The sequence below is a fragment of the Apium graveolens genome, chromosome 8 (genome assembly GCF_009905375.1).
Source record: "Apium graveolens cultivar Ventura chromosome 8, ASM990537v1, whole genome shotgun sequence".
Lineage (NCBI taxonomy): Eukaryota > Viridiplantae > Streptophyta > Magnoliopsida > Apiales > Apiaceae > Apium > Apium graveolens.
Window position 1 is genome coordinate 35,572,224 of NC_133654.1, and position 72,089 is coordinate 35,644,312.

Sequence of the window (72,089 nt, forward strand, 5' to 3'; positions counted from 1 at the left end):
CCTCAGATAAACCTTTTCTGTTATCTCCAAAGGTAACCAGGGGGCCAGCTTTCTCAATCCTCATTTGATAGCAGGGCTCTATCTCCGGTCATATGTCTTGATGATCCACTGTCAATAATCCACACTACCGGTTACACCTGTTTAATGCCCTGCACTTCAAATGGATTAGACCTTCTTCGGAACCCAAACTTGGTTGGGCCCGGCATACTTGTAGAACTGTCCTTTGTCAGGCAAAACAACATTTTTAATTTTAATGGTCTCAACTTTCTCAATGACTGAACATTTGACCTTGTAAACAGCGTTAACAAATTTCTGTTTAAGCTTAGGCACAAATGTCTCCTTTCTAGCCTTAGAAGGACTAGCAGTCTTAGACCTATCATGCTTCTTGTTATTCACATGCTGACGAGGAGTAGTCTTATCATTAGACACATGCTTACCATTAAAATAAGCATACATCATATTAAAAGCACAAGACATACAATTAGAAACACCACATGCTTTATGAGAGTGATTAATAGCAGGCAATTTATGCATGGTAGACATGGCATTATTGTTATCAAACTCATGTGTATCTGAGTTAGTCTCAGTTGCTTTCACAACTTTGACTGGAACTTTCGACTCACTTGACTTGGAAACAATCTTCTCATTAGCATGATCCTCAGCACGTATTTCTTCTTGAATAACAGAAGAGGTCGCATCAAATGGTTCAGCAATTGATGCTTTATAGAGGGGTTCATCAACACCCTTAAGCACATGTGGTACTTTCCTCCCTTTAGCACAGACATGAGGAGGGGAGTTTATGCCTAATTCTCCAATAGCAGCATTGTAATCATAACCTATTCCAGATGTTTGATTAACAGCTTGCTTACTGTAGAACTCTTTAGCCTTCGAACAAGAATTGAAGTAGGCTCTAACCTTAGTCTCAAGACCGGTGATCTTGTCTTTGAGAATAGTTTCGAGTTTTCTATAACAGTCAACTCTATTCTCTAGAAAAGATACCTGTTCTTTTAATTTGTCTTGATTAATGTGCACAAGTCTTAATTCATTGACCTCTTTCTCAAGGTCTGTGATCTGTAAACTTAACAGTTCATTATCACGACGTGCACAATCTAAGTTACCTCTTAGATGATAAACCATTTCAGCATCAGAAAGTTTTACCTCTATTCTTGACGATGAAGCTTTTCCATCAATAGCCATAAGAGCAAGATTTCCTTCATCTTCATCTTCACTGTCAGTATCATCCTAGCTTCTTCCCTTTGCCAGATAAGCCCTTTCAGAGTTCTTTCTTACTTGCTTTGGCTTCCTACATTCTGTGGCAAAGTGTCCCAACTCATTGCAGTTATAGCATCTAATGGTGCTTCGATCAACCATCCCTGTTTTGTACCCACCACTGCTGGTGTTAGAGGATGAAGATCCACCTTTCTGGAATTTGTTGTAGTTGGACTTGTACTTAAGCTTGGGATTCCTCCTGAATCTGACATGGGAGAATCTCTTGACAATTTGGGCCATTGATTCATCTTCCAATTGCTCCAGCTCTTCCAAGGAATAAAAATCATCACTTGATTGATTTGTAGTAGGAGGATCATATTCTGCTACTAACTCATTTTCCTCACCCTTGGAAAACTGTACCATTCTTTCTAACTGTTGAGATTGTTGTTGTTGTTGACCTTCAGCTACAAGTGCAGTAGATGTGCTGACCATTCTATCCTTCCCGTAGACTTCCTTCTGTTGAATCTGCTCCAACTCATAGGTTTTTAACACTCCATAGAGCCTGTCCAAAGAAATCTCACTCAGATCTCTAGCTTCTCTAATGGCAGTGATTCTATGTTCAAGATGAGCTGGCAGTGTTAAAAGGAACTTTTTGTTGACCTCCCTGATTGAATAATACTTTCCATTGATGTTCAGGTTGTTGATCAACGCATTGTACCTCTCAAACACTTCAGTAATTCCTTCTCCTGGATTTGATTTGAAATGTTCATATTCAGAGGTTAGGATTTCCAACTTGTTCTCCCTAACTTCCTCTGTGCCTTCATTAATCACCTCAATAGTTTCCCACATGTGTTTGGAATTTTTACAGTTCATTACATGTCTGTTCATCAAGGGATCAAGGGAATCAATTAATATTAATTGAAGGCTGGCATCCAAGGAGGCTTCTTCCTTCTCAGCAGGAGTAAAATCTTCAGGCTCTTTTGGATAGGTTCTAGCTTCAGTAGTCACCACACCATCTATTATTACCTCCGGTTCAATAACCATCGGAGTTTTTATACCCTTCTTTAACAAGTTTGAATATTTGGGATTTGCAACTTGTAAGAATAATAGCATCTTCTTCTTCCACATGATATAATTCTCTTTATCAAATTGTGGAATTTTAACGGTTCCAACTTTATGTGAAGTCATTATGAATTTTTGAATAAATAAAAATTCAAGGAGTTGAAAAATCACAAAAGTCTAGGATCTTGATTTGTTCGTTAATCAGAAGGCTCTGATACCAATTGTTGGGTCCCAATGTGTTTGTAGAAGGGGGTTGAATACAAACAGTACCAAATAATCGAATTAAATGCGGAATAAAAAATGTGAAACAAAATTCAAGTTAAATAAAAATATTATTAAACTTGAAAGGTGTTACAACAACTGTATCGATTACAAGGAATTAATCTCAAATTAATTATCACAAATTTAGAATAAATTCGACATGAACTTTTTCTATTTTTGCAATAATTAGAATCAAATGCTAAACGCAATTTGAGATTAAGTTCTAGGGATTTTAATCCGCTAGATTGTTACACAAGAGCAAGATAAAGATTTCTAGTGGATTGGATTTAACTTTACAATCTAGAAATTTAATCTTGAAGTATGTAGATGAAAAGATGAAATATTTCTTCTTGTTTTTCTTTTCTGCTTTGTTCTTGACTTCTGTGTACTGGATTATTGAGAGGCTGCTTCTCTGCTTCTTTTTAATCAACAGCCGAATAGAATTGAATTGGCATGACAATCCTATAGCTGGCAAGACTTTCGGTAGGATAATGGATTGAACTAGCAAGACAATCTGAATGAACTAGCATGACAATCTGAATGAACTAGCATGACAATCAGAATGAACTAGCAAGACAATCCTTCTCCTAGTGTAACTTTCGGTGAGACTATTGAAAATGGCCTAGCATGACAATCGGTATGACAATCCTGATTGTCATGCTAGTTCATTTTCAATTGTCTTGTTGATTTAATGCAGATTTTAATCCAATATAAATTCTGAAAATTCCTAAAATTAATTCAGAATTAATTAATCAATTAATTCAATTAATAAATAAATTATTCTTCGCAGATATAATTTATTTTCTTAATTAAATTAGATGACTTAATTAATTAATAGAGAATTAATTCTAGTCTTGAGCAGCAACCATTCTTCTGCAAATCTTCTGAAAATCACTGAAAATTATGAATCAATTCCACCACTTCAACGTTGACACTCGATGTACTGTCTGGTTCATGAGTGACTAACTTCCGTGACGTTTCTTCATGTGTTGACTTTGATACTCTGATTTTCTTCAGATTAAATCCTTGTAATTAATGATACTCTGACGAGATCTCTGTCACTTGATTAAATCCACGATCTTGATTTATATCACTGAGGCATGATCAAATTCTTAAACTTCTTCCAGTGAATTAACTCCTCAAGTCTGTAGATGAACCTTGTTTCTGAATCCTTTGACAGATATTACTTTGCGAGATCTCTCTGATGGTCGATCCACTATTTACTTATTACATTCTTATTTGAGTTGAGTTGAATCCTCGAATATACAAATAGGCCTATGACATATGACTTACAGGGAGCAACAGGCCCAAGCTCTGTTCCTAATCTCCCTGACTGGGCATGGGCAAAGGAATCTACACAGGACAGTTTGGTGTAGCTTTGGTCAAGCAAGTAATGACTATACAGAAGGCCCTTCAGGAGACTATAGATGCTGGCACAAAGACAATTCTTCAAGCTCATCTAGACTCTCTGCATCTCTTGCAGTTGCAGCATATCAGACAGAATCTAAGTGTGGATGAACTCAAGCAGGATATTGCTGATCTGAAATCCTACAATGCTGAGAAGTTGGATTCAGTCATGCTTTATGGTACTATGCAAGATTTGTTAGTGAGATTGAGGAGAGAATCTGATACTGACAAGAGGCTGGCCAGGTTGGAAAACAGAGTTCAGATCATTGAAGACTCTATGGTCACCATTCTTCAGAATCAACAAACTCAAACAAATCTACTAATGCAGCTAGCAAAAACACAAGGCTTGACCCCTACCCTTGATGATAACAAAACGGGGGAGAATAAAAGGGAAGGGGAAGGAGAGCCATCAACAACAGTTCAAATATCTAAAGTGCTAGTTCCTGCCATCACCACTTCTCCCCTTATTCAAATCAAAGGAAAGCTTGATGGAATTGATCTAATCCAGATAGTAGCAGTTGAAGTGCAAGTCAAAGAGCAAAGGAGGAAAATTGATGAAAAGGTGCAACAAATTTTTGGTTCTACAGCTTCTAAATCACAATCTGTGAAGCATAGCACAAAGGTGGAATCAATCATTTTGGAGCTCAAGCCAGTTAGGAGAAATAAGGTTGGAGAAAATTCTTCCAAGAATATGAAACCTATGGTTCTCAAGCCCAACAACAGATCCAATAAGGACTCTACAAAGAATCCTCTAAGCCTTGCTCAGATGAAAGAAGTGGATTTTCCTCTTCCAAAGCCTGATGAAGACAAGGTTTTGGGTGGAAGTATCATAAAGCACAAAGAGACCATGGATGTGGTTGAAAGGATGAACATGGCTATTATCTTTAGAGAGGGAAAGAGCATTTGTGTGATGCAAGGACATCCCAAATTCTCAATAGCCAAGAGGGAAGAAGCCAGAAGGTTGAAGGAAGAAGCCAAAAAGCTAAAGGCTGACAAAAGAGCATAAGCAAAGCTTGAAAAATAACTAAAGTCAAGTCAAGCTGAAGAAAAGAAAGAAATTGAAGACAAGAGTGAAGATGTAGGTATGGGGGACATGTTTAATGATGATATGGGAGAAAGAAGTAAGGAAAGAGAGGAATGGCAGAAAGGGAACAGAAAGAAGGCCAATGCAAAAAGAAAGATGGTAGATGAGACTGAAGAAACCCAATCAAAATCCAAACCACTACCTTCTATTCCTGAACCCATTGTGCCTGACCCCTTCATAAACATCCATGGTGAAACAATCACTCCTAAGGAGGAACCAATTGATTGGGACACCATCAAATTGCCCACCTTCTTAACCACTTCTCCGCCCTCAAAGAAACAGAAAAGGAAAATCAAATCAACACCTCCTCTAACCTCAATCAAATTCACTCAGAAGCCTAAGCCTAAGCCACAAGCCTCTAAGGATGATTATGTTCACATTTGTGACATAAAGGAATTCTCAGACATTGAACTCTATCTGGATGAGCTGGAGGAAGTAAGGGGAATAGATGCCTACAGACAGCTACCAGAAAGACTAGTGTTCAAATACAAAGGAAGTGGGGAAAGAAATTGGCCTCTCTACAGGATTCTGAATGAAGGCTACTCTACCTTGGTTAGAGTCTACTCAGCCATAAAAAGGGATTCTGGCTTTACCAGGACTGCCAAGACTGAGATTCTCAACAAGATTGCCAACATAAGGAAGATTTGGTGGGAGCCCAATGCCTTGCCTAGAACATTACTCATTCAAGAAAGAGGAATTACAGTTCACAAATCACCACATTGGTTGATGGAGTTCAGAGACAACAAAGGAGTCAGAAGATTTTTCAGACTTGAAGATCAGCTCAAGATTTCCAGTAATGAAACTCTCAAGGATATGCAATCTAAGTTGGACATCAAAGAAGAAGATGAAGCTGAGTTCTACAGACAACTTCAACTTCAAATAGAGGAGAATGAAAGGAGGCTAGGAAAGAAAACAAGGGATCAAAGGAAAAGAAATTAATTTGCTCAGGCTAAAGGAGCACCCTTGGAAATAATGTAATTCTTCAATTCCATCTCAGTATACACATTTTTGCAGCACTTTTGAATTTCTGCTTTATTACAGTTAATATGTTTGTCAAGTGTTTTGTTATCATCAAGCTAAACCCAAATTTATGCCTACAGTTCTAGTAGACATAAATAGGGGGAGATTGTTAGGAATATGTGTATTAGTTTGATGATAAGTTAAACAAAACACTTAAGTAGAAATCTAGTGTTTGTAGCCTCAACTGATAAGACCATCTTGGCTATCCGTTGAAGGAGTAGCTTTACTTAGCAATAAGTTTGGTATTGTAGCACATTTCATTCTCTGGATTCAAGTTGTAATTTTTAGATGTTGTAGGAAATTATCAGTCATGTTGACTACTAGTGGATATGCAAATAGGAGGGCTAATTATAAATATTTCATGCCTTGTAATTTTGTATAAGTGAAGAAGTATCAACTGATATTGAAGACCTTCAACGGATAAGAAACAAAGCTTCAACGGATGTCTCTAAAGCTTCAACGGATAATATCCATCAACGGATAAGTGCTTCAACGGATAAGACTTCAACTGCTAATGCATCAACGGATAAAGCTTCAGCGGATAAAGCCTCAACGGATAAGGCATCAACGGATGAAAGCTTCAACGGATGCTTAGTTCAATAGCGTTTGATAGTGACAATTCATAAGCTGACAGAGGCACATAGGTTGACAGATACAAACTGGAATGTGGCAGCCTCTAGGAGGAATCAAGAAAATGCAGCATTTCCATTCTGGTGCAAATAAGGGAGTATTCAAAGATCAACAGCTAAACCCAAATTGCATTGGATAGAGAAATGAAGAAGAAACATGTGAAGAGCCTTTTTAATTGTATTTTACAGTTTTGTCTTCACTTGTAAACTTGGTGATATATAAACCAAGTAGCAGCTAGTAATTAGATGTGAATTTTCAAGAGCTGTATAGAAAAATCCAGAGAAAAAATTATCTAGTTTGTACTAGGAAGCAGCTGTAATTTAATTCTTTGAATCACAGATTTTCTGAAATAACACATCTCTGGTGGAACAACAAATCCACCAGAAAAGTTTTTAAGTTCTTTGTGTTCTTTACATTTGTGTTTGAATATATATCTGTCTGTATCAGCTTCAAGCGATTCACACACATTTGCTCACTAAAACACTTAGCCTTAGAAACTGCTCAAAACTTGAAAAAGTTTTGAGATTTACATTCAACCCCCCTTCTGTAAATCTCATTGTTAGTCCACTGGGAATAACATTTCTTATCAATGGCATTCTTTGGAATCAACTCTAAATTCATCATATTCTTTAGAGCACCAAAATTTAAATGACCAAGTCGTAAGTGCCACAAATCAAATGATTCAATACAATTAACAGAAGATGCAACACTCCCATTAATAAAATCACCCAAAATAGGTTCAATATTTATTAAAAACAATCCATCAGAATAGTAACCCTTGCCAAAAAAAATGTAAGTATGAGTAATAACTACTTTATTACACTTCAAAGAAAGTTCAAAGCCATTCTTAACTAAACAACTTCCACTTATTATATTTCTACAAATGGAGGGAACACGATGCACTCGAATGAGAGATAGAATCCGCCCATAAGCAAACTTCAGGTCCACGTTTCCTATTCCAAGCACTTGTGCAACACTAACATTCCCCCATCGTCACCGTCACTCCACGACTCTGTTGATAAGATACAAATAAACTAATATCATCACAAATATGCACATTAGCTCCAGTATCAATCAACCACTCATGTGACAGATAAATGGAAAGTAGTATAGGGTTGTAAGTAACATACCCGTCATCGATTCCATAGGAAACAACCTCACCAACGATCATGTTAGCTACAGGCCCACTCGTGGTTCCAAGTCCAAGCACAGTATTTGCTTGAGCTACCACTCCGGCTTTCTTAGCTTTCTTATTAGGACAGTCCTTGCTCCAATGACCAACGTGTCCACAAGACCAATATGGTTTATTTGCCTTTGGTTTTTTAGCATTGTTCTTGTCAGGTTTAGTGTTAGCCATCTTAGTGACTACCTTTCTTTCCCGTCCTACAGTCACTACATTCACTTTTGAGCTCCCATGTTCAGCAGTCCTCACATGTCCTTGTTTGGACTTGTGCTGCTCCTGCACAGAGATGTCCCATATCAAGTTAGTCCAAGTGATCTCTCCTTTCTGTCTTTTCAGGGAGAGAGAAAACTCTTCCCAAGACTTAGGGAGCTTTTCAATCACAGACATAACTCTAAACTTTTCAGGCAAGACCATTCCGGACTTACCCAAAACATGAACCAACATTTCAAACTCATGAACCTGTTCAGTCATGGATTTTCCATCCACCAATTTGAAGTCAAGAAACCTAGCCATAAAATACTTTTCAAGTCCTTGAGGATCAGTATTATGGGTTTGGTCCAGATTATCCCATAAGACCTTAGCAGTATAGGCATGTGATGAATAAACATCGAACAAGGTGTTCGCCAAGGATGCCAAAATGGCTAACCTAGCCACCCCATCCTTTTCAGTCCATAAAGCATAAGCCTTAACAGATTCAGCCTTCTCTTGATCCAACACAGGAGGATCATATTGCACCACTGGCCATAGACCCTTAACCGTTAACCAGAGCTTCATCTTTTTCTGCCAACGAGAAAAAGAAGCTCCACCATTGAATTTACCAAGCATACCCGATAAATCAATTGGCCGTGGAAAACGATAAGCGGTCCAATCAATGGTAGCAGTACCACCCGAATCATAACCAGTCTCAACAATTTTAGTAACATCAATAGTTTCATTAACCATCTTGCTAATTATAATATAACACAGATAATCTCTTCAACATTGTTGGGTATAATTAATACTACGCGGAATAATGAGGCAATTATATATATATCACAAATTAACAAGAACAGACAATTAAACCAAATAACGAAATAAAAACACGAAGGCAAACAAGAAGATAAATCAGTAACTAAATTAGCAAAAAGAGGATAGAACACTTAGCTCTAACAGAAGCTTTAACAAATCTGAAAGAACAAATAACAGCTGAGTTGCCTAGCCTTTGAGAAGTCTAGACTGTTCATGAAGAGATTATTGCCCCACTTACGCTTTGTTGAGTTGCATCAATATCGCTTCCAGGATAAAACAGCATAGAGTACTTCGTCCATAGATATGTAGCACTCAATATTGACCCGTACCTCAGTTCGCCCAGAAAACCTATGCTATAATCTGTATATTTTGGAGGAGAGAAAGAGATAAAGATAACAGCTAGGGTTTCACAATTATGTGATTGTAGTAAATCTCTTTCCAAACGTTTAGTTCTGTATATAATACAAAACCAAAATGTAACTGAAGATATTACATTAATTAACATAAATATCCTGACTTAAATAATATTTAATTGAATATTATCAAAATCAGAAACATAACAGTCAGGACAGCCCATCAGTATTTACACTCAGCAAATCCTGATATAGGCGCGTCAGGATTTACCAGCCTTAGCAAATCCTGATCTAATCAGGCATCAAGATCTAACAACCTCAACAAATCCTGATGCATCCAGGCGTCAGGATCTGACAGCCTCAGCAAATTCTGATGCAGCCAGGCATCATGATCTATCAGCTTAAGCAAATCCTGATCATTAATTACAACAAATCAGAGTTTATAATTTTGATAAGCAGTTACTGATATTCCCTGTTAATACAGATTCAATATTCATACTAAAACAATATAATAAGTCTGTAAATATTTTAATTAAACAAACAGTAAAATTCCTTGCCCAGGTCACCTCGCGTACGCGAGATGCCGAGATGTCGACATTTGCCCAAATCGCCCTTCGACCCGGCCCGGCCCGACCCGAGTCATGTCGTGGTGAGGCGAGACGGCAGCGACGCGTGTGTGTGTCCGTGCGCGAGGCACACAATAACATTATGCACACCCACATGCCTTAGTAGTTGGTATACTACTCTTGCACATGGTACTATATAAAGCACTACACCCCACTTTATTTAATCAATGTGGGACAAAACCCACAACCCATTTCAAGCTACTAACTTCACCTTAATTTCTATATGGATTACACTAAGAAAATGACTTAGATCCAAACATGAGAGTTTAAGTCCTCATTACAAGGAACAACCTCCAACAATTATTTTTAGGAAATTACATCAAAAACGTGTGTAAGACATGGCTCAAAGTTTCCATTTTCTAACACAGAAAATTACACACTTAAACAAAAAAATAGGCCCAGGGTTAGGTCATCATTAAACTTAAGGTAGCCAAATTGTTGGTAATAGGGGTGTTCACTGTTCACCAAACTGACCAAACCGAACCAACTCGACTCACTTTTTGTCCGACTAAACTGGGAAGTAAACACTCGATATTTTATTTTTTTAAAAATATTTTAAACCGACTTAAATGGGTTGAATATGGGTTTTACGTTTTTTCGACCAACCCAACCCAACCCGATCTAAACTATGAATTTTGTTAAATAATTTAAATATATATAATTATATTATATATAATTATACATTATACAATATATCATATTTTCATTAATAAATTTATGCTTATACTTTGTATTTATGCCTTTGAATTACAACACAATTTACAGTATTAAATTTATAATGTTAGTCAAAATAAAATATTAGCATTAAATTGTAGGTATAATAGTTTTACTTGAATTTTCAATGAGGGATGTTGTATGATGTTAAACTCTTTTAATAAAATTATTTAACTCGTTCAAACCGACACAAATCAACATAAACCGATGTATAATGGATAGAGTTGGGTTACAAATTTATTTTTCAAGAATTGGGATAAAAATTTCAAAATGATTTAATTGGATCGGGTTGCAAAAATGCATGTAACCCAGCCAACCCGACACATGAATACCCCTAGTCGGTAATAGACACTTTTACAATCTCACCTGCAATTCGACAGTCTCTATCAGGTGGTGAGTGACCAACTGCCTCATAGTTTAAATAAATTCTAATAGTCTACTTTACATTGTCTTTGCATAGTGTGATCGCTGATTGTTTATGTTGCGTTATAATTTTTATCAATAAAACTCACCTTGACACATAGCACGATGAAAGCCTAATAGCAAACAGAAATGTTAAAGTATTTGGAATTGTCCCAATAATTGTTCTCAAATAAAGAAGTATAAAGTCCATAATTATTATAAAGAGATGTTCTTATATGGATACGTCAACATATTAAAACTTAATAAATTTCATGCCAAGTCATTAAAAAAATGGCAGGTATGGTAGATCTAATACAACTCATTCACAAAATATCAATGTTTAAATGGAGAAACGAACCGAACCAAACCAAACCAAACTATATATATATATTATATATTATATAATATTTCCCGTATATATTGTATTAATATTATAGTGGATTGTATTACGTTATATTATATCATATTATATTACATTTTATCATTTCGATTATAATAGTTTTAAAAATTATTGTAACATATTATGTTATTTTAATATTTTTTACACAGTAGTCGAACTGGAGATGAGCTACACCAGGAGAATATTTTCTTACTACAAAAAAATATTTTTCAAAATAAATAACTTAGAATAAAATAAATTGAAGAAAACAAATAAAATTTGAACACGATAAAAGTTTGGTTTTTGATTAAAACTATCAATCAATAATACTATCAATGGCTAATCACGGAAACTCATAAAAAATATTATAAATAACTTATTCGTTGATAACCTACCAGATCAATAGCTATCATTTAGGTTAACTAGCTATTGATATTACAGAAATAACTTATACGAATTATATTATGTGTTTTGGTTATCATAAAAAATAAACTTGATTCCCAACACCTCGTTTAAGCCATCAAAATAAGAAGAATTTAACAGAAATGAATATTTATAGGACTTAGCATCTCCCAAACATAATTTGTCATCGTACTTCTTCCTTGTCATTTCCCCCCAATTGAAGTAAGATAAAGCAAGTAACTTATAAAGGGAAAGAAATTATAGAAAATGTTAACATCATTATATAGGAAATTGAAAACAAACATGTCGCTTTTTACGATCTTTTCCGGATCAAAAGTTTAGCATATGGCCTACTCTAGTTGTTGATTTTGAACCGAACTGATCCGTGATCCTTGATCCTAAAGGATTCAGTTATGGATCGTCCTGTTGAAAATCTGGTCCCGATCGATCCGAATCTAAATCTAAATAAAATTAGAGAATATGAATATATGTCGATCCAATCTGAACTCGATCTATTGAAAGGCCTAGGTGCATATAAACTTTTAAGTTACAATAACGGTGATTGACAAATGAGCCAACAACATTGACTCTAACTTCCAACATCCATACTATTCGCTCATATATAGATTCCATTGAGTCTAACCCCTTTATCAACACTGTAAAGTACGGGATCACGTATGGCTAGACCGAGTAAAAATTGAAATGTAATAATAACCATCGAATTCAAATGTAAAATAATGTTAGGTCTCAAACCAGGGACAACCCTTAACGCATCAGAATAACACACATGAAAAAAACTTATTATGTAGAACTCAAAACCGAGTTCCACCACCACAAGTTATAAACTATAACACAAGCAATCGTAAAAGTAAAATGAAGAACATCAAAAAGAAGATATCTTGTAAATAAAATTAAAGGGCCTTTTTTTCTTTTGTATATTGATACGTATATATTTTATGTATATAATATAATACACGACATGAAAAAACATAACTAATTCACTACTGTTTACATATCATAATAACCATGGGCCTAGTTTAATACTTGATTAACCCAAAAACACCTTTTGGACCTAAAATACCTGGTCCAAGTCGCCGCATCACGGGGAGCCAAATCCACACTTTGGTACAAAACCCCCCGCCCGTACCACCTTATTGACCTCCAAACCTGATCTCCACATTTCAGAACTTTAGATACTTGAGTTAGGAAGATGTTGTCCAAAATTTAGGACGATCAGAGCGTTGGAGCTCCGAGAAACGCAAAAATAAAACAGCTAATTCAACCAGAAAAATGTCTACGAATTTTTCACATTAGCACCATAAACTAGCCCAACCTTTACCTTCACAATTCTCCGCCTCGTACATCATTTGATAGACCTCAAATTATGGACGAACACTAAGAAAATTATGAACACCTTGATATGTAAACCCCAATCGGCTGCACCATTGTTACCAGAGTTGCCTACGTACTCTTGGTGTCGATTGAGAAATTTGTCGATCCCTTGCGGTGGTGCAAGATGTAAACAGATTAATCGCGGGGAAGACCTTGGAATTTGTGGTTTTTGGTTTGAGGGGAGGATTGTTGGGTGGTGTAAACCCAAGTACCACATCGATGAGAATAAAGATAATTATCTTGTATATAGAGCAACCAATTAACTCCATTAATATGAGGCCATTTGAGATATGCATAATAAAAACCCATACGGGTTTATCCAAAGCAGACAACACCATACTATTGCGGAGTTATGAATTGATCACGACCCAACAAGTGTTATCAAAGTTTTAGGTTATAACGGTCCATAACAATCTCAAGTGGGCTCTCAAAATGAACTTAGGAAGAGGCTGGTGGGTTATCCCAGTATTTTCTGAAGGGGGAGGCAAGTGGACCTTCCAGTATGGGCCTAAAGGGAGCCATAAAGCCAGAAGAAATCAAACATGGGTTATGGGGGAGCCATATCACACAATCAGGTGGCATATTCGGCAAGTGTCGAGCCCGATGTGTGAAGGGGGAAATTGTTGGAAGTTATCTTACATCATTTGTGGGAGAAACAGATGATAGTATATAAGCAGCCATATAACTCCATTATTATGAGGCCTTTTGGGATGTACCCAAAAATAAATCCGTGCGGTCCTGGTCCAAAGCAGACAATATCATACTGATGCGGATTTAAGGCTTGCTCGTGGTCCAACAAGTGGTATCAGATCCAAAGATTCGGAGTTGGACCTTGTGGGGGTAACGGGCTGCGGTATTTCTATGTTGGAGGTTCCCCTTGGTGGCAATTGGGAAATCTGTTGGTTCCCTGCGGTGGTGCAAGTGTAGTCAGATTAATTGCGGCGATTGGGAAAGCTTCTGGTCCCTTGTGGTGATGCAAGATGTAGACAAATTAATCGCGGGCAAGACCGTATAATTTGTGGTTCTTGGTTTGAGAGGGAGGATTGTTGGTTGGTGTCAGCCCAAGTACCACATCGGTGATAATACATATAATACTCTTGTATATAGAGCAACCAATTAACTCTATTAGTATGAGGCCTTTTGGGATATGTTCAATACAAATCCGTGTGGGCTCGGTCCAAAGCGGACAATATCATAATATTGTGAAGTTATGGCTTGCTCGCGACCCAACAAATAATAATTATTAGCGTTTATAAAATATGATTACTAATAATCAACAAAATGAAACCAAAGCAAAGGTAAAATCGAAAAACTAAACTACTTTTTTTTGGTATAGTTTCGAATTACAAGTGACCCCGACATTAACAAAATTTAGGTATTTGGAGTATATTAGACATTATATATAAATAAATGAATAAAATTTAGAAATGATAAGCTTCTGTATTTACTTCTTAATTTTTTTTTAAAAAAATTAAAACAAAAATCAATAACTTGAAGGGAACTCAGTCATAACAATTCACCGACTAACTATGCAAATTAATAAGCTAGCCCGCAAGGGTTGGCCCGGTTGGTTAAAGAGGGGATAACTATCCTCTTAGTTACATGTTTGAATCCCCACGGGACGAGAATTTATAATTATGCCTCCTGAGTCGGAGCCCGTCGCTTAATTGCGGTTTACCTTGGTTCACGTGATTTGCAGGCTATTGCGTGAGCCCATAGGGTTTACCCAGTGCGCACCCGAAGGATAGCGGCTGCGGGTTAACTACGATAAAAAAATAAATAAAAATTAACAAGCTAAATAATTAGCCGTTTTGTTCTCAGATCGCTTAACATATTGATCGCTTAACATATTGGGCATAAATATTCTTGAAACTGAAAATAAATTTGATGGTCACTCGAGTAATTTAGCCTACACCCACTTTCGACTTTCGATGTAATCCTGAACACGGTAGCATCACAATTAACCTTCTCATAATTAAACGTATTCGTAATCTAATGTTCAAATATTTTAGTTTGAGAGCTCAATACTTTTACCTTTAAATTTTGGTGATTTTGTCAAAATAAAAGTGAGAATTAAATTGAATTCAAAAGTAACTTGAAATCCTTCCTTAAGATTTTATGTGTAACACTTTCCGGAAACAAGTCGAACCGAGACATTTTAGATAAATCGGCTAAAAATAATTTCCCGACATTCTTTATTAACATGACTTCAGATCGAAATATCAAACCATGATATATTATACATTAGGTTGGTTTTTTCAGATATACTTAGGCTAACGGCTAAAGGCACAAAATCCGAGGATTTTCACTTTAACAAGTCAAAACTGATCAATTCATTTAAAAGCATGTCATAACTAAATGTTTATCTCTCAAATAATTTCAATATATTTATTGAATATTTTTATTTAATTTAAAGTGCCAAAAGGCATGCCCAAAGATAAAAAAATTGGGTAAATTATCTAACTCGTTACTAAAGTCGGATTAATGTATCAAGTTGGTAACTGAACTGAAAACGATTTCAATATATTATGTCAACTTTCCTCAACGTTTTAATATTAATTAATCGATAAATTAATAATTTATTAATTTATCGATATATAACTTATACAAATATATAATGACAAATATATAATTTTGATGTAAGATAGATATAGTGATCATCACATGCCTCTTGTTTGACAACTAACTAGCCGAGGGCAATAGATGTCGAAAATGTTATTGGTTATCTCGACAAAAATGAAGTAATAATATAATTGTTTGATAATGAACAACTAATTAATAGTATCATGGGAAATGAGAAAGAACATTAAGAAGAAGATTATATGATTGAGTTCAAACCGGTCTCGGATGTACTTAGAGTATATCATTAAAGTGTCAAGATAATAACAAATCAATTTCAAAAATAAGTAAGAAATCTTATCTAAAGAGTACCTCTTAGAATAAATATATAATTTTGATGTAAGATAGAATTATTAATTAATATATTATCTGGTACTTATATATTTTAATAAAAACTATTATCAATATATAATTTTAATGTAAGATAAAATTATTAATTAATATATTATCCGATACTTATATATTTTAATTTAACTTATTATCTTATAAATTTAGGAAATTATTAATTTATATTAAAGGGTTCGAGTCGGTATTAAAAAAATTACTCCCTCCGTCCCTTTCGATTGCTTACATTTTTAATAGAGTGTCCGACACGCATTTAAGGTGCATATAAAATATAGTTCTATAATTTTTTTTTATAATTTTGATTTTCTGAATAAAAATTAAAACATTCAACTTTTATTCAGAAAAAGAAAATTGTAAAAATAATCTATATAACTATACTTTTTATACACCTTGTGCCGTCTTAAATAATTAGAAGGGACCGAGAGAGTATTAATTAATCAATCTAATTATTTATAAAGTATTAATTTATCCAGGTTTAACCGTAAATGCTTGTTTATTAACGACGTCGTACAGGACGATCTAAAATTCACTCGATTGTTGAAATTCAGTAGATACAGTAGCTTAGGTGGTGAAGATAATAAGCTAGCAAGCAATTGACATCAATTGAATATACAATCTGAAATGGCAGGTAGATTAAGCCACGTCGCTTCTCGTATCATGGCAGCAAACGGCGTCGTTTCACGTTCAACCCCCTCATCTCTTCGTCTCCGATCCGGCATGGGTCTCCCCGTCGGCAAACACATCGTCCCCGATAAACCCGTAATCTCCTCTCTCTCTCTCTCTCTCTCTCTCTCTCTCTCTCTCTCTCTCTCTCTCTCTCTCTTTCTCTCTCTCTCTCCTCTCTAATAATGTATATTTTGTTTAATTAATATGATCTAATTAAAAAAATGAAATTGGGCATTTTTGAAACCCTAATTAGAAATATTTTGTTTATAGCTTTCGATGAATGATGAGCTGACTTGGGACAATGGAACTGCATTTCCTGAGCCTTGTATTGATCGAATTGCCGATACTGTTGGCAAGGTGAACTTTTGTTTATTTTCATTTTTATGTGGTTCGATATCGGGATTAAAGATTTGATTTTATTTTGGTTTTTGTGATGTTGATTTCGAGTGGTGTTGTGTTTTTAGTATGAAGCGTTGGCTTGGTTATGTGGAGGTTTGAGTTTTTTTGCATCACTTGGACTTATGGCTGTTTTGAATGATAAGGCATCGAAGATACCTTATGTAAGTCGTCGTACGGTTCTTTTAACAAGTGTGTTGTGTTTATGTCTTTACTTTTATGAATGCCAAGTACATTTGTGAATTTCGTTGATATACCGTTTTTTTTAGAGTTAAAGTTGTCTTATTTCGTAGTCTGTTTAAGTGCATTTAGGAGAGAATTTGTTTAATGTCTAAATATCATGGATGCTTAATGTAATTATAGGAACAGAAGTGATGGCGTTGTGTTCAGAAATGAATTCAGAGATTCCTGTATTTTTAAAATGAATTCAGAACTGTATGGGTTTAATTATAACATTTAAATTTGAAAATGTTAAATATCTGTAGTTCTTTCTCAGGTCACTTTTGGATAGCAACCTCACGTATTACGACAAAAAACAGGAGAAACAAGTACAAATGCAATCAGTATTTTATGGCCATTATTAGAGCCAAATATTTTTGCTTCTCTATAGTTAACAAATACTCTAGATGCACCAATAATGCAGAGCAATGTAATGCTTTTTCTGCTAGATGGTAGAATTATTTTTTCCGACGGGGGTCTGCTAGTCTTAAGGGGAACAGTTGGTCGAGACTTGGAAATTACCAAATCTACCTTTAAGAGGGCATCTTGTTAGCTATGTCTATGAATATTCTCTAGAGAGCAAGTTTTGTGTTAAATCAGATTGTAGGAAGCAAGTTTTGTTTTAAATAAGATTTCAGGGAGCATATTTGGCAGGATGCATGAGATATGATACTACTGTAATCTATACCAACATGGTTCTTGCAATGCAAAATTTGAGTCATTTGATTCCTTTAATTTTGTAGCATCCATATGATGTTGAGCCCGTTTGGGCAAGTTTAAAATTTTTGCTTATGACTTATAGTTGCTTAAAGTGAAAAGTTAAAAGTCAAAATTTTCTGTTTGGGTAATTTTATAATTTTGTAAAACTTATAAGTTATTAAAAAAAAATGAAAATAAATTATATAAGTTGTGCACACAGATGATAATATTAACTTTTGTCCAATAAAATTACCAAAAAAAGTAAGTTAGTTGAAAAAAGTACCTATTATCTACCTCTGGCTTAAAGCTATTTTTTTTAACTTTGAGTCACTGACTTATTACACAAATAAACATTTTGTTAACTTTTTATAATGTCCAAGCCCATGGACCCAACAACTTACCACAGGTCAGTCCAAAAGAGCTAGCGACTTTGGTATACATTAGTTGTAAACTTGTCCATATAAAGGACTCGGATACTCTCATTCTTATCGATGGGGGATGCTACCGAAGTCAAATCACTTTAAGCTAGGCCTAGGGCTTAAATCCCCATCCAAATAGGCTCGTTGATTGATACCAAAAAATTGGTCTAGAAGGTTGCTTGACTCAAGTGGCTGACTCTTCTCAAATTGGCTGCTTGAAAGGGTTGAAGAAATTTTAGAGAATTTGAACAGAATCCCATTCTTGTTCCCAAATTACGTCTGATGTGTTCTTATTATCCAAATCAGATGCTTGTGCCACAATTGTGCCTTCGTTGAACCTTTTTCTCTTAATGTTATAGTGTTATTCTTTTAAGGATTATTCTCCTACCGATTTTGTCAGGCTTTCAGGATAAGCAACTAATATATGTTCCGTATTAAAGTCATGTCTATCTTGATAAAAATGTTCATCACATCTCCGCTCTTGACTTTTAAACTGATAAAATGTTCATCACATCTCTACTCTTGACTTTTAAACTAATAAGTGACAAATCAGTTTTTTGGACTTGCTTGCCAAAGGTCTCACTTGTTTGGTTTGAAGCTTAGAAGTGATGTTACACTTATAAGCTTCTACAAACATTTCCCTAGTTACTAGTACTTTTTGGATGACGTACTTTGCTACGTTAATGAGCAGAATAGATTCTAGGTATGTAAACTGGTTGTTCACTAAATTTGCTCCGTATAAAATCTGTCCGGGATGACGAAGCCCCTGTTTTTTAGGAACTTGTCCCTATAATTACAATTAGTGATTGTTCATAAGAAGCCAAGCAAGTAACTTAACAGGATGAGCTTTAGGTGTAAGAGTAATAGAATATTTTACATATGCATTTATAAAATTGTGTTATTAGTCACTGCCTGTGGGATTTTCTTTGCAAAAAAGGCGTTATTGGCTTTGCCAAGACCGCGGTGAACTTAGATCTTGGGCCCTTGGCACTTGTTTCCGGGTTAGAAGCTGAGTCCCAATTTGATTAGTATCTTTCATATTTACTTGGCTGATGCAGGGCAGGTTTGGGAAAATGAAATAAGTACCTATCCATGCACAAAATCAGTCAAATTACAAATGAATTTCTAAGATTTTACACTAATCAATAATTGCATAAGATTTAAAATGATTTATATAAGATTCTAAAACTTAAAGTTTAAGTTAAATCTGAAATTAAACTAAAACCATTTCTACTTTCTAATAGTATAACTAACGTAATTCGATAATTAAACGATTATTTAATCTTTATATAATTGTAATAAATGTTAACAAGTGATGCGCCCTCTTCATTTTGTGTGGTACGGGTACCACAGATCTGCTAGTAATTGTATAGTTTGTGGAATGGTAACAGAGTGTTATGCTGATCATAGATTGGAGAAACATGCGTATATTTCTTTTTGTTTGTATATATTTATTTACTTTAATCTTTTCTTGTGTAACTAAAGACTTGCAATCATCGCTAAATTTACTTAAAGTTTCATATGTCTATATTCTATAGAGATCAAAGTCAGATTTGGATAAACTGGTTTGTACGCTTGTGTTGTTACATTCCTTTATTTTTTTTTAAATTGTTTTTATTGACCTTTTTAAGTTTTTGGAGCCAGAGGTTACGTGGCACTGTACGAAACATATGACCTTATTCTAAGTTTTTGAAACATATTCTCACTGTATATATATTTAAATCACTCAAGTATCTGTATTTGCTTTGAAGAGAAGGTAAGAAGGTTCTGGCTGCTAGAAAATGAGAAGGGTAGTAGGGTGTATGGGAAGAGGAAATGGATATTATTCACGCCTGCACAAGAAACTGGCTGTGCTTGTTTTATTTTCTGAATTGATACTTTACTGCCCTGATACTACATCATGTTTATTGATTTTAATTTCTTATGTTTTATTCAACTTTCTTGAGCTTGAATTGATGAAACTTTTTCCTTCTGTTTTAAGCAGACACCCAAGGTTTACCCATATGATAATCTTAGAGTGGAGCTTGGTGGAGAACCATAGGGCATCTTTCTACAACTGAAAGCGGCAAAAGTTCTTAAATGTGTGCGCTCTTGTTTGCATCCTAGTGTTATATTTGTTATAAAATAATGTCTCTCTCTCAAATTAACATCCAACAAATTAGCTTGATCAGAAGTGCTTTAAGCTTTGTCATGTCCTTTCACTGAATTAGCTTTGATTATAAATGCTTCCTGCAATGTTTTGTATTTTGCGAAGGTGTAAAATTTCATCTTTCTTATTATGACAATTGAGGACTGTACGATTGGATTCTCTTAATAATATGCATGCCTCACTCATGAATCAAACACTTGGTATTGATAAAAGCATTCAGATGTTACATAAGTTGAGATGAATTTATGAGTGTCTTCGAGTTGTTTATAAATTGTGAGGTCATAGGTGAGATATGGCTATAGGAAAGACTACTACTGGAGGAGTTTGTAAGAAACATAACAATGGTTCTAAAGTGGCCAAGTCATTGGTGTGATATGGCTAGAAAGACTACCTCTTTTAAAGAGTTTGTAATAAAACTTGACCATAGTTCTGCATTTTATGTTTATAAATGATGAAGCACGGATGTGATCTCCATGTTTAGGGGAAATGAACACTGAGTTTAAATGGAAAGTTACAAGTGTCTTGGTTAAATAATATAGTTAACTGTATTACCTGTTTTGTCTATTGCAATATATGTTGTCTAGTCTTTACTGTCCCCCAGCACCTTCCCTAAACAGTTGATTTGTATTGAACAATTTGTCTAATTCTGGATTTCATGAATAACAGGCAATGTTTAGCGACAAAGTGAAATTGGGTTATAGGTGTTGGTATTGAATTGTTTGGTTTTGGTGATTGTAGGCATCAATCTAAGTACTTCATGTTTTCTATTCGTTTATAAATTTATATCCAAAGATAGTTACAAGAGAATCCAGTTATGTAGACAGAGAGTGCATCTGCGGATGTAGAAAGGAAAAGTGGGGGTTTGTCAAAGATTGAATAGGCGGGGGATTTAGATAATTGACAAGTTACAATACTTAAAGAATAATGTGACTTGATAAAAGATTCTAAACCAACCTCCAAATAATGGGATGACAACAGACTCTAACACAAGTTGACACCGACTAATACATTTCTATTAACAAATGTTTAACACTCACGGGCTAGCTAGTCCAAGAATTAGTTGTTCTAATGGGCATGAATTAGTAAAATTTTGTATATATTACTTTTGTTGAATGTTCCTAATGAAGTTGGCATATGAGTGAGTAGTTATTGTCATAAAAGTTGTATGCCAGGTTAAGAGTCGGAGAGAAGCTGAGGGATGTGAGGCTAATAAGGTTAAAACCGAAGCATTAGTAAGTGGATGAACTAATATTAGATTAAAGAACACGGGTCATGGATCTCCAGTTGGTCATAAAATATTTGTATATGATTGAATCCCGGCTAGTTGGTCTCAAAATGAGTAGAAATTTTCGTTTGTGAAGTTTGTTTGAAGCAAGACGTAGAGGGAGCTGCACGAAGGGGAAACACCTCGTGTAAGAAATTACGATGTAGGTACTTCCACCGCTTCTGTAGATATTTGGTGAGGCGCCCTTCAAAGTGCAATGGAGGTGGTGACTAACTTAGGTTATGTTTGCCGTACTCTGTTGTTACCATCGTTGGGTTATTGAGAGAAATAACAGTTTCTCCTCCTGTCACAATCCCTGTTGAAAGCCCCATTAGTCACCATATAAAAGTGATACTGTGTTATTCATTATGTCTTTTCCGTTGACTGCCCAAGTTGGTTCATGTTATTTTAACAGTGCAAACTGTATATTTATCCTCCAAGCTACTATACACTTTTAAAGTGAGATTTATATTTCATCCTAGTTACAATAAACTTTTAAAGTTTGAAACATCTATCCATTACATCCTCAAAATCAGAAGTTTGAAACAACGATAAAACACTAGCAACCATTAAATCTCAAAATCCATCTGAGAGTATTCATAGACCTTATATAGTGATTTTTTTTTTATAGTTTACAAAATATCTCCTAAACTAGTTAATAAAAATTTGATGAATAATGAAAGAAAATGCTATGGATATATGTAAAGTACAATTAATTTTAAAGTAAAACATTCAAATTGCACTGGAAACATAATGAATAAACCGATGTCACTCTTGGATCTTAAGAACAAACATGCAGTTTACTCGTATTAGTATTTAAATTTTAGTGACGAGTGTCGTAAAAGCGCAGGGAGCTAATATCAGTTTTATAATACCAAAGTATACAACAAAAAACGAATAAGCCCTAAAGCTGCATCATGATTTATTCTGTAGACGTGTCCTTGAATTTTCTTTTGAACCTGCAGCCCTCAAGTTCACATGATCGATCTCTTCGTAAAACGTGCATGCTTAAACATATAAAAACATGCAAGTGCTATGTGTGAACGCACACCTGTACAGGAAAGAAAAACGAAGCTATATACACCATATCTCTCTCCCGGTTTCAGCCAACAGAAAACACACAAAGACAAACTACACTCAGCCCATGCTTTGCTGTTTTTCAGAGATACCTCAAATCTATGCAAAACATAATCAAACAGACAGATTGTACATTACCAAATTTTATGCCCTAAATTTGGTTTGTTTAAACAAACAACTCCAAACTATAGAGATTAGAAGATTCAAGAAGCCGAGATTAGTGATGATTTCATTGAAGGCACTAGCTAGTCTTGCTATTGCACGTAAAAAAATGTTTAAAACAAATAAGGGTAAACTTAGGTTCACGGATGATTTGAAACACTCACGGACTAAGCATTGAAGTTCGTAAAGTAGCAACAAATTACATCCAAAATTTTCCATTTTAATTCGCAAATTTCTTGAAGTCCTCCATGTAATAATTCAAACCTTATCATCAACTTGCTATATTAATATTCCCACAATCACCAATACTTCATCATCAAAGTGAAAGAAAACCCTTTCGGAACCCTAAAAACTAATCATGGGTTCCAAAGTTTCAGCCATGTTTTTCATATGTTTAATTTGCATGCTAATGGCGTTGCCACCAATCTATGCTTGTGGCTACTGTGCGCCACCTTACCCACCATATCACCAACCTAATCCACCACACCATGGAAAAGGAGGGAGCCCTAAAGGCTCACCGCCTACTCATAAGCCACCTTCACACAAGCCGCCCACACATAAGCCACCTGTACATAAGCCGCCTACATATAAGCCCCCTACAAATAATCCACCATCATATAAGCCACCTACGCATAAGCCGCCTTCGCATAAACCACCGTTACATAAACCACCGGTGGTCCTGCCACCAATTGTTATGCCTCCACCGATTATAGTTAATCCACCTATCGTCAATCCTCCTGTTGTTAATCCGCCTATCGTTGTGCCTCCAATCATAACGCCTCCAATAACTAATCCTCCTGTAATAATTTCACCGCCTTCCACCCAAACCTATCCACCTTACACTAGCCCTCCTCCATCTGGTGGAGGCGGTGGAGGTGGAGGCGGAGGCGGTGGTCGTGTCCCGGGTGTTAAACCACCACCAATCTCAATGCCAACTTGCCCAATAAATGCACTAAAATTAGGGCTTTGTGTGGACTTGCTTGGAGGTTTGGTGCATATAGGGTTAGGAAATCCAGTTGAGAATGTTTGTTGTCCAGTGCTTCAAGGGTTGCTTGAGCTAGAAGCAGCGGTGTGTCTATGTACTACTATAAGGCTTAAGCTACTTAACCTAAATATATTTATTCCACTTGCTCTTTCTGTACTAGTAACATGTGGGATAACTCCTCCACCTGGTTTTATATGCCCTCCTCTCCCGTGAGTTACCTTTAGTGCATGTAATTTGTGCTGCTTTCAGTTTATCTATCTTGTAAGTTTTCTTAAGCTCATCGCTAGCTAGCTCCGGGTGTTTGCACTGTCTTAATGCAAGAACTATTTTGTATCTACTCATGTTTTCATATGTTCTCTTAATTACTTGTGTTTTCATGCTTCGTTATGTTGAATAGACCAAAATAACATATCATGGAGAAAATTAAGACCTTTGTCAATGATACATTCATTTGAGAGTTTTGATGTATATTATAAAGGTTACAACAGGAAGATTAATTTCAATGTCATAACTGGAACTTATAAGGAACTAATCTGAAAATTATTGTCAGACCATATGGAATACTAGTATTTATGCCCGCTTTGCAGGGCATTTTAAATTACAGAATTTTAATAAAAAAAATTTTGCTGGCCTTGTACTTTATAAAAATAAGTTTTATAAACCTACGGCACCAATTTTATATAAATAATACAGAATTAGTCTGGCTAGTAGACGAAATCCAAAGCTAGAATTCGAAAGTAGAAAGTTCCCAAACGTTATTACAAAACTATACATTACATAAGATAAATAACATGACTTGTGTTTAGAGTCATAGAGATGGATGCATAGTTTGGCACAATTCAGATACTTATAACCTGAATTATATAGTCAAATCATTACAACTTGAAAACAAATGATCTGGCTATGAACAAAATTAGAAAATTTAATATCCTTCGAATCATTGCACTGCTAGTTTGATGCGAGGTCAAGATCCGACATAGGCTGTCCAGAGTTTGTGGAGGTTGTAGCTTGAGTGAATGTGGAGTTCGTAGCATGAGTAATAAAAAAGTCAGTTTAGAAATATTACAATTGCCACCAATGAAAATGAGTGTACATTTTTTTGGGATGATTTTACCTGGGTTGATGTTGCATTCTCTTCAACTGCAGGATGACTATTCTTTTCTTCCCAGTTGATGAATCTAGTGCATATTTGGCATGCCCAATACACATGAAAGGACCTTGAAATATTTATTTCTTTAAAGTTGAGTAAGATTGTATACTCCTTTCCAGCTATAGCCTTCAAGCATTGTGGCATCTCCATTCTTCCCTCATGCTTTATTTTATAAATATTTTTATATGAAAGTTAGTATTTAACTTAATTATGGTAAAACAACTTATGTATGCTATTCGAATTTTTTGTTAACCTCCTTGAAAAGGTTTCTAGCTCTCTTCATGATCAGTGTCCTGACTTCTCTATCTCCCAGGATTATGTGTACTTCATCAGTGTTATCCTCTGCTAGAACTGAAATGCGATATCTGCAACCAAAAATTAAGTTGACCGTTTAAACTGTTTTGTAAATTATCACTATGGCTTTCGAAGTTCGGAGTTTAATATTTGACATATGCAACTCACTTTATCTCTGGGTATGGCACCAACGTGTTGCATGCTTCACAAACGTGGACGGAGTTCTCCTATTTGATTTCTTTCCTGCATCCAGTGCAAGCAGAGTAACACCAATTTGTTGTGTCATCGACAGCTTTAATTCTCACATGTGTTAACACCTTGTTCTGTTTAGATAAAAGATGTTCGTTAATAATAGATGAAAACAGTTATCATAAAATGCATAGTTTGTTCAAGAAGCTGACCCCGATGTATTCTTTTCCAATTTTTTCCAGCTCAGCAAATTTCAGCAGTGCAATATCCTTTTTTTAGTTTTCAGTGAAAACTTTCTCAACAAACTCAGGATTTTGTAGCCTGTTTTGTAAAACATTAGAGGGAAATAGATCATAGCGTAATGTAAATTACATTGGATGAAATACTAACATTTTTCTGAGTTGAGCTACAGCATGCTGTTTGTAGTTGATGTATACTCTTGTAGCTGGAACATTACCAAGATCAACGGCCCCTAAATATGAATTTGAGGTGTTATGCATTAAAGAAAAGCCATAATATGAGAAAAAAGAAAATTTTATACCATTAAACTTTCCGACTCGGCAGCATGATATGATCAGAATGACAGGAGTCTCAACAGCTTCTTTCATAGCATTCTCAAACTTAATTCCAAATGCATCCCAGAATGTGATATTGACGTTAGATCTACCGAGAAACATTTGGTTACAATTATTCACATAAACCTACACATTTGCATTAAGAAAATTTTTTAGAGATAACCTTCTGTAATAACCCCAATTTTTGGGAAATTTTTGAAACCCTTATGAATAGTATTTTTGCTGAATGAGAAAACTTTTCATGCCACACTATGTAGGGGTTCTGATATGGATATTCTGAGATTTTATTAGTACTTTATATGGGATATAAGTGTATGTAAAGATCGTCAGAATCCAAATCCGAACACTTTGGTTTTTCCCATAAATACACTAGATACGGAGAGGATTGAGTATAAGGTAACAGGATAAAAGGATTTAAATTAAAGGATTATAATAGAGGATCATAAAAAGGAATATAATGTATTGAGAAAGGTTAAGGGAACCTAAGTAATAAGATCCCGGGTATGATCCTTCAAACGATAAACGAAAACGAAAGTTAAGCGAACCGTATAACAGATCAGCGGTCATTAGGCAAACAATTAGGAAGTTAATCAAAGGGATTAGAGAGGATGATGTCACCCAACCAATGAGAAGAGGACAAGGAGGGAAGGATGACATCACCACATGACATAGGCATGACATGGGAAGGAAGGAGGTGTGGTTGAATGAGAACCACACAAATTCAAGGGCAACAAGGTAATTGACTAAATCAAACACAAAAACAAATCAACCAAGCCAAGCAAAATCATTTTTCATCAAAATCAAAAAGAAACCAAGGCTTGTTCTTGAGAGCTCTCGACTTTTTACTATTCAAAAGGCAAGGAAATTCAAAAATCAAAGATCCAAGCTTCCTAAATTGGTGAGTTAATTTCCTAATCATCTTCATGCTTAGTTAGAGCTATATCATGAGTTTAAGCCATCAATTCCTTCTCCATCTTCTTCATTTAATCAAAGAAGAAGACTATGAATAGTGTTTTCAAGTTTTTAACTTGAAATTTTTCTTGTTTTCCTTGAAGATCCAAGCATTCCTAAGACTTCTCAAAGCTTCTTAAGGCTTCCTAGCTCCTCCCACCACTTCAAGGAAGGTATATCATCTCCAAACCCTAGATTCCTATGTATTATAAGATAATTTTGATTAGTAGGATGATATTGTAGCTTGATGTTGGTGATTTAGAGTTTGGGATTGAATTGGTATTGAAATGGAATGGTAAATGTTGTTGTTTTGATTAAAAGAACTTAAGTATGGTTAAAGTTAAGCTTAGGCATAAGTATAAATGATTAAATTGAATTGGTTGGGATTGTTATGATGTGATAAGGATGGATGTTGGTTGTATGTTGGATTTGAGGTTGAATTGGGTTGGTTTTGAATGGTTTAAAATTGGGAAATCGCGTAAACATAGCCGTCGTAACGTCCGATTTTCTTTAGACTGTTTTTGTGCATAACATTAGGACCCGATAACCCCCTGCTAGATTATGACCACTGCCATGGTTAGATAGCTCATGTTACGAGCTTCGTTTTGATATGTAGTTCGTTCGATTCCGATGCACGGTTTAGGAGAAACGACCGTTTCAAGTAACGGCGTTTCGCGAACGAAACTTTTCCCCTCGCCTTACTTTGAAACATAGGTTAAAGACCAAAAAGGGTTAATTAATGTATGAAACATTTATGGTAAGTGTGTTAGGCAGTTGGTAAGACACTTGCGAAGGAATCGCTTTAAAACTCGTAAAGGTTAAATTATTAAAAATGGCGGAGCCGAGGGTACTCGAGTGACTTAAGAGAACCAGCGAGCGCAAAACAAACGTTAGAGTCTAAGTTAGTTAAAGTATAGATTTACAAGTGACTTTGGTTTAATCCCAACTTACTTGTTGTTTATAGGTTACCAGACTCGTCCTGAGCCTTTTATCACCCCAAGTCACTCAGGCAAGTTTTCTACCCGTTATAACTGTTGTTGTGATGTATATATGTATATGCATTATCTTGCGATAGATGCATGTTGGTTAATTAGCAAATGTTGCAATATATTGAAGCATGCTGCTATGGTATATATATATGCATGCCTGTTTCGTATTCTTGCTATATATATCTGTTGATTCAGTTGATAATACCTATGCTAGAGGATAGAGGTAACTTGCATATACCCTTAGTATAGGGACCCAAAAGGTAGAAATATTTTCTAAAACCGGGAGTCGAGGATCCCGAGTAGATTTTGTATATATATGTATATGAATATATATATATATATATACACTTATATATATATATATGGTTATAGTTTTCCAAACTATTAATCGAATAAGGGTTATTCGATAACTTTATATTAATTATTGAATCCTATTTCGAATATTCATTCGAGGGCTTATGACTCAGTTTGTTTTATCATTTGAATATTACTTGAATATTCTTTTGAGGACTTATGACTCCTTTATTTTATTATTGAATATTATTTCGAATATTCATTTGGGGAGCTATGACTCCTTTATTTTATTATTGAATATTATTTCGAATATTCATTTGGGGAGGTATGACTCCTTTATTTTATTATTGAATATTATTTCGAATATTCATTTGGGGAGGTATGACTCTTTTATTTTATTATTGAATATGATTTTGAATATTCATTCGAGGGCTTATGACTCAGTTTATATTAATTAATGATTAATGATTGGATAGTCATCTGAGGATGTATTGACTCCTTTATTTCATTTAATGAATATTATTTATAATATTCATTCGAGGTATTATGACTCCGCTTGGTATTTAATAATATTCTTTATTTTATTAAAGAATAATGCTTCGATAACCAACTTACTTTTGATTATTCAAATAAAGATATTACTTTCGTATAAGTATATCTTTGATTATTTGCTATTCATTTTAAGTATAAGTTTCTCTACTTCTACCTCAATCATTCTTTATGGGAATATTATTTAAATAATAATATTCAGATATTTCTTTCATATCGGGACTGATTTATTTTAATAAATCAGTATTACTTCAAACATTCTTAAAAATATTTTCGAGTCATCAAAATGATTTTTTTAAAAAGTTAGAGCGGATCCCAAAACTCATTTTTATATTTAAGATCTTCCTTTCAAAGGGGATTTAAATACTCGCTCAAAACCTGACGGATCCGGCTCTGTGGTGTATTTTATATTCGCAACAAGGTTGCAGTTTTGGTAAATGAATTGATTACTTACCCAACGTTCGAGAAGTAAGTCCATCTATTGAGTCGGCATAAGCAACATGGGCTCAGTGGGCGTCCATGATAGTGTAAGTGGCTCAGTGGGAGTCCATCAAATGCATAAGTGGCTGAGTGGCAGTCCAACATAAGGTCCTATTACGACCAGGGTGATGACCAGTGGGGAATTCGTCCATCTAGTAGTAGAAAAGGTTACTTATTGGTATCTTTGCCTGATCAGCGAGATATCTGGTTTATGCCAAAATTCTTTTCCTTTCCAAAATTCATTGGATGTTTCAAACTCTGTTCATACTTTACATGACAGAGGTTTTCAGGAAAATGTATAAAGAAGATGTATATGGGGATATATATATATATATATATCAGAACTTAATGAAGTATATCATAACTTCATTTCCTTTAATAATATTTCAAAGATTTAATCTATTCAAATCTTGTCTTGTAGTCTCATCTATCTGATGAACTGTTGAAAGCTCATTATACTTTGAACAGTGGTAGTTCAAGTAGCTTTTTAAATGATATAAGTATAGTGAAGTATTTGGTAACTTCATCCCTTGTTTCTACTTATATCTAGTAAGTAATTATCTTACACATGATAAAAGATTGTAGTAAGTATCCATTTAGATACTTATATTATTGTTATCTCTATATATTATCTTGCGAGCTGTAAGGCTCACTCTTGCTTTATTTCTTCATCACACAACAACAGTTAGGAAAGATGGTCAGACTCCAGCAGACCCAGCGCAAGCGCGTGGGAAGCGTCCCGCGTCTTTCCGATGATGTTGTAGTTGCTATAGCTGCAGAGGTAGATCTATTGTAGATCAGACCATCTACTTTTGAGAATCAATTATGTATAATTATAACTTGTGGCAGATAATGGCAATTAACTGTAAATTTATCAAGTAATCGTTTTGGGTTGTAATAACTTTTAAATTGTGGATTCAAAGACTTGTACTTATTTTCATCTCTGAGACTATAACGGGTTGTGGTGTGTGTGTTAGTGTGGGGTCACAACATAAGGTTATTTATTATTAATTAAGTGAAGTGATATTGTGGAAAGAAAGACCGTGACGACCCGGATCCCCGACCCCGGATCTGGGGGTGTTACAGAAATGGTATCAGAGCTAAGCGTTATAAACCTCAGAGATGATGGGACGTTAAGATAATAAGTTCACTAAAATAATAAGAACTCTTGCCAAGTTCATAGTCGGGCTACCTAACGTAGTACTGACAGTTAAAACCCTTATGGGAACCCTTATAAATATCGTGATAGAAGCGTAGTTCGTTATCGTAAGATGGTAGCGGGACTCCGAACCCTGAGGTTGAGTAGCAACAACGCGATGATGTATTATTACTTATTGGAGATCAGATTATGGATCCGATAGAGCGTCCTAGTGCAGGACCAGATGATGTTCATATTGAGGATGTAGCGGTTGAGGATGTTGTCCTAAAAGGGATTATCGCTGTGAAGGATCCTGACAAGAATGAATAAAGGACCACTGAGGAATTGATGACCATGGGTAGGGCAACTCCCAGAAGTAGGATTGGTCGATCACTACCGGAGGTTCGTTCAAGTTTGTAAAGATAGTAGCCCCTTTAACGCGGCTTACTCGTAAGACTGAGAAGTTCGAATGGACAGAGAAATGCGAGAACAACTTTTAAGAACTGAAGCAAAGGTTGGTGACGACCCCTATGTTGGCGTTGCCGGATGGAAAAAGGAGATTTTGTGATTTGTAAGTGACGCTTCTCATAAGGAATTAGGGTGCTTCTTATATAGCACACCAAGATAATCGCGTCTGCATCAAGACAATTAAGGGAATATAAAATTCGATATCCCCACCCATGAGCTTGGGCTCGTGGAAATAGTTTTGCCCTAAAGATTGGAGGCACTACTTGTATTGAGAGAAGTGCGAGATTTACCCAAGCCATAAGTACTCTAGTACATTTTCCCGTAGAAAGAGCTCAACATACGCCAGAGGTGGCGGTTAGAGCTAATCAAGAATTATGATTGGGAGATTCTTTATCATTCGGGGAATGCCAATGTGGTGGCTGATGCCCTTAGTAAAAAGGAGAGACTCAAGAGGTTAATGTCTTTGGGAAAGTTGATAAGAGATTTTGAAAAAAAAAATGGAAATAGATATGAAGGTAACCGGAGCCGGTACCGAAATGCTGTTCGAGATTGCAATACAGTCCGAATTATCGGAAAAGAACATATTGTGACAGAAAAAGTGATGAATGAAGGCAGAGAGCCAACAAATAGATATGAGATTAATACCAAGAAAGATGATAAGGGAATAATGAGGTATTCCTATAGAATTTGGATTCCAAATGTTCAAGAGCTTAAAGATGAGATCTTAGATGAAAGTCATAGTTCAAGGAATAAGATTAAGGGCAAACCCTGAAAGTGATAGTCAGGGAGGACGCCATCAAGATAGAAGGAACCCATAACATAATGAAGTGGAAAATGAGGATTTTAACGTATAAGATATCCCCAAGTATGGGAGAAGGATGAAACATTTCATACTAAGGAAACAGAAAGTCGAGTAAGGAAAGGAGACCCGAGATGGTACTCTTATACGAAAATTTATGGACCTTTCTAGACAGAACTTAGACTATTATCCCCAACCACCAACTTGAGGAAACAATGCGGTAGGAAATTCTTTCATGACCTTTAAGTCGCTAAGCTCTCAGAGTTCCAAGGAACAGGTTGACCCAGCCGAGGCAAGAGCCTGGCTAAAGGAAATATAGGAATCATTTGAGATTCAAAATGATTGATGAACCACAAAAGACTGTTTTTGTCACTTACCCTCCTAAGAGAGAGATCACCCGCTGGTGAAAGACCAAGAAAGGCACGGAGCCAGAGGTTAGAATAAACTGATTAAAGTTCAATCAATTGTTTTCGAGAAAGTAATTCCCAAGGTTATGGAGATAGCGTAAAAGCATTAGAGCCAGAACAAAGGCAGACGAGTATGATGAATTAGGAATCTAAGTTGTAAAAGTTATCAAGATTCGTTCTGAGGACACGAATCCGGAATGACGGGATGTTTGAAATCAATGCTTATGTTGTGATTGGTTCGTGAAATAATGATAAGAGAAAGGAAATAAAAAGAAACTGAAGTGGAAAGGAATATAAAGGCAATAGAGTTTGAGGAATGATAAGGGAGTTGGGTATGAGGAAACCCTAAAGACTCGTAGCAATAGAAATAGAAAATTATGTAATCGTCAGGATGAGGGTGATTCACCATGAGTTAAAGTTGATGATTGAAGGAATAAGAGATACATATATTTTATCCCTTGTAAGTTGGGAGGATTTGAGGAAAACTTGAGATAGTTCGAAGGATAAATATGAGACGCGGATAGACTGAGGAGACAAGGAAGTAAGAAATTAGGAAAATTGGATGAAGGAAGTGACCTTCAAGAATGTGAAGTGTAAGACCGGTGGCTTGATACCCAGAAAGGGAGACGCCAGGTATGAAAGATATCCCAACATTGAGATGACTGTTGAGATAAATAACAAAAGTAAATAAGGAATTATTAAGAAGAAGTTCGCGTTGAACACGACCAATATCTTCCAGAACATCCTTGTTATCGTTACCATATTAGGCAAGAAAAGCGGATAACCGTTGTTATCTTTTGGAGGCCATATTGATTGACCTCATTTTGAATACAGATGTTATTGTGAAATTAGGCATATACTATCGAGGTGGAAATGATTGAATAAGACACCCTTATCAGGGTTATATGACTTGATTTATCCATGAAAGGATGCAAGTACCTTTTAAAGGTGGAATTAAGGATAAAACATCGGTAACTTAAAACGAATCCTAGGGGAATGCATAAAGGCTGGCATTTCACCCTCAATAGGGATAATATGAGTTTTGACAGTATGATTTGGAAAGGGGTTAAGGTAACAATAACCTTTTAGAATTAGTGGAGAAATTTTTCAGACGTATATAGACAATGGTTCTAGTAATAGTGAATGGTATTTTGATATGCCCTGTATCTAGGGAATACAGGAGGAACGATTCAAGGATAACCTTAGAGGTTTTACAAGGAGAAAGGTAATATTCAAATTTCTCAAAAATAGAAATGTTGATAAAGGAAATATGACGTAATTATAATGATACCAAGTGGGGCACGTGTTAAACCTCGAGAAAGTATGGATCGAACCAGTAAAGGTCGAAATTGTTCAGGGCAATTAGGACCTAAGATAAAAGATGTTCTAAGTATGATTGAGAGTCAGTCGTGACAGTGATTAACCTCTAAAGACCGAGGCAATAACTTATGGAAAAATGGTGATATTTTTTTTTACTTATCAGATTTTAAGGAAAACATCTTCACATAAGCTGTGATTGAAATGAGGTAGAAAATTTAGTTGAAGGTGGTTAAAAGACATTGATTATAAGGAACTATTACTATCAGGAAAGGCCAAAGAGGTGGCCGACACTTTAACGGTAAAAGGATAATTGTAGGCGCTTGTGCCAAAGGATACAGTGATGATGGTTAAAAGCTGAAGGTTGTATTATGGTTTGGAAGATTGAAATTCCTTCTGATGACTGTGCAATACCCAACCGTAATAGTAGTTGGTAAAGGTTTAATTCGTGTAATCGCCATGAATGGGCTATCTATCTTAGAAGGTCCTATCTTGAGAATGAGCCTGGACCATGTTTCAAAAGGACTAAACGAACCTTTGAGTTAAGTCTTCTATCGAAGGCATATGATTAAGAATGGTATTAACCTGCTATCGTTACTTTGATTGAAACTCTTCTGCAATTTTATCTACTTCATGTCATGAAAGTACGTCAGAGTTTGGAGTGTTCTTCATGAATTATGATTGGTGATTATGTTAACTCCTTAGAAGTATTCTATACGATATGTATGGACTCCGTAGGGTTAGATATTAAGATTTCATGGAACGTGAATGACGACAGTAGGTCAGTAGTGGACCATAGTAATGCAGCAATGATTCTGCGAGTAATGAGCTGGTTACAACCGTGAGAGTTGTATTGGAATGGATGTTGAGATTGAGTACCACTAAACGGGTCGTGGTAATGTATAAGTTATCATTGATGGACTAATTAAGTAGAGTATCTACCTATTGAATATTTATTCTTTCTTATCAATAGAGAGTCGTATTATTATACGAGGAAGGTTACGGTGCAAGCATAGAATTCAAGTAACGATGATGTCTAGAATGAGATCCCAGATTCGATTTTCGATATCGAGGGAGTTTCAAAGGTGATTGTGTATAAGCTCGAGGAAGAGCATGGGTCCATAGAATGATGGACGGAATAGCAAAAATATTTAGGCATGTGAAATACGATGCTATAATACTTGATGTTGATATAAATACATATATGTTTTGTTCTCCTATGATAAACCTCTATAGTTCAGAGGTAGATTCCAAGCCAGATATTTTGTGGCAGTATATTTTTTTTATATTTACAATTCTCTTCAATTAGTTCTTTTCTCTTCTTTTCATTTCATATAAACTGAGAAGAACAACCCTTCCAGAAGGGGAGGTATTGCCGAATGACTATCTATCTTTGTGATAGAAGCCTAGTAGGATACCATCTATTGTTTAATTGCTTGTCAAGTACTAAAGGCTGGCCACCTTCTGTACTAACTATGCGATATAACAAGTGTTCATGATCATAGTAATCTCTCAACAAATTCCTTTACTTCTATATGATTGATCAAACTTTGGGAAATAGAAACAGCTGAAAAAGGAGTAATAAAGTTGTGGTAGTATTCGGAATGGAAACACAGTCGTGATACTAAGGTTGACGTGGTTATTAAAAGATTATAGAACGCTAGCGAGCAAAAGTATAACCAGTATAATATTAGGAACGGAAGGTGATAGCGATTACGAACTGGAAGAGAATGGGTATTAAGAAGCTATGATGAGAGTCGGTGCAATAGACTTGAAAGAATTTGGAATGATCACTTAACGCGGATTAAGTTATCTTACGACAATAGATCATATGTCAATATTGAGATATCGCCTTATGAGATCCTTGAGGGAAGACAATGTCGATCTCCCTTATGCTAGGATGAAGTTGTAGAGCGCAAGATGCTCGGACCAGCAGTGGTCCAAAGGACCAAGGATATGATAGATCTAATCAGAGGACGGCTGGTAGTAGCCCAAGATGGACATGATAAGTATGTTGATTTGACACGAAAGGACAAAGAGTATGAAATAGGGGACCTAGTAATGTTATAGGTATCCCTTGGAAAGGATTGAGGAGGTTCGGAAAGAAAGGAAAGCTAAGTCTACAAATTGTTGGACCCTTGGATATATTAAGACGTTTGGGAAGTTAGCATATGAGCTAGCCCTACCCCCGAACCTGTAGCAAGTTCATAACGTGTTCCACGTATCAATGTTAAGGAAGTGTAATTCGGATGCCAGACAAATAGGGGCATATGAGCGCATAGACATGCAACCAGACGTAACCTATATGGAGCAACCAGGAAGGGTATAGATTAAGAAGGAACGAGTGCTTAGGAGAAGGGTTATCAAACTAGTAAGAGTTTGATGGTAGAACCACAATGTGGGAAAATTAACTTGAGAGTTAGAAAGTGCAATACTAAGAAAGTATCCCTATTCATTTCTATCTGATTCCGGGACGGAATCCTTTTAAGGAGGGGAGACTGTAATAACCCCAATTTTTGGGAAATTTTTGAAACCCTTATGAATAGTGTTTTTGCTGAATGAGAAAACTTTTCATGCCACACTATGTAGGGGTTCTGATATGGATATTCTGAGATTTTATTAGTACTTTATATGGGATATAAGTGTATGTAAAGATCGTCAGAATCCAAATCCGAACACTTTGGTTTTTCCCAGAAATACACTAGATACGGAGAGGATTGAGTATAAGGTAACAGGATAAAAGGATTTAAATTAAAGGATTATAATAGAGGATTATAAAAAGGAATATAATGTATTGAGAAAGGTTAAGGGAACCTAAGTAATAAGATCCCGGGTATGATCCTTCAAACAATAAACGAAAACGAAAGTTAAGCGAACCGTATAACAGATTAGCGGTCATTAGGCAAACAATTAGGAAGTTAATCAAAGGGATTAGAGAGGATGATGTCACCAAACCAATGAGAAGAGGACAAGGAGGGAAGGATGACATCACCACATGACATAGGCATGACATGGGAAGGAAGGAGGTGTGGTTGAATGAGAACCACACAAATTCAAGGGCAACAAGGTAATTGACTAAATCAAACACAAAAACAAATCAACCAAGCCAAGCAAAATCATTTTTCATCAAAATCAAAAAGAAACCAAGGCTTGTTCTTGAGAGCTCTCGGCTTTTTACTATTCAAAAGGCAAGGAAATTCAAAAATCAAAGATCCAAGCTTCCTAAATTGGTGAGTTAATTCCCTAATCATCTTCATGCTTAGTTAGGGCTATATCATGAGTTTAAGCCATCAATTCCTTCTCCATCTTCTTCATTTAATCAAAGAAGAAGACTATGAATAGTGTTTTCAAGTTTTTAACTTGAAATTTTTCTTGTTTTCCTTGAAGATCCAAGCATTCCTAAGACTTCTCAAAGCTTCTTAAGGCTTCCTAGCTCCTCCCACCACTTCAAGGAAGGTATATCATCTCCAAACCCTAGATTCCTATGTATTATAAGATGATTTTGATTAGTAGGATGATATTGTAGTTTGATGTTGGTGATTTAGAGTTTGGGATTGAATTGGTATTGAAATGGAATGGTAAATGTTGTTGTTTTGATTAAAAGAACTTAAGTATGGTTAAAGTTAAGCTTAGGCATAAGTATAAATGATTAAATTGAATTGGTTGGGGTTGTTATGATGTGATAAGGATGGATGTTGGTTGTATGTTGGATTTGAGGTTGAATTGGGTTGGTTTTGAATGGTTTAAAATTGGGAAATCGCGTAAACATAGCCGTCGTAACTTCCGATTTTCTTTAGACTGTTTTTGTGCATAACATTAGGACCCGAGAACCCCCTGCTAGATTATGAACACTGCCATGGTTAGATAGCTCATGTTACGAGCTTCGTTTTGATATGTAGTTCGTTCGATTCCGATGCACGGTTTAGGAGAAACGACCGTTTCAAGTAACGGCGTTTCGCGAACGAAACTTTTCCCCTCGCCTTACTTTGAAACATAGGTTAAAGACCAAAAAGGGTTAATTAATGTATGAAACATTTATGGTAAGTGTGTTAGGCAGTTGGTAAGACACTCGCGAAGGAATCGCTTTAAAACTCGTAAAGGTTAAATTATTAAAAATGGCGGAGCCGAGGGTACTCGAGTGACTTAAGAGAACCAGCGAGCGCAAAACAAACGTTAGAGTCTAAGTTAGTTAAAGTATAGATTTACAAGTGACTTTGGTTTAATCCCAACTTACTTGTTGTTTATAGGTTACCAGACTCGTCCTGAGCCTTTTATCACCCCAACTCGCTCAGGCAAGTTTTCTACCCGTTATAACTGTTGTTGTGATGTATATATGTATATGCATTATCTTGCGATAGATGCATGTTGGTTAATTAGCAAATGTTGCAATATATTGAAGCATGCTGCTATGGTATATATATATGCATGCCTGTTTCGTATTCTTGCTATATATATCTGTTGATTCAGTTGATAATACCTATGCTAGAGGATAGAGGTAACTTGCATATACCCTTAGTATAGGGACCCAAAAGGTAGAAATATTTTCTAAAACCGGGAGTCGAGGATCCCGAGTAGATTTTGTATATATATGTATATGAATATATATATATATATGGTTATAGTTTTCCAAACTATTAATCGAATAAGGGTTATTCGATAACTTTATATTAATTATTGAATCCTATTTCGAATATTCATTCGAGGGCTTATGACTCAGTTTGTTTTATCATTTGAATATTACTTGAATATTCTTTTGAGGACTTATGACTCCTTTATTTTATTATTGAATATTATTTCGAATATTCATTTGGGGAGGTATGACTCCTTTATTTTATTATTGAATATTATTTCGAATATTCATTTGGGGAGGTATGACTCCTTTATTTTATTATTGAATATTATTTCGAATATTCATTTGGGGAGGTATGACTCCTTTATTTTATTATTGAATATTATTTCGAATATTCATTTGGGGAGGTATGACTCCTTTATTTTATTATTGAATATGATTTCGAATATTCATTCGAGGGCTTATGACTCAGTTTATATTAATTAATGATTAATGATTGGATAGTCATTTGAGGATGTATTGACTCCTTTATTTCATTTAATGAATATTATTTATAATATTCATTCGAGGTATTATGACTCCACTTGGTATTTAATAATATTCTTTATTTTATTAAAGAATAATGCTTCGATAACCAACTTACTTTTGATTATTCAAATAAAGATATTACTTTCGTATAAGTATATCTTTGATTATTTGCTATTCATTTCAAGTATAAGTTTCCCAACTTCTACCTCAATCATTCTTTATGGGAATATTATTTAAATAATAATATTCAGATATTTCTTTCATATCGGAACTGATTTATTTTAATAAATCAGTATTACTCCAAACATTCTTAAAAATGTTTTCGAGTCATCAAAATGATTTTTTTTAAAAGTTAGAGCGGATCCCAAAACTCATTTTTATATTTAAGATCTTCCTTTCAAAGGGGATTTAAATACTCGCTCAAAACCTGACGGATCCGGCTCTGTGGTGTATTTTATATTCGCAACAAGGTTGCAGTTTTGGTAAATGAATTGATTACTTATCCAACGTTCGGGAAGTAAGTCCATCTATTGAGTCGGCATAAGCAACATGGGCTCAGTGGGCGTCCATGATAGTGTAAGTGACTCAGTGGGAGTCCATCAAATGCATAAGTGGCTGAGTGGCAGTCCAACATAAGGTCCTATTGCGACCAGGGTGATGACCAGTGGGGAATTCGTCCATCTACTAATAGAAAAGGTTACTTATTGGTATCTTTGTCTGATCAGCGAGATATCTGGTTTATGCCAAAATTCTTTTCCTTTCCAAAATTCATTGGATGTTTCAAACTCTGTTCATACTTTACATGACAGAGGTTTTCAGGAAAATGTATAAAGAAGATGTATATGGGGATATATATATATATATATCAGAACTTAATGAAGTATATCATAACTTCATTTCCTTTAATAATATTTCAAAGATTTAATCTATTCAAATCTTGTCTTGTAGTCTCATCTATCTGATGAACTGTTGAAAGCTCATTATACTTTGAACAGTGGTAGTTCAAGTAGCTTTTTAAATGATATAAGTATAGTGAAGTATTTGGTAACTTCATCCCTTATTTCTACTTATATCTAGTAAGTAATTATCTTACACATGTTAAAAGATTGTAGTAAGTATCCATTTAGATACTTATATTATTGTTATCTCTATATATTATCTTGCGAGCTGTAAGGCTCACTCTTGCTTTATTTCTTCATCACACAACAACAGTTAGGAAAGATGGCCAGACTCCAGCAGACCCAGCGCAAGCGCGTGGGAAGCGTCCCGCGTCTTCCCGATGATGTTGTAGCTGCTATAGCTGCAGAGGTAGATCTATTGTAGATCAGACCATCTACTTTTGAGAATCAATTATGTATAATTATAACTTGTGACAGATAATGGCAATTAACTGTAAATTTATCAAGTAATCGTTTTGGGTTGTAATAACTTTTAAATTGTGGATTCAAAGACTTGTACTTATTTTCATCTCTGAGACTATAACGGGTTGTGGTGTGTGTGTTAGTGTGGGGTCACAGCATAAGGTTATTTATTATTAATTAAGTGAAGTGATATTATGGAAAGAAAGACCGTGACGACCCGGATCCCCGACCCCGGATCTGGGGGTGTTACACCTTCTATCTGTAATGACCAATTTTGATTGTTTCTGCTTTTGGCCATTTCTGTTTTCTAGATCTCTAAACTTGTCATGTTTCTTCACAATACCAATTTCATCTGGAATAACCAAAGATCAACCATATTATTAGCAAATAAGGTATAACACATAAAAAATTATTGTTGTACCAGTTAAGTATGTTGTCTGATTTGATAGTTCTTCGAGCTGGCTGTGGTCATAGAAATCAAAGTAGTCGAGCAGAATGTTAACTTCATCTTCTGCTATTTCTTACACAGATGTGTCTTTTGTGAAAACTATTTGCCAGTCGTTACGTAGGCACCTGAATTTGTCAGTTGGCTTGTAGAATTGGACAGTGAAGTTTCTGATCTTATAGTTTTACCCAGTTTTAGTACTTGTGCTAGTTCCTCTGCGCGTGAAGTGAGAATGAAAGCATGAATTCTGTAACTCTGCATGAAAGAAGCACACACATTACACGATACGGTCATAACTAAAGAAATGCTAAAGCTAAGAACTAAAATATTACCTTGTTATCCAACAGAATGACATTGAAATTTTTGAATTCTTCTCCAGTCCTAGTTGCTCCACGCCATAACCTGATGACTCTAACTCTTATTTTGTAGTCATAACTACCAGTACCAAGAGCTTGAACACTGTCGTAATTAGTTGCAGACATTGTGCATCTGTTATGTTTGTTTGGGTATTGAGGTGGTAATTTTTATGGTGTGAACTCTTTGTAGTATAAATTTATACAGCAACCCCAACTCATGTACTCTCCATTTAATAGAGAGGCTTGCATCTAATAACAAATAATCATTACAACAATGTCTTTAACTGAAGTGACCAATAGCTGAACGCATCCATAGTAATAAATTCAGGATTTCACAAATGGTGCAACACAAGAGAAATTATTACAACATGTGCTACTGTTTCACAAATAAAAGTACATTAAACATTAGTCTTAGAAAACAACAAGTTATATCTCCAACTCTCATTTCCCAACTACAGTTCGAGATATTGCAAAAGTTGGCCAAACTACTTTCTTAGTTTCATGGCTGCATGAAAAAAAAGGTCAAGTCAAGCCATGCAGTAATAATTTTTTTTGTCATGTAAATTATTTGGTGCTTTCGTACATAATTTCTCCCATTTAATGTTCTTGAATTTTTTTCCCCAGAAGAGTTCTCTGCATTGAAACGAAGTGGCTCCATTTTTTTTTCGTGCTCTAGTCTTCATGTTTGTAGATTTGCCTGTGTCGGGTGTCTGTGTGGCTCTTGCCTCATATTCCGTATCCTGAACAAACATACAAATGAATTTGTGAGCCGAAAAAAACAAATGAAAAGATAATAAGTCCGAAGATTACACTTAAAACCGAGATTTCTTCCATTTCAGCAACATTCATCTCCACTGTACGCACTGTGTTGGGATCATGGATTCCGACAGTTTCCACTTTCTGAACGATATCTTTAGCCTCATATATGGTTGATCCTTTTGTGAGGTTGTCTTTGGTAATCACAAGAATGATTGTGTAATTTTGTCTCAGCAATGTATTTAGGATTTCAGGAAATTTGTCTCCATCTTTTTCCTAAAAATAGAATACAAAATAGCAGAAGTAGAATGAGTACAACATAAAATACAAATATAGTTGATAGTGAAACTGAACTATACATCAACACAATCTGTTTGCAAATCAATGACAGTTTTGTCGATTATGCGGCTGATTCCATCATCTGGAAACACAATTGCCAGTGAGCCAGTATCGTCGGAACAAAAGATGCATAGCCTGAACCTGTCATTTAAATGTATAATATTTAACATTAGAATAGTGAATAAAAACTTTGGGTGAACAATACTATGAAATGACCTTTTATCAGGGTATGGAATAGTTCTGCCACATCCGTTTTTCTGTGAGCAAACAAATTTTCCACCTACATTCTCTAGTTCAAGATCACAACCTGTACACTTCTAGAAATACCAATTATTTTGGTCGCTGAACTGTTTTGCAATTACTTGACAGTAAGTTGAAGGCTGTACAAAGAAACATGTATCACAACCTGTAAGTTTACACAAATGAAACTACTGGTTATATTTTCGTTCAATAAAAAAAACCGCCAACCTTTTTAAAATCTGCGTTCAGGGCCTTGATCTCCTTGACAGTAAGAAACTTTATAGTTTCTGCTTCAGTTGTTGGTTTTGTAACAGTAATGACAGTACTTGGCAATTCAGCTGTCTTTTTCTTTCCCCAACTATAACATACATCATTCAATAGGTGAATGAAACTTTTGCAATAATGGATACGGTGTACATAAATTACCTTAGTTTAAGCTCTGTGACGCTGTAGTGATCCGGGTTTATAAAGATTCTTGTAGCGGAGTAATTTGATAGGTGTGGCACTCCTGCATTGTTGTAAACGTGTAATGAAATAGTTGCAGGATATAAGTTATTATTTAGAAAATAAACTTAAATTCAATCACCTTCGTAGCGACCAACCCTAGCGCATGAGATTATAATGAAAGTATTATCTTTATCAGCCTTGCTAAGTTCCTTCTCAATATGTTGCCCAAACAAATCGAACAATGTCACCTTCACTTTGTTACTGTTTACGAAGAAGTATCTATATTACATCAAAACAAATGGTATATAATTCTACCCATTTATGTGGCTTTTTAATAACTAACCTTCCGTCGGAGATTTCAAACTTGAATCTGCTTTTCCCGACTTCATCTTTGTTGGTTATGATTAATTCCTGAACATTCTCCAGTTTTCCCACCATATCTAAAATTATAAATTTGGTTAGACCGATTGTATGTACCATCCAATATATTAAATGTTTTAGATGTTACCAATGAGAAATCGATTGTTATTACCAATTTTCTCCATTTCAGCCATGTCAAAAAGATCAAATGCATACTTTTCAATTTGCAATCCTTCCGTTCTATCTTTCACAAATTCAGTGTGAGGGGTGAAAAAAATATGGTTCTTGGTCCTCACGGGCCGAGATGTTTCATCTCCTACATAGTTTTTAACCTTGAAATTCTTCACAATGTAAATGTCTCCCTCCTTTAGTGTTTTGAAACGATCATCACAATGTTTGGAAGATGCAAAAACATGGATTCTGTTATTCTATGAGCAAAAAAGTAATAGTAATTAGATGTTGCTCCAAATGTAGTACGCAAACTATTACTAAAGCTTTAAAACAATTTTGATGTGGTTACAATACCGAATCATCAATCAGTATCATATTTATTCCCCAGAACTCCTGTGTTTCTCTGTTTTGACCTTTCCAAAAGGACTGAACTCGGACTCTACACTTCCACTCATAAGTTGTTGTGTCAATAGTGTCCAACGGGTCGTAAACAATAAGTTCCATTTACGCACAACTGCCATTATTACAAAGCTAACAGTTTTAGGAAGTAATAGGCTACAGATAGGTTATTCAATTCATCGAATAGGCTACAGATAGGTAATGTAAAAGCAGAATTCGGTATAACTTACAGTTGTTCGCTTTAAGTAGAATTAGGTTGAAATTAAGGAGAACAGAGCAACCAACTTAATTGCAGTTCAGATCTGTAATAATATCAAGCTTGTAGTGGAAGAGTTTAATTCAGACAGCCTTTATATTTGAACGGCGTGGATGAGTATATAGGTTTATGTGCACGAATGAAAGGTTGGGCTGAAGACAACGCATATGAACAACTGTTGTTCTGAAGGGCACATTATTTTTTTTTATTTTTGTTTATTTGACTTTTATTGTATTATTGAAAAAGTTTTGTTTATTTTTTGAAAGTGTAGTACTTCTAAGATTTTGTCCATATTCATATTTTGTCGTAATAGCTAAAATTATTTCATTAATTTTAGTACGAAATATATTAAAATATATTTTATACTAATTTGATATAAAAAATGATAATTAATTTTGTAAAGTGAACTAAATATTATATGTTGAAATTTTATTTGGATTTAGTTCTGAGTACGCATTGTATGGAAAAACAAAACAATCTTATTCAACTATTCAGCAAAATAATTAATTTTGTATTTCAAATGGAACGGTTAATATGTTATTAGTACAACTTTAGGAAAACAACCTTATTCAATGCAATGATCCTCTGCCCTTGTTAATGGAATAATCTACATTTCCCCCAACAGATGTAAATGCAAACATTGCATTGTCTAATCTAATACTTCTTTTAAAATCACGACCTCTTGCTTCATCATTGTAGAGTGATAACAGGTAATCTGGAGTTTGAGGAGTCTTCGGTAAACTGACTTCACCCTTCTTACAACATATAGAGAAAATTGGAGTCCCTTTGGTAACACCTTTGTTTACACGCTCCTCGTGCCAAAGCTGAGCATGGCAGTGAATACACTTGTACGAATGAGCACCAAGTGTTGCATACTCTTCAGGTATGATGTACTGATTACCACGTGTTTTTGTCTTCCGGTTTGTAGTAGGCCTTGCAAAATGTTCTTCATCTATAAGGGAGACAAAGATATAATTAAGTAGTTGAATCCAAATCTATATTGATCAGTGGCTAAACTGTATTCTGAAGTCACAGTGATATTACCGCTTTCTGATTCAGAAGAGTAGTCTTGCTGATAGATGGTTGACCACAACATATCATCTGCAGCATATAGGCAACATTAGTTCTGAAATCCGATGATTAAAGTTCAGGCTTAAAAAATGATTAACACGACTTTGACAGACCATATGAGCATTCAGAATCAAATAAACCATCATCTGAGAAGTACACTACTTCCATTGTTGTCTCATCTGTAATGCAAGGAGTAAAAATTTCTTGTTCAATAAAACACAAATATTATGGTCTTGTTGCCATTTTGAAAGTTAATACAACCTTTATCATCGTAGAGATGCTCTGCAGTATTAGGCTTCTTACTAAACTCCTCCTAAAAAAGATTACGACTCAAATCTTTTAGCGGTATATTTTCCCAGTCATTGTGAATTGCTTTTCCCTTGCGTTTCTCTCTTTTTTGCGGCAACTTTGTAGAAGATGGTATGTTTGTGATATTCGATAGTGGAGTCCTAGTACGTGGTTTTTTCGTAGTTATGTCTAGGATGCTTGGTCCTGCAGGTTTTATGTTTGGAATCAATAACTGGTGAGAATTGATCTTAACATTATATGAAGGTGGCCTGATATGTAACATAACAATAAAAAGGTGGGAAGACCTTGTTCAGAATTTCTCTGAGACATTTCAGTGGGCACAACTCGTGCCAAAACAGATAAGGGAGAGTTCTCACTATTCTCAGCAACTTTGTTAAAACTTTCGAGTACGTGTTTAGTTTTCGTGTTAACTGCAATTAGTGGCAAAATACATATCAAAGAATCAACCAACGGAAAGCTATATTACAGGGTTCAATAAAGTTTAACCAACTACTGTATTAAACACAACAATTAACAATCAACCAACAGTATTAAACACAACAATTAACAATCTCTGATAAACACTATATATAAATTTGAAATACATAAGCAATCAACTGTTATGTACACGTTGGGCTGATACTCGAAGGGGAAGTTCCCGGCGTGTAATTGTTCGAACATGTTCTAACATCCTTGTTCATCCTCATGCGTCTTTTTCGCCTTTTAAGAGACTTAGAACCTGAAAAGGGAGGTCATTGTTAGAAGCTGGGTCACAGTGTGTGCGAAAAACTATAAGAGATACGGTAGAGAAGTAGCAGAACCTTCTATCATATCCTCAGAAGTGAATAAACGCCACGAACGATCGCTTCAATCATCATCATCCTGAAAGTAAACAAAGCGAAACTCTTTAAAAAATTATTCAAGAAATAATAAGTAAAAAGGCAGCATATGCTGTAGGGTCCGTTTGGCAATTCCATTAAGTGGGCTTATTGGCTTATAAGCCCGTAACAGCTTATTGACGAGTGTTTGTCGACCCAGCTTATAAGTTGAATTTACAACTTATAAGCTGATAAGTTGAATGTTGGTAACGACGTACTTTTTCACAACTTATTTTTGATTTTTGATTTTTGATTTTTGATTTTTTTATCAATTTTAATTTTAGAATATATTTTTTTAAATGTTAATATAACTTAAAATATAAGAATTAAGATAATTATATATAAAAATTATTTATTTTAATTCATTTAAATAAAAACAATTCTGACTTATAAGTTAAATTATCCAAACACTTATATAACTTATAAGTATTTATTAACTTATCACTTATTACTCACTTATTCACTTAAAGTCATAAGTTACTTATTTTAAGATTTGCCAAACGGGCACGTAGTATAACGTGGTTCATGGTTCCTCGGAGCGGTAATGGTGGAGGCTGGGTTTTCAAATTTGAAAAGAGTAAAACATCTATAAGAAAGATGTAAACCAGGTAAGCTTCTAACATAAGCTAAGTGTCCTTTAATGAATATAATATACAAAAGACAGGATGGAAACATCACGTGGGGGAATGAAGTTAAGTGTAGGCAGCTTACCTCAGCAATGGCATTTCTGTAAAAAGCTAGAACTTTGAGGTCGAATTATTAGGCAGTGTGGTAACTGTAGCAATCACGCATCAGGAGCTATAATATAAAGAAAAAGAGAAGAGATATATAATTGGGATATGTGGTTGCTGAAAATTGTTCACGGGATTGTAGTATGACTGTGTAGGACCGATTACCAATAATGATGATAAATTATTATACGACATAATTACATAATCCCAAATAGATTACAAATTAAGGAATTAGAGAAATGATTATCGTTTAGATTTGAAAGAAGATAGTGTTGGGCCCTCTCTTCTCCTTCTAGATTAGTAAAAGATAACAGTACTACGTTAGTTGTTACAATTACCAAACTTATGTTTATGACTCAAATTAGTAAGAGAATATAAAGTATTTTGACCTTCATTGACATTATTTCGATTGCTTTTATAGAGAGTATAGAGTTTAGAGTATTTCGCCATGTTGCTGATCTTGATCTGTTTAATTCTTTTTGTACTAACAAGTGCTTGAAAAATGTGTTAAACAAATCACATTTACATACAATTTCCCTATTTGTCGTTTTCCGTGATTTTAGTAATTTACAGTCTGCGTGCCTGATCACTACAAGAAAAATGGCCTTTTCCTACCAGCATTTTGGTAGGAAATAGTCTATTTCTGGTAGGAAAAGGGGGCAATTCCTACCAAAAGGCTTGGTGGGATTTCCTCCAGTCGGAATTGCTTTATGGTAGGAATTGATGCTTGTATTTTAATTGGCCCCCACTTGCCAAGTGGCTGCCCATGTGGCGTGCCACATGGACGCCACATCACCTGCCATGTCAGCGACAATGTCATACATATTGGGGTCATGTTAATGAGTTGGCATGAGGACCCATCCACGTGTCCTTCCACTTGTCCTGCCACGTGGCAATTGACACAGAATAGATCTTTTTCCTACCAGAATTGGTAGGTTTTGAGTGAGTATTTCCTACCATAATTGGTAGGTTTTGATTGACGAATGGTAGGTTTTATGTCAGAAGACATGAATATCAGCATTTCCTACCAACCATTTCCTACCACTATTTAGCTTGACTGTGGTAGAAAATACTTTGAATGTGGTAGGAAATGGCCTCAATGTGGTAGAAAATATTGGACAGTTTTTTTAAAAAAAAATATTTATTGATATCAATGTAGAACAAGTTGTACATAAATTAATAGCTAAATCATAAGTATACAACAATAACCAAAACTGAAAAATTCATCATAAACCACGATCCGGACATATCGCCATTATAACATGAAAAAGTTACATCTTCATTATAATTGCATATTAGAAATAATAATTCATTACAATAATTATTAGATGTTTCAAAAGTTTAGACTAATCATCTTCAAGTTCCCATCATTGTTGAATCATTTTCCTTCATTTTTTATAATTTCTTCATTATCGTTGTTGAATCATTTGCCTACATTCTTTGTGATTTTTCCATTTTCGTCTTTGCTTGTTTCATTTCCTTGGTGTAGAGTGAATAAAATCTACATAAGAAGAGTAAAAAAAATGTTAGTAGTTATTAACACACATAAACAATTAATACATGTAGTAAAAAAAATAAAGTAATTACATAAACGAATCAAAATTAAAAATATGTTAAAAGTATTGAAATACATACATATATAGGAGATGGTTAAATGAAGAAGATGAAAATATTTACCAAAAGAAAAGAAGATGGAGAAATTGTGAAATGAAATTTTGGTGTAGATGAAATTGAAAGTGAAAAGAGGAAGATAGTGGTTTATAGATTCAAGTCACTTATTTCCTACCAATATTGGTAGGTTATGGGTTCGGGCGCAATTTTCAAATTTTTGGGTTTAATTTTGGCTCCCTATTTGAAATTTTCATTTTTGATTTTGGCTCCATATTTGAAATTTTTGTGAAATTAAGGTTCATTTCCTACCAATATTCGTAGGTTTTGAATTTGGCGAACATTTTGAATTTTTAGTTTTGGCTCCATATTTGAAATTTTTGGTTTTGGCTCCATGTTTGAAATTTTAGTGAAATTGAAGTTCATTCCCTACCAATATTGGTAGGTTTTGAGTTGGTTATTTTTTTTTGAATTTTTTGGTTTCCTCCAAATTTAAAAATTTTGATATTGCTTTCATGTTTAAAATTTTCGTGAAACTACAACCAATATAGGTAGGTAATGGGGTTTAACGATTTTTTTTTTGAATTTTTAGTGTAAGTGCAATTATTAAAAAAAATATTTAAAAAAATCGAAATGTCAATATATGACTAAACACTAGTAAAATTGATTAGTCAAACTAATGGTTCACTGTTAAAATAGTAAAACAAATACATTTATTTTTTTCCAAAGTTTTTATCTCACTAAAATATATAGATATTGATATCCGTACGGTTGGGTCATTCATAATTTTTTTTAAAAAGCGAAACATCAATATGGGAATAACCACTAGTAAGAAGTATTATTCAAAAAAATGGTTGATTGTTAAAATAACATACAAAATAAATTAATTTTTTTAAGTATTTTATCATGTCACTAAAAATAAAGATATTAACATCTGTATGGTTGGATAATTTATAACTATTTGAAAAAAATGAAACGTCAATGTGGGACTAAATGCTAGTAAGAAAAATTAGTTAAACTACTCGCTGACTATTAAAATAGCAAACCGAATACTTTTTTTTCTAATAAAATTATCATATCACTAAAATATATAGATCTTGACATCTGTACGGTTGGATCCTTCATAATATTTTTTTTAAATATCAAAACATGAATACAGGACTAAACACGAGTGAGAAGAACTGATCAAACAATCGGTTGATTGTTAGAATAACAAATATAAAAAATTTATTTATTTCTTAAAATAATTTCAATGTCACCAAAATATGTAGATATTAAAATCCGCACGGTTGGATCATTTTTAAAATTTTTAAAAAAAGTTGAAATATCAATATAGTACTAATCGCTAGTAAGAAGAACTTGTCAAACTACTGATTGACTGTTAAAATAACAAACCAAATACATTTATTTATCCCTAATAAGTTTGTCGTATCACTAAAATATATAGATCTTGACATCCATACGGTTGGATCATTCATAAATACTTTAAAAAAATTGAAACCTGAATACGGGACGAAACACTAGTGGGAAGTACTGATCAAACAATCGGCTGATTGTTTGAATAACAAGCATAAAAAAAATTATTTGTTTCTAAAAGAATTTTAATGTCACCAAAACATATAGATGTTAACATCCGTATGGTTGGATCGTTTGTAAATATTTTTAAAAAAATCAAAATATCAATATGGTACTAATCGCTAGTTAGAAGAACTGGTCAAACTATTGGTTGACTGTTAAAATACCAAATCGAATACATTTATTTTTTGCTAATAAGTTTGTCATATCACTAAAATATATAGATCTTGACATCCGTACGGTTGAATCATTCATAAATACTTTTAAAAAAATCAAAACATGAATGCGAGACTAAGCACTAGTGAGAAACACTGATCAAACAATCGGTTGATTGTTTGAATAACAAACATAAAAAAATTATTTGTTTTTAAAAGAATTTTAATGTCACCAAAACATGCAGATCTTCACATTCGCACGGTTGGATCATTTGAAAATATTTTTTAAAAAATCGAAACATCAATATGGTACTAATCGCTAGTTAGAAGAACTGGTCAAACTACTGGTTGACTGTTAAAATAACAAACTGAATACATTATTTTTTCCTAATAAGTTTGTCATATCACTAAAATATATAGATCTTGACATCCGAACGGTTGGATCATTCATAAATACTTTTACCCAATGGATAAAAAACATAAAAAAATACATTTGCTTAGCGTTCACCCATTTCCTACCAATATTGGAAGGAAAAGACCCTAAATTATTATAGATTTTTTATTTTTCGAAAATTTGTGTTAGTATAAAACTTTATCAAAAACCTAGTAGGATTGGTCGGAAATAGTGTCAGAATAATGACAAAATTCTTTTTTTTGAAAAAAAAATTAATAGTAAAAATATGTGAGAGCTGATGATGTGGTTTGTGGGACCATTTTTTAATAAAAGTTTGGTCAAAACTTACCAAAATTGGTAGGTTTTAAGTTTCCTACCAAAATTGGTAGGTTTTGATACTTGCGTGTATAAAATCTGGGCCCCACATGGAGCAATTCCTACCATATTATATAGTGGTAGGAAATAATAGAGCAATTCCTACCAAAATTTGCTGGTAAGATTTGCTTGGTAGGAAACACCCATTTTTCTTGTAGTGGATCATAGACCGAAAAATGATGAATCCCTGGTAATAGAAGTTCTAGTAATAAGTAGAATAATGAGAAACGAAAACCAAACGACAGGATTCTGAAGTTAAGACCCGGAATTTTGCTACACTTTTTTTTTGCAGACCTAATACTCCACTTCACTATTGCAAAGAAACATGCATGTCACAACTAACAGTCTGCTAGTACTAATGATATTATGTGCTGCACCCAAAAACTGTGTGCCACTTGGCCAAGTGACGGGAGAAAAAATGTCATTAATAAAAATTTCATATAGTAAATTAAGAACAGATGAATGTAGAAAAGTAAATAAATTAAAATTGAGTTTCTGATTCACATTTCAAGCAAAGTAAGTACATAAAAGTTTGCCTTTTCACCGATCTTCTAAAGAAATAAACAACAACCAAACATTTGTTACTTTACATCAAAATAGCTACAGGTAGCAGATGATTTATTCAATGTCGCTCCACAAAACGATCAGCAGGAACTAAAGGATGAGAGCCTGGTTATCCAAGCTTTAAAAAACAAGCAAATCTTGACAACAAATAGAAGATTGAACCATAATGCAAATTAAAAGTATGGAAACACTTGAGATTCTTTACTAACATTCGAAGCCATTTGGGACTTGCTTGCCGCAGTTGTTAAGAACTAAGCTGAGGGCAATTGGAAGATTGAGCTTGATTCCCAAAATGTTGGCTTTAATGGCAGTGCATAGGCAGACAGCGGCTTCAAGGTTGACGAGGCCTTCTAGAAGACTGCAGCATGGGAGCGTTGGTGGAGCTCCGATCACAACATTGTTAACCAAGTTAAGTACATCAGCACAAACACCTAATTTTAGGGCATCTCTAGGGCATTTTCCTGCTGATGGATATGGAGTTGGAGTTGGCTTGGGCTTAGGCTTAGGACCAGGGCAAGTGTCACATGAACTGACTAGTGAAAAGAAGAGGATGTTCAGGGCGAAGAAGAGAGCTACTGAAGCAGTGTTTTTGGAACCCATTATCGAACGCTTTGTGAAAATAGTTGAGAATAGGTAGTGTTGATCAGAGGTTTAGAAGTGTGTTTTTCTTCTGATGGATAGGTTTGTTATCAAAATGATGAATTTATAGGGAATTCTTGTGAAGAACTCGAGCTGGCAAGCACAATAAAATTAGTTAGACATATTTGGATCATATATACAACTTGACATGTTCGATCCCGTATAAATCTGAATCCAATAAATTGTTCCAAGAATTCCTGCTATTTATTTGATATAATAATTATAAGTTGCATTGATTAAATGCTAGATGGTCAAGTCATGTCACGGGCATTGTTAACAACAAACTATACTGGGGCTCTTCTACGTGATTATTGATTATACGATCATCAGTCCAAAACAGGATAGATTAACTATTAAGATCTCAAACCAACAGCTAATTAATTTGATTCCTTTGGAGGATAGCTAAACTGATAAAGACAAGAGCCTTGCTCAAAAAATTCCCGTACCTTGAAGAATAATGAAAATGCCAAAGGTGACAAAGTGAAATTATAATAAATAATTATAAGGTGGTTTAAATTCGAGATACGAAGAGTTGACAATTTTTTCGTTTTATATATCACCACTATTTGAGGTGTCACAGTTTGTAAGTATGAGAATTGGTTAAGGGTGTTTTTGTAACCGATTAGTTAGTTTAAGCGAAAAAGTTTGTTACATATTAGAGATTAGAGATTGTATATATATATATATATATTTTTTTTTTCTGCGTCACAAGTTAAGTTTTTATTCCGTAAATACATTTTGAGTGTTAATAAAATTGTGAATACATTTTCATACAAAAATAAAATAGCCTTAGAATCACATGATATCAGAGGAGAAATTCTACTCTCGATCATCAATTCCACTATTAGAGTTCTGGTTTGACATTTTACTTGTTTTCTTCATCATTTTTATGTAATTTTTGTTTCGATTTCTTTCATTTCTTGTGTTTGTGATTGAAATCTGCAACAATATCAGATTTCGACAAAATCGTTATGTTTTATTTCAGTTCTTTTTATCAAACATTTATGGCTCAATCTCAAAGTCAAGCACAAACTTCTCAATCATTAGGTGTAAATTCAACAATTAGCAATGATGATTCGTATTTCTTATCATCATCGAATGATAACTCGAATGCTCAGCTTAGGCATATTATTTTTCTAGTGACAATTACATTTACTAGAGTCGTACTGTTAGTTTTGCACACGGAGATAAGAATAAGCTAGGTTTCGTTGATGGATCATTATTACGACCGCCTGATGATTCTTTAGATCTACGGAAATGGATCAGAAATGATTTTATGATTACTGGTTGGTTGTTTAATTCGATTGAAAAGTCCATCGTTGAGAGCTTTATTTTTACTCCATATGCACGAGATTCGTGGTTAGAAATTAAAGAACGATACAGTCATTCTAATGTGCCTTAATTGCATAATTTTTAAAAAACTTTGATGTCAACAACTCAGAATGACGATTCATCGTTAAGTACTATAACAAGTTTAAGAGAGTTTGGTATCAATTGCACGTTCTTAAACCTTTACCTGATTGTTCTTGTGGTGTTTTAGTAAAGTTCCCTTGTAATTTTTTAAAGAAGCTTGTTGAAGCCGATCAGCTTCGAAAATTAATCCAGTTTGTGATTTGTTTGTATAAGTCTTATGATTCGGCTAAAATCAACATATTGAGCATGGATCATTTACCTACTGTTAATCGTGTCTATCACATATTGAAGTGGATTGAGCGTCAAAATGCTATTGTGCATTCTCAGAATGTTGAAACTAGTGCTTTAATGTCAGTTAAGAACAATCATATTGCTGCAAATGTCATGAAATCAAGGTCTTCTCAAAGATTCTCAAAGAAAAAGAATTTTAAGGATCTTAGAAAGAATAAACAAGACATATTTTGTGATTTTTGCAAATCGAAAGATCATTTGAAGGATTCTTGTTTCAAATTGATTGGTTATCCTAAGTGGTACAAAGGCGAACATGGTTCTCAGGATTAAAATGCCTCATCTGCTCCTAAAAGTACTTATTTTTCAAAGTTTGCAGCCAATATGCAGGAATCTCCATTGGATCTTTCTGTTACTTTACCGAAATTTTCTGAAGAGAATTCAACTGTTCTCTATAAGAAATATTTAAAGTTTATGCAGGGTAATCATTCTGGTACATCATCTATTACATCTAATGTTACTCCTACCAATCATTTTGCTAGTACATTTTCTACTTTAATGCTACTTCCACGTCTTTTCCATCTGATAAACATGTTTGGATTGCGGACACTGGTGCCAGTGATCACATGGCTATTTCTTTAGTATTTTTTTCGAGTACTTCTCAGCGTCATAATCCTCTTCATATAGTCTTGCCTGATGGTAGTATAAAGGAAGTTCATATTTGTGGTTCTGTAATTTTAAATTCTGAAATTACATTGACAGATGTGCTTTATATCCCTGATTATAACATAGTCTTCTTTCTATTGCCAAATTATTAGATACGGTAACATGTCGAATTTTTGGACTTTAAACTTTCAATCGAAACTAATACAAAATCCAATTTTACTAATAAAAAATTCTATTACAAAGGTCACTATTACAAAAGCGCAGGTAACGGAAGCTGAAAAGTCAGTCTACTCTAATTTTAAGATCCTCGAACTCCAATACTATCGAACTCGAATCTTAGACGAAATTTGAAATATTGAAAGAATGAGCTGCGAAACTTATCAAACAACTACCGCCCAACAACTCAAAATAATGTATTTATATTTTTTTTAAACACAGCTTAGACATGCGACACATAACATAGATCATATTGGATTGCACAAATATTCAATAACAAAGATCACACAGTATATTTTATATAACAAGGACAAAAAATAAAACACACAACATATTCTATAATTCACATAATCAATATTCTCTCATTCGATAAATAAATCATAATATCAAATTCTTTTCTTAAGTCCCACAATCCTAAATCACACTTTACGCCGCACTTTGCCGTGACTAGCATCTTATACTTTGTGCCACACTTCCCAAGTGATCAGCTTCTTATTCTTATTAGGTGGGGGCTAGTTTAAAGTTCTCATCAAGTGAAACCAAAGCTAAATAAGGTATCGATGTATTACGGAACGTGCCCAAACTAGTTCTTATGTTCTATGTATCACACTACCCAGTGATCAGATTCTAATTCTTATACATGACTAAGACTGGAGATTTCTTCAAATTCGTTACTTATCAATTACATATCGATTTCATACTTACGACAATCAAAACAAATATTTGAGCATATGAATCAAACGATATAAGATACGTTACGTAATTATTAGGAGCAGCGGAAAGTTACCTGCATACCATATAGGCACACAAATAATACAGACTAACAGAAAGTTACTTACCTCGATTACGAAGACAAATAATTTATATAAGAACATATATTCGAACAATAGTAACCCATCTAACAATTGCATGTAATATCCAGGGATTTCGTGACGTGTATTTATGAATATTATATTTGAATGTGTGATTTTCTATGGATTAGAAAATAAAAATATATATGTATGAGTACATGATTAAGTGAACCGTATATGTGATACGGTTAAATGAATAAAGTGAAGATGTGACTGATAAAGATATCGAATTTTTGTATATATAACGAGAATCGAAAAGTGAGAATGTTTATGATTTAATATGGAAATTAAATGGAAGCATGAAGCTTCTATTCAGGAAGGTGTGATTATGTGAAGTTTGACTCAGTTAGTTCGAGAATTATTTGCACTATTAATTGCTGAGCTGTATTGTTTGTTTGAGTTTTAGAAATGATTTTATGGAAGATATATTTTTTTAAATATTGGAGTTATCTCTAAAATTATTTTGATGGCTTTATAATTTCCATAAATATTTGTGGGAATTTATAAAATTTAGAAAGTAATATTTCGTCAATTATTTATTCCTAGATGATTTTCTGATTGTATTTAAGTGTAAATTCAGTATTAAATCCCAGAATATTTCAAAAATCATGAAACTCATATTTTCGTAAGTTTGGAATATTTCGAGAATTTTAAAATTATTTCGGAAATTTTTCGGATTATATTCACCTGCACGTTTGTTCATTTAATGGTAAAATACGGGTCTGATGCACGATTCAAAAATACATTAAAAATTATGAAAATTTTATTTTATTAGTTTTTGAATATTTGGGGAAATTTTAAAAGTTATTTGGAATTATTTTGATTTATTTTCAACCGCAAGTTGTTCGTTAAAACACGAAACGTGGATCAAAAATCGGGCTTTCAGGAGGGATGAAACACGTGTCAACTGCACAAGAGAATTAAAAGAAAAAAAAAGTGAAGATAAACACAGTTATGTTTATCTCTTCCTCACCCAACTTCTCTGATCTCTCTCCCTCACCCCCCGCAATCTCTCTCTCGATCACTCTATATTTCTTTTCCTTCTCTCTCTTAATCTCTCCATCCTCTTCTCTGTTTCCTTTTACTTCCCTTCGGTTTTTCTGTTGCTCCCGCCGCCGTGCGACTCCGGTGAACCGCCGCCGCCCAATTCCGGTTGGTCCCGGTTGCCTGATCTTGTTTCTTCTTGATTGTATATATAGATATATATATATACATGTATTTGTGTGTATTACAGTTAAGTGTTGTGCTGTTATTTTTTTTTGTTTCTTCCGGTTGCCGCCGGGCTAATTCCGGCGAGGTGACCCCTGCATCTTTTGGCAGCGCGCGTGCGCGTGTTGCCAGCTCTGTTTTGCTGATTGTTTTGTGTGTATTGATGGGAATAATTGATTAATTTTATTAATTTTCTGTAGGATTTATTTGATTAAAATTTATGAAATAAATTTATTCATGCGAAAAACTATTAATATTAATCGGTGAAATTTATTTGGAAAGCCGAATATTATTTGGCACCAATAAATTTTTCCGCCGTCGACGACGAGCCTCGGCGAGTCGATGGTGGACCGTGATGTAATAACTGAGTCTTATAAATTATAAATAAATAAATTTAGTTCGTACAGTTATTTTATCGAAATGAAAATAGTTAATATTTGTATGGATTATTGGGTTGTGAAATGGAATTGGTTGTGATTGTTGCGTCGATTATGTTTCGACGGGTAGTCCGATAAATAGAGGAGACGCTGCCCGATTTTCGAGAAATTAATTTTGAAAACACGGGAACGTATCGTATAATTATCGGGAATACCAATTGAATGTGTAATGTTATATTTATAAATATTTTACGAAAACTATTTTCGTATCGTGGTAAAATATTTTGCAAAAAGAGCCGATAACCCTATATTCTATACCGAAAGTTATATGTATTTTGAACGTAATTATCGAACCGAATTTTCAAAATATGTGAGCCTATTTGTTGTGTATGTTGAGATAGTATGTATAAGTACGAGTCGGGATTTAATATCGTTTGGGTAGAATAGTTTTAGACGTTCAAGGTGAACGACGATTGACTATAAAGATACTAAAATAGTGTCTTTATGCATGTAGATTCGGAAAGTGAGAACGCTCGGTTTAGGAAAGTAATGGCCCCACTAGGTGACATCAAAGTAGTTTCTGTGGACAAGAAAGGAAACAAATAAGGCAAGTAACATATTAACCCTTGCCTCCTATGTTGTGATTCGATGTTATGATTGAATACCTATTGTCACCCTTTGATTAGCCTTGTACAACGATGTAGCCTGTTTTTTTCCTTCCTTTTGGATTATTATTCCTTATTTCCATTGCAAATGCTTTCAAGTTAATAATATCTTTGATTTTCTGAGTAATGATTGTTTTGGTATACCCTGCCCTTGCAATATGACAATGTTTATTGAATTGAAACTAAGAATGATTTTAGACTTGAAATAGTCTCAATGATTTCAAAGGAATGCTAAAGATTTTAAAATGAAAAATATTTTAAAAGTGAAGGATTTATATCCATTTAATTTTTACGAATTTCCATTAATTGGAAGTGTAAGTGGCCGAGTGACGCCGGTCCATTATGAAGACCAGTTAGGGCTGGCATACTATGAAGAACAGTGAGGGCTGGCATTTGAAAGGCTGAATGTATAGCCTTTTGGGTACCTATTCATGTCCAGAGGGGCTGTAAAGTCCGGTATAGGGATTGTACTTGGCTGATCACCCGTGCAGTCCAAAGCGTCATACACTCCAATTGAGTAAAAATGTTTTATGTAAAGCAATGTCCAGATTATTGGACTATTTTCTTGAAAATGAGATGATTTCATGAATAGAAGAAAAGTTCTGATGAAAAGAACTGTTTTAAAAAGAATTGTTTTGATAAAGGAAAAGTTTTATGAAAGTTTTGAGAAAGGAAATGTTTTTATAAAATAATGGTCGTAGAACGACTACCTTGGAATGAACCTAATCTTGAAACCTCTTTTAAGAACCTTGAAACCTTATCCCTTATCTTATTCAGTTAAATAATTTAGTCTTTTTGTTTACTTAGTTACTTGCTGAGCTTTTGTAGGTCACTTTGTTATTTATCTAACCCTAACAGTTTAGCATGAGGAAGATGGCCAGGCTTAGGCACGGTTGTTAAGAATATCTATAAAGGTCCTCACCGTACTGTTAGAATATCTATATCCGTACAGAGCTACAGGTTTTGGTCCTTGAAACAAGTTAGGATAAGATTAATTTAGGGAGATCCCTAAGTTAAGTGCGCATTTTCAACTCATATAGAGTTTAGTTGAGATTATCGAAGATAGTCTTGACTAGGTAAGTTTACAAGTTTAGTGTGGTGTGATTGAGTAACCTCAAAAATGTCTGGATGAGGATCCGTCGACCAGTTATGCGATGACCGAGACTTTTAAAGTCGTTAAGCGGAAAAGATGAATGTCAATTGTATCTATAAAACATTTTGGACCGCTAGTGATCTGATGAAATTTATACTGGGGCTATGAATGTTGGTGAAATTTGTGTCATGTGGTTATTTTATCTTGGTACTAACAAGATGGGAAAGAATTGGATGAATGCCAAGTCATCATGATGACCTTAGTTGTTTTAGATTTATTATAGTTATGGTAGTAGTTGGTTTGCAGCTGGTGGTACTTAAGGGGATTTTTTTCCAAAATCCTTTCCCTTGTTTGATCACATAGCCATGTTATCATTTTTCCTTATCTTTCATTTCGATCTTGGTTTTGAAAACTTGACTATCGCTTACTTCAGATGCATATTTCTTTCTCATAACATTATTGTACCTTACTGTTCATCATACATGTTTATGCATTATTTCAAATAATACCTATGCTTTACAATAATCCCCTAAACTCTTACCCTACAATCGCAATGATATGACGAGCAACTTATGTAGCAATAGGGTTACACGTGCTAAACATTTTAAATATTGGATTCTAAAAAGTTTATGAGATATTATGTTATGATATATTACCATGCTAGCATATTGCTTAATAAGTTGCTTGTCTATTCATCAAAAGAAGATGTCAACTACACCAACCAAACCAGATGAGGGTAGCCAGACCCAAGGCCAGGATCAAGAGAATCCTACCATGACTCAGATTCTCCACCTTCTTCAGCTGCAAACCGCTGCTTTACACCAGTAGCCCCAAGCCCCACGAGTCGGAAACTTTAAAGCTTTCTAGTCCCTTCATCCACTAGAATTTATGAGAAAAAAGATCCAATTAAAGTGAAGTCGTGGATAAAGGAGATAGAAAAAGCCTTTGCTTTGGTGGAGGTTGGTGAAAATAAGAAGACCGAATATGCAAGTTTTTATCTGAAAGATGAGGCAAATTTCTGGTGGGAATCCACCAAGGCTTTAGAAGAAGATGATGTAATCATGTGGCATAGGTTTACTGAACTATTTCTGGAAAAGTGTCTACCTCAATATTTATAAGATCAGTTGGAAGTCTCGTTCTTAGAACTGAAGCAAGAAGGTATGGCTGTAGCAGAGTACGAGGCGAAATTTTCAAAACTGGCAAGGTTTGTTCCCGAATATGTGAATACCGAATGTAAGAAGGTAAAATGGTTTCAACAAGGACTTAAAGCATGGATATGTAGACAGGTGGCAGTTCTCGAACTCCAGACATATGCTGTAGTGATTCAGAAGGCTATGATTATAGAAGGAGAAAGTGAAATGTCAAACAGGGAGAATGATAACAAGAAAAGAAAATTTCAGGGTTTCGAAGAAAGTCAAGGTCGAGGAAGTGGAAAGTTGAAGGGAAAGTTCAAGATGGGTTCTGAAAACCGGATAAATAAGGGATTCCAAGGGTCCAAAACCGGAAATGTTGGACAGGGTAACCGTTTCTCCACTCATAATTAACAACAAAAAGGCAATAGACCCCCGACCCCAGAATGTAAGACGTGTGAAAAGAAGCATTCTGGAATCTGTAACAAGCCTAACATCACATGCTTCAAGTGTAACAAGAAGGGCCATTATTCTTCAGAATGCACTAGTTCTTTTCGGACAGGAAAGGTGTGACATACTTTAAGTGTGGCAAGTTGGGACATATGGATATAGATTGTAAGGAACCTATACAACAAGCAAATGTTCTCAGGATAATTGGACCACCACCACCAGCACCTCAAGTGCAACCAAGGGATTGAACTTTTAACATGACGATGAAGGATGCTATTAAGGACTCAGATGTGATTGCAGGTACGCTTGCCGTGAATTCTTTAGATGCAAAAGTATTAATGGATTCAGGAGCTACCAAGTCTTTTATATCCAAGAATTTTGTTGATAAATTAAATTGTGCTACTCAATCTTTAGAGCCCAACTTGGTTATAGAAGTGGCTAATTAGGATAGAGTCTCTGTCAATAGAATTTATCCTAGTTGCGACATAGAGATAGAAGGTCGTCATTTCTTCGCGAACTTGATACCTTTCAAATTAGGAGAATTTGACATCATCTTAGGAATGGATTGGCTAGCAGACCATGATGCTCATATTTAGTGCAAAAGCAAGAAAGTGAGGTTGAAGTCCAAGGACGATAAGGAAGTCATCTTTCGAGGGCGGAAACAAGAGAATAAATTTCTGACGATGATTCAAGCAAAAAGATTAATGAGACAAGGATGTGAAGCCTATTTAGCACATGTAGTGGATGCTAGTAAAAAACCACCTAAGATAGAGGAAATTCTGATTGTTAATGAGTTTCTCGATGTTTTCCCAGATGAATTATAAGGATTGCCACCATATTGAGAGATAACATTTGTGATTAATTTGGGAGCCGATACTCAACCAGTATCGAAAGCTCCTTATCGGATGGCACCTGTAGAAATGAAAGAGTTAGCTACGCAATTATAGGAATTATTGGACAAAGGGGTGATTCGACCAAGCATATCCCCATGGGGCGCACCGGTTTTATTCGTCAAGAGAAAGGATAGAAGCATGAGGCTGTGTATTGACTATCGTGAACTTAATAAGCTGACCATTAAGAATAAATACCCGTTACCACGGATCGATGATTTTTTTGACCAATTGAAGGGAGCGACATGTGTTAGTCGCTAAACACGCGCTAATATTACACGCAAGTATACGAGTTCGCAAGTAGTATAAGATATAAATCAAATTCGATCCCACATAGACTGTATTGGTTAACTATCTAAATTACGCACCTAAGCAACAATGTATGGTTATTATTCAATGCTAAGACTATAACAAATTGAGGATGTCTATAACTAAGAATTACGCTAACAATTATAACTACGAGAATAAAATAGACTGGATTAATATATATGGAAAACATGGGATTCTAACTTCATTAAGTACTTCATTCAATAATTTTATTATTCTTATCCTTAGCATGCAATGGTGATGACACTAATCAGATAACACGAAACTGATAAACACCAAGTTTCGTTGCACGAATACCATTCTACCAGACATCCACAAAAGCGATATAAGCTAAATAGACACCAATTATATTGAGACCCTATATGTCTATAGAATTTGACAACATAACGGTTTAAGCACAAGTTATCTATCTTGATTACATAGGGCAAGTAAGATGGGTAAAATTACCTACTAATCATGCATAACAATACATGAACCTATGCTAGCATGGCAAGTTCTAAATCCTTAAATTTACTTTCGCTTCATTAAGAATTAACACGTTATCTTATAAGTTCGCGACGCTCATAAGATGAATAAGAACAACCATAACTAGGTTATCATATAGTCACCACACACTAATGCATTAAATAAATCAACTAAAGAAATCTATAAATAAATCCGCTAGAACCCCACGATAACGATTAGCCCATAATCGAACTCATCGCCAACATGGGTTCCAATAAAACATGATATAGAAAATGTAGTCTTTATACGAATAAATAAACCAAAGTACACACAAGAATATAGGTTCAACAAAATAAGAAGCAAGCATCCAAATTACAACTCAAAAAAAAGATTCACAAGAATAAACTAGATCGTCTTCGCCTTTGTTGAATTGTGCCAAAAGGTCTCTTGCCGTCTTCCCCTTCCTTGATGTCTTGATTCCATTATAAAAATGACCTAAAGTTATATATATATAGCAGTCTATGCATTCCTAGGAGTCCAGAAATCGAATTATAAAAGAATCAGGATTTTTAATTCCCAACACAGCGCGGTCGCGCGCTTCACCAGCGCGGGCGCGTTGGCATTCTGCTCCCTGGCGCGGCCGGCGCAACATCAGCGCGGGCGCGCCGTTCTTCTTCCAAAAAACTTTATTTTCCTTTTCTTTATTCCTTGCAGCTTCAAGCCAATCTTTCAAGCTTTTATCCCAACACATCCCAAACACCATATTAGCATCAAAATAATGCTAATTCACCTGATTCAAGAAGTAAAGCCTGAAATGCAAAAACACTAGAAAATACGTTAAAACACAAATAACTTGAGTGCAAATACACCAGCTCAAAGCTTATTAGAGCATAAATAAGTGTCATAAATGCCACTTAACACACCCCAAACTTGAATCGATGCTTGTCCTCGATCATAAACAGACTCAAAGAACAAGAAATAAAAATGCATGAATGCAATGATCCCTAAAGAGTAACTAAACCAATAAACTAGAAACACCTTAGCAAATGCAATTATTCGCATAAAGATCCATCAAATCTCACAAATCAATATACACACTAGAGACGTGCGTGTGTGCAAATGCTTACAGATATATTATTGCCACTATAGCAACAACCATAACTCACTACTTATCAAAATAATCGCAAGTTTATAAACAGAATAAAAGCTAGACTCAAAATAACTTATAACACTTCAATTCTTATATCGGATTTAATCGTGGATTCATGCTTTTATTCAAAAAAACAAAAAACATATACTTATTTGATCGTGCAATGAGTGAGGTCCTCAAAAGACTTATACAGTAGCACCCATGTAGTGAGCGTTAGGTTAGCGGATCCCAGACTATAAAGCCTTAGGTCACTAGGCACAAAGCCCCCTTAGAACTTAATAACTCGAGTACTAAAGAGCCCACTCGTGATCAATTATACATAACACACTTCTTCTTTTTTCTTCTTTTTTCCTTTTTTCAACAATTTCTGAATGAGTGTGTTTCGCTCCATCTCATTCAACCCTAGACTACTCATAAAAATATGAACCGGTTACTAGCCATTTGACACCTAGCCACACAACTAGCAACGAAATCCAATTTCCTCCAATTTTTAATTATCCATGTATTTTATTATTAAGAGAATACCCTAAATTCTAAATATAAACAAGCGATTAAACTTCGACAAACCAACAAATCATGACTATGATCTAGCACTCTAGCAACCTATAAGACTTAGTAAAATACAAGTGTCTCTAGCATGCAAATCAATCCAATAAGACTCAACATCACTAAATACGACATCACTACACTAGCATCAATATCACCAATTAATCGGAAAAATTATCTAAGGGAATCATAATATAATGCAAATGCATGAAACTACATGAACAATTTATCATAAAACTACCAAAAATAAAAAAACTACATGGCAAACTATATACGACTTATATGAATTAAACTATCATGAACATGCAAACTATATGAGACTCACATGAACATATTCCTTCAAATACTACCCCCAAACTTAAAATATTCACTGTCCTTAGTGAAGGTAATAGTAAGTAATCAGGCATACCTACTCAGAATCAGAATCCTCACCCTCAACGGGTGGAGTGTCAGGTGTGTCCGAAGGTGGATACACGGAATCCTCACCAAAGACTGGCCACTGGATATCAACTCCCGTAGCCCTAAATACAGTCCCAAGTGCCTAGGTGAGATCGCGTGCAAACTGACTGTGAATGTCGTGCATCACATCCATCCTCCTCGTAAGACGCCTATACTGCGTCAAACTCAAACCAGCTCCTCTATTTGCTTCTGTTGCCTCATCATGCTGCTACTACTGTGATGGACCGGCCTCCTCTCCCAACTCGGCTCTCCAAGCCGCCTTGCTAGCCTGCTGCGTACCACCGACATATGACTGAGGGGCTGGATGTCCTCCTGGTAGATGATCATAAGAATAATCATGCCTCTTAGGATCGGGCTTGCCGCCATACCACTCAACCATGTTGTGCAGCGTAGAACTGTCAATAGGAGCACTGGGAAGCTGCAGCTGCTCATGTGCTGGCCAATGAACACCAACTACCACGCACAACTTCGTCATAATGGACGCATACGGAATAGCACCTATAATACTCCCCCTCAAAAATCTCAAGATCCCCTGATAGATCACCATCCCCAGATCAATGTAATCGCCTTGTAGAGTACCCCGAAGTAGATGAGAACGCTCCACAGTAATCTCATGCACATGCGAAGATGGCATGATGTTAGCACAAATAAACGAGTTCCATGCCCGTGCAAACCTGTTCATGCATGAAGCAGGGAACGTGGAGTAATCAGCAGTGCCACTCTTGAACTTCCAATGAGTCTCAGGCACACAGAGAGTAGCAACGATCAGATCCAAGTTAAAGTCCTATGGAGTCTTATCGTTCCAAGTGTCCTGACCCACCTTCCTCGCAGGCTACTCAATCACCCTCCTGATAGCCTCTACACTATACTCAATCGTCAGCCCCCTCACCAGCATGAAACCATTCTTCTCTGCTTTAGCATTGGCATAAAATCCCGCATAACACTCATGGGCACAGCAGCGGGAGCCTCACAAAAAGGTACCCAGCCCATCTCCAAAATCATCTCCAACAGCTTACCATCCTTCCCGGATGGCAGAAATCCTCTCTCCTTAGGAATAGGCTTCGAGAGAAGCCTCGTATACTCCTCATCAGCCTCAGGAGTGGCAAACCTATGCCTCACACCACCAGCAGATGATGAATCGGTGGTGCTGCTTCCAACTTGAGTTCTCTGTCTTTTGGGTGCCATCGGATTGAAAAAGAGTGAATAAAAGCTTAAGTGTTTAGAGAGAATATGTGTTTGAGAGTTTGAGAATTGGTGGAGAGAAGTTGTGTATAAGTTTATGTATTTATAGGTGGATGGGTGTGAATTTAATAAGGAATAGAAGTGGGATTGATTATGGGAATCGTGGCAATAATGGAATTGATTAGGAGAGGGAATTTGGGGTATGGAAGAGTAAAACTCGGGTTTGAATTGATTTTGGAATTAAAATCCCGATTTTACCTTATAAACTGCTGCCTTAATTTTTTTTCTGAACAGGACCCGGCGCGGTTGCACGCTGAGACAGCGCGGGCGCACTCTACTTCTGGAAAACCAGCGCGGGCGCGCACTATGATAGCGTGGGCGCGCTCTGCTAGTGGAAAAACGGCGCGGCCGCGCGCTAGAAAAGCACGGGCGCGCCCGACTTCTGTACTTGGCCCTGAATTTTTTTCTTTTTCAGATTTTTTTGTGTTTTTCTCCTTTCTTCTTGCTTCCTCTACCTACTAATATACAACATACTTAGGTTGCCTCCCAAGAAGCGCTTCTTTTATGTCGCTAGCTCAACATAAAACCTTGATATCAAGTGGACAATAAAATGACACTAACCACCTCGCAGTTTGTCATATCACCATAATAATGGTTCAACTGTTGACCATTTACCTTGAATGCTTGGCCCAGATCATTCTCAAAAATTTCCACCGCTCCATGTGGAAACACTGTTTTGATTATGAAAGGACTTGACCATCTTGACTTCAACTTTCCTGGAAAAAGACGGAGACGCGAGTTAAATAAAAGCACTTATTGCCCCGACATAAATTTCTTGAGCACTAGGCCCCAATTGTGCCACCTCTTGACTTTCTCCTTGTATATTTTGTTGTTCTCATAAGCTTGAAGTCAAAATTCGTCGAGTTCATTCAACTGAAGCATCCCTTTTTTCCAGCTGCATCCAAGTCCAGATTCAATTTCCTTAAAGCCCAATATGCTTTATGCTCGAGCTCCACCGGCAAATGACACCCTTACCATATACCAACTGAAACGGCGACATTCCCAATGAAGTCTTATATGCTGTTCTATAAGCCCAAACAACTTCATCAAGCTTCAAAGACCAATCCTTCCTTGATGGACACACTACTTTCTCTAAAATGCGCTTGGTCTCGCTGTTGGATACCTCAGCTTGACCATTTGTCTGAGGATGATAAGCCGTGGCAATGCGATGATTCGTATTGTATCTTTTCATCATAGCAGTGAACTTGCTATTGTAAAAATGCGACCCTTCATCGCTGATTATGACTCTTGGAGTTCCAAACCTTATGAATATCTGCATGTGAAGAAAGTTAAGCACCACTTTCGCATCGTTCGTTGGCAACGTCTTAACTTCAACCCATTTCGACACATAATCAACCGCCAACAGGATAACCAGATTGTTGCAAGATGAGACAAATGGCCCCATGAAGTCAATTCCCCAAACATCGAAGACCTCAACCTCGAGAAGCACATTAAGAGGCATCTCATCCCTCTTGGATTTATAACCCACACGTTGACATGGATCACATTCCAAAACAAACTGATGAGCATCTTTAAATAATGTCGGCCAAAAGAAACCTGCTTGAAGAACACGAGCTCCTGTCTTTTCTCCACCATAATGTCCTCCATAAGCCGTTGAGTGGTAATCTCGCAAGATCCCCCCATTTCGCTGTAAGGAATACATCTCTTGATGATTTAGTCAGCTCCTTGGGTAAAAAGAAACGGCTCATCCCAAATATACCACTTTACTTCATGTAGAAACTTCTTCCTTTGAGCATAAGATAAGTCGGGAGGCATGATGTTACTCACAAGGTAGTTCACAATGTATGCAAACCACGGTTCTTCTTCTTACACTCCAAATAGCTGCTCGTCGGGAAAAGACTCATTTATCAAGGTCTTATCTAATAAAGTAGCATTAGGATTCTCTAATCGCGAGAGATGATCGGCAACTTGATTTTCAGTTCCTTTTCTGTCCTTGATCTCTAGTTCAAATTCTTGGAGCAAAAGAACCCATCGAATCAATTTAGGCTTCGAGTCCTTCTTCGAGACAAGATACCGAATTGCAGCGTGATCGGTGAAAACTATCACCTTAGTCCCAAGTAGATAAGATCGAAATTTCTCAAAACCGTAGACAATAGCCAAAAGTTCTTTCTCCGTAGTAGTATAATTCAGTTGGGCGCCATTCAAAGTCTTACTAGCATAGTAGACCACATGAAATATGTTGTTCTTTCTCTGTCCAAGAACTGCTTCAACTGCATAATCACTTATATCACACATCATCTCAAAAGGTTCATTCCAATCGAGTGCAGTTGTGACCGGTGCCGTAATTAGACTCTTCTTCAATGTTTCAAATGCTGCAAGGCACTCGTCATTAAACTTGAAATGGACATCTTTCTTTAGTAAACTGCACAATGACTTTGAAATTTTCGAGAAGTCTTTGATGAAACGCCTATAGAAACCCGCATGACCAAGAAAACTGTGAATTCCCTTGATAGAAATGGGAGGTGGAAGATTCTCAATGACCCCCACCTTGGCTTTATCCACTTCAAGACCCTTATTAGAAACCTTGTGCCCGAGAATTATGCCTTCACGCACCATGAAGTGACAGTTCTCCCAATTGAGAACCAGATTGGTCTCAACGCACCTCTTGAGGACGTGTCCAAGATTTTGCAAGCATTCATCAAAAGAATCTCCAAAGACTGAGAAGTCGTCCATGAACACTTCCACATTCTGGCCAATCATGTCAGAAAAAATGGCCATCATACAATGCTAAAATGTGGCTGGTGCACCACACAGACTGAAAGAAACTCGTCTAAAGGCGAATGTACCGAATGGACAACTGAAGGTAGTTTTCTCTTGATCTTCCGGAGTGATACAAATCTGATTATAACCTGAATAACCATCCAGAAGACAATAGTACTCATGACCAGCCTACCTGTCAAGCATCTGATCAATGAAGGGCAAGGGAAAGTGATCCTTCCTAGTGGCCTTGTTTAGCTTCCTGTAGTCCATACAAACTCTCCACCCCATGACTGTTCTTGTAGGAATAAGCTCATTCATCTCATTTTCTACCACAGTGATACCACCGTTCTTTGGTACACATTGGACTTACCCATGAACTGTCAGAGATAGGATAAATGATCCCTGCATCTAGCCACTTTAGAATTTCCTTTTTCACTACTTCCTTCATGATTGGATTCAGTCTTCTTTGCTGCTCGACTGTAGGCTTACTACCTTCTTCTAGTAGAATTTTATGCATGCAATAAGAAGGGATGATTCCCTTGATATCTGCTATAGTCCATCCAATTGCCGATTTGAACTCCCTCAGAATTCTCAAAAGCTTTTCCTCATCACTACCTGAAAGGTCAGATGCAATAATAACAGGCAAAGTAGATGCATAGCCTAAAAAGCACACCTCAAATGTTCAGGTAAAGGCTTAAGCTCAAGAGTAGGAGCTTCCTCAATAGAAGGCTTGAGGCGTTTAGGAGCTTTGTTCAATTCCTCCATTCCAAGAGATTCAAAAGGCATTTCAATTTTCCTTTTTCCAGGGAAAAGCATTCAAATATTGTAATTGCTCATCGCCTTCGTCATCTTCGCTGTCTGAATTTCCCAACAAGGCTTTTTCTAAGGCATCAGACCTTAGCAATTGGTCAAGTTCCGATGTGACCACCGAGTTTCCTATCAAAGGCATCAGATTGATGCTAGCTCCCAAGTCATATAAGCATCTATCAAAAGACACTTTCCCAATAGTACATGGAATAGTAAAGCTTCCTGGATCTTTAAGCTTTGGAGGCAATTTCTGCTGCAGCATAACACTGCATTCCTCCGCGAGAGCGACAGTCTCTAAATAATACCTATGCTTTACAATAATCCCTTAAACTCTTACCCTACAATCGTAATGATATGATGAACAACTTATGTAACAATAGGGCTGCACGTGCTAAACATTTTAAATATTGGATTTTAAAAAGTTTATGAGATATTATGTTATGATATATTACATGCTAGCATATTGCTTAATAAGTTGCTTGTCTATTCATCAAAAGAAGATGTCAACTACACCAACCAAAGCAGATGAGGTAGCTAGACCCAAGGCCAGGATCAAGAGAATACTACCATGACTCAGATTCTCCACCTTCTTCAGCTGCAAACTGCTGCTTTACACCAGTAGCCCCAAGCCCCTCGAGTCGGAAGCTTTAAAGCTTTTCGGTCCCTTCATCCACCAGAATTTATGGGAAAAAGATCCAATTAAAGCGAAGTTGTGGATAAAGGAGATAGAAAAAGCTTTTGCTTTGGCTGAGGATGGTGAAAATAAGAAGACTGAATATGCAAGTTTAATCTGAAAAATGAGGCAAATTTCTGGTGGGAATCCACCAAGGCTTTAGAAGAAGATGGTGTAATCATGTGGCATAGGTTTACTGAACTATTTATGGAAAAGTTTCTACCTCAATATTTATAAGATCAGTTTGAAGTCTCGTTCTTAGAACTGAAGCAAGAAGGTATGACTATAGCAGAGTAAGAGGCGGAATTTTCAAAACTGGCAAGGTTTGTGCCCGAATATGTGAATACGGAACGTAAGAAGGCAAAACGGTTTCAACAAGGACTTAAAGCACGAATATGTAGATAAGTGGTAGTTCTCAAACTCCAGACATATGCTGCAGTGGTTCAGAAGGCTATAATTATAGAAGGTGAAAGTGAAATGTCAAACAGGGAGAATGATAACAAGAAAAGAAAATTTCAAGGTTACGAAGAAAGTCAAGGTCAAGGAAGTGGAAAGTTGAATGGAAAGTGATAGGGAATAAATAAATCCTGATTACGTAGTTAATGTTATATTAATTACACATGATTTGGGCTGCAAGGCCCAATAAAAAGATGTATGATATTCAGACCAAAAAGGTTAACACATTGATCAGGCCTGATGGACCACATCAGGCTTGATGGAACAAAGAAGGCCCAAAACCTTGATTATTAATTAATTTCATAATTAATTAATAAGGGAGAAAAACAGCTATTAAGATGAGTCTCGGTGGAAATATAAATCCTTGTAGATTGGCCTTCAAGGAACCTCATGGGATAAGGAATCAGCTTCCTACTTCCTAGGACTCCAAAGTCCATTCTAATTCAGAGACTTGCTCACCAAGTCTCCAAACCCAAGTCCTTTTCAAGGACTCCCAACATCTATATAAGGGGCCTCACCCCACAAATCAGAACTACATTTTTTTGACTTGATCCTTGGCAATCAGCAAGGTACGTAGGCATCTTGTTAAGGCAGATTGAGTCACGAAACACAAGAGCAGTCAAATCGAGCCTCGAAGCTCACGTTCCTTAGTAATAAATACAACAATTATATATCTTAGTTTTTAATCCATAACATTTGGTGCCGTCTGTGGGACCAGGCACAACAATAACCATGGCGAGAACACGGAGAACAATTAGAGCTCTTGAGGAAGGAACACCATCGGGGACAACTCAAGTGATTTCTTTAACTATGGAGATACCTCCTCATTCAACATATGCAGCTACCCAAGGAGAAGCCCAGATAGGGGCAACTTAACCTCAGCCATAAGGGACAATTCCCTCGGCTATTCAAAGTACGAATCCCCAAGTTCAAAAACTGCATGCACCTGTGAATTCTCGACCCATCGGGTACGAATATTCAACTGTTGTGACTAATAACTCCCCTTATGAGATGCCCCTTTACCCCGAGGTTGGAGGAAGTGGACATGCTGGACGGAGTGAAGCGCGAGGGCGATCGCCCCTATACATACGAGGTTTGGCTCCTATCCCTGAGGATCAGGAATTTTCTGGTCCTTACAATGGGAGAGACTCTGAATCTTCGGATGATGAAGTAGCCCCAAGAAGGAGACGTGCTGGAAAAGAGCCGATGGCTGATGGTGGCCAACATCCTCAAAGCACCCAAGGGACGAATCCCCAAGAAGTGCAGGAACGGATCAGGGCTCACGAGGCTGAGATTCGAAGGCTGAGGCGCAACTTGGAGGCGCACCAGACCACCAGACCCCTAGTACCTCCTAGGGGGAGAAATCCTCCTCCTATGATAGACCTGGATGGTCCAGTACAGAGAAAGGCTGTTGTCCCAAGGGCTGATCCAAGCAATCTTCTTCACCTTGGAGATCCTGATGATCCTACTCCGCCCTTCACTGAAGAAATAATGAATGCCCATATCTCAAGGAAGTTCAAGATACCAACATCAAAGCTTATGATGGCACGGGAGATCCCGCTAATCATGTTAGGATATTCTCTAAAGCACTGCTGTTGCAGCCCGTGAATGATGCTATTAAGTGTCGGGCCTTTCCTCAAACCCTGTCGGGTATGACTCAAAGGTGGTATAGTCGTTTGCCCCCAAAATCTATTGGGTCGTTCAGAGAATTAAGTCAGGCTTTCATTAAACAGTTCATCAGTGGGAGAGTGTATGAGAAAAGTTCAGCATCCCTCATGAGCATTATGCAGGGAGCGAAGGAATCCTTAAGAGACTACTTGAATCATTTTTACGAAAGA

The 72,089-nt window shown here is 35.6% G+C and overlaps 4 protein-coding genes across 4 annotated transcripts; 2 read left to right on the forward strand and 2 right to left on the reverse strand.

The window, feature by feature from the left end:
* Positions 1-16,612: 16,612 nt before the first annotated feature.
* Positions 16,613-20,838, forward strand: LOC141678930 (NADH dehydrogenase [ubiquinone] 1 beta subcomplex subunit 8, mitochondrial). Its single transcript, XM_074485374.1, has 4 exons — positions 16,613-16,855; positions 17,033-17,119; positions 17,227-17,322; positions 20,480-20,838. Exons 1-4 carry the CDS (start codon positions 16,718-16,720, stop codon positions 20,534-20,536), a joined length of 378 nt encoding a protein of 125 aa, XP_074341475.1. The 5' UTR covers positions 16,613-16,717; the 3' UTR covers positions 20,537-20,838.
* A 2,569-nt stretch (positions 20,839-23,407) lies between these two features.
* Positions 23,408-24,467, forward strand: LOC141676856 (uncharacterized). The gene has a single exon (XM_074482571.1). The coding sequence runs from the start codon at positions 23,506-23,508 to the stop codon at positions 24,343-24,345; it is 840 nt and encodes a 279-aa protein (XP_074338672.1). The 5' UTR covers positions 23,408-23,505; the 3' UTR covers positions 24,346-24,467.
* A 17,052-nt stretch (positions 24,468-41,519) lies between these two features.
* Positions 41,520-43,809, reverse strand: LOC141679488 (uncharacterized). Its single transcript, XM_074485981.1, has 10 exons — positions 43,660-43,809; positions 43,307-43,562; positions 43,118-43,214; positions 42,914-43,053; positions 42,754-42,835; positions 42,556-42,685; positions 42,415-42,467; positions 42,108-42,228; positions 41,803-42,024; positions 41,520-41,732 (listed from the first exon to the last, which is right to left on the reverse strand). Exons 1-10 carry the CDS (start codon positions 43,807-43,809, stop codon positions 41,520-41,522), a joined length of 1,464 nt encoding a protein of 487 aa, XP_074342082.1.
* Positions 43,810-51,498: 7,689 nt separating this feature from the next.
* Positions 51,499-52,300, reverse strand: LOC141678030 (14 kDa proline-rich protein DC2.15-like). Its single transcript, XM_074484216.1, has one exon. It carries the CDS (start codon positions 52,197-52,199, stop codon positions 51,804-51,806), a length of 396 nt encoding a protein of 131 aa, XP_074340317.1. The 5' UTR covers positions 52,200-52,300; the 3' UTR covers positions 51,499-51,803.
* Between the last annotated feature and the right edge of the window lie 19,789 nt (positions 52,301-72,089).

Coding starts and splice junctions, on each gene's coding strand:
- LOC141678930 (XM_074485374.1), top strand. CDS start 16,718: ATGGCAGGTAGATTAAGCCACGTCGCTTCTCGTATCATGGCAGCAAAC. Junction 16,856..17,032: donor ACATCGTCCCCGATAAACCC/GTAATCTCCTCT, acceptor TTTTGTTTATAG/CTTTCGATGAATGATGAGCT. Junction 17,120..17,226: donor TTGCCGATACTGTTGGCAAG/GTGAACTTTTGT, acceptor TTGTGTTTTTAG/TATGAAGCGTTGGCTTGGTT.
- LOC141676856 (XM_074482571.1), top strand. CDS start 23,506: ATGGGTTCCAAAGTTTCAGCCATGTTTTTCATATGTTTAATTTGCATG.
- LOC141679488 (XM_074485981.1), bottom strand. CDS start 43,809: ATGGAACTTATTGTTTACGACCCGTTGGACACTATTGACACAACAACT. Junction 42,836..42,913: donor TAGGGTTGGTCGCTACGAAG/GTGATTGAATTT, acceptor ACAACAATGCAG/GAGTGCCACACCTATCAAAT. Junction 41,733..41,802: donor AAGAAATCTCGGTTTTAAGT/GTAATCTTCGGA, acceptor ATGTTTGTTCAG/GATACGGAATATGAGGCAAG.
- LOC141678030 (XM_074484216.1), bottom strand. CDS start 52,199: ATGGGTTCCAAAAACACTGCTTCAGTAGCTCTCTTCTTCGCCCTGAAC.